The sequence below is a fragment of the Gadus chalcogrammus genome, chromosome 5, assembly GCF_026213295.1.
Source record: "Gadus chalcogrammus isolate NIFS_2021 chromosome 5, NIFS_Gcha_1.0, whole genome shotgun sequence".
Classification (NCBI taxonomy): Eukaryota; Metazoa; Chordata; class Actinopteri; order Gadiformes; family Gadidae; genus Gadus; species Gadus chalcogrammus.
The window spans coordinates 14,232,007-14,301,794 of NC_079416.1; the positions used below are offsets into that span (position 1 = coordinate 14,232,007).

Consider the following 69,788-nt stretch of genomic DNA (forward strand, 5'->3'; position numbering starts at 1 on the left):
TGGCAATGACGTGGGCACCGTAAGGGAAAAGAAGAAGAGGAAGACGTCACCTAAGACAACGTGGAGAAGGACTGTGGAGAAAGAGAGGAGAGATGGTGGCTGGGGCTCATGGGATGAGGGGCGAGTTTCAGCAGCGGACCGAGAGAAATTGAAAGGTTCTGTGAAGGCCCTATATGCCACAAGGCATTGGGCGGACAGATCGAAGAATATGTTTTCAACAAATAGAGTCAAGGCGTTACCATTGCTTTTTATAAGCTTTTCGTTGTTTTTAAATGTATGTATGTATGTCATATGTAAAATGTACTGCAGATATATTTAATATGTAAAATTGACTGCAGGGCGCAAACAGATCGGTATTTATCTGATGCTGTAAAGCTGAACCACATCAGGCTTAGTTAGAGGGCCAGCCAATCGGTAATGCAGGCATAGGCAGCATTTAATCATCAGATTTTATTTTAGGTCATAGTGCGTTCTACTGACGTTACCTAGAAGTTTGTTTATACCCAATGCACTGTAGGGAAGGGTCAGAAATAGACTTGTCTTCATACACACACCCGCATGGTAATGAGTGTGTGTCTGTCTGTGCCTTTAGTCGAAACTCAAACATAATAGAATTGCACAATCCATTACTGCACTACACGCACACAACCCAAAGAGCACGCAGCCACAAAACGCTGTTTGCAAATGCCCATCCATCATTCTTGTGTCCAAACCAATTACAAATAGATATATCAGCAGGGGCTGCTCCTGGATACACGAAGCCTTTTAGCCACTCAGAGGATAACTGGACTGAAGCATTAGATCAATAAGAAGTAAACACGCCAGACAACAGATGAACAAAGCAGATGTTTCCTCTGAGAATCTACAAGTCTGCAGTTGTGCACCGCATGTCACAGATCATAAAGATTTTTCTTTCCGTGCCTCTTTTGTGCGGCAGACGTCTCAAAACATCATTCTGCGCCGTTCGCCTTGTCCTTAAGACCCTCGCTCCTCAGAACTTTGATGAACAACGGAATCCAGTCCAACAAACCACTTCAATCCATCCCCTCGAATTGGACGTGACGCAGGCGTTGCAATTGATCGCTGGAGCGTAAACAATACTCAAATAATAATAAGAACGGCCGTTTAAGAAGTGAGCAAGACCCAGAGAACCCGAGTCTGCGGCCTGAGTTCTGAGATCGTACGTTGTGCTGCGCTACGAGGGAGGACCCGAGACGTCACGTCATCTCATACACAACATAGCTAGGCTTTGTGACTTCGCCAGAAAGATGTGTCGGCATCGATTAATTCTCTCTGGCCCTCTACCCGATAAGGGTAATGATGAGCGTTATAGTAGACTATTGTCTCTAAATCGCTGGCTGGCCCTATATAGCTCAGAGCAGGGCTTTGGTTTCATAGATAACTGGCCCTCCCTGTGGGGTCGCCCTGGTGTGCTCATGAGAGACGGCCTACACCCTACTGGGTTAGGTGCCTCAATTATGTCAAAAAACATAGATAGATGTCTTAGTCAGGCGTGACTCATCCACTCACAGCACGCTGGGCTGCAGGAGTTTAGTAAACCTGCTAGCAACATGATAGTCTACGTTGCAGAGTCTAGAACAGAGTCTAGAATAGCAGATGGGTTAGCTGAACCAGGATCTATTGCACCACGTTTCAGAGCTGAGTGTTAACCGGACTCCCTCTGTAACTAACGCTGTACCTATATGTACGGTGGGCCAAAACTGCATGTCAAACCGCATGTCAAATCGCATGTCAAATCGCATGGTAAATCGCATGACGCATGACGCATCGCATGAAATTAACGCTGTACCTATATGTACAGTCGTGCAAAATCGCATGTTAACTCGCATGACAGAGCTGAGTGTTAACCACACTCCCTCAGAAATTAACGATGTACCTAGTACAGGCGTGCAAAATCGCATGGCAAATCGCATGATAAACCGCATGTCAAATCAAATACTAACAACTAACCGGACTCCCCCTGAAATTAACACTGTACCTATATGTACGGTGGCGCGGCCCCGCTCTGTCTCGAGGTGTAAAACCCGCAGGCGAGCGCCGCGACCAGTATGTCCAACTCTGGCGATCCCACTGATCGCCTCAGAGCTGAGTGTTAACCAGACTCCCTCTGAAAATAACCCTGTACCTATATGTACGGTGGTGCGGCCTCGCGCTGTCTCGAGGTGTAAAACCCGCAGATGAGGGCCGCAACCAGTATGTCGAAACCGCGGTATCCCCTTGACCGCTTCAGAGCTGAGTGTTAACCAGACTCCCTCTGAAAATAATAAAAGGGAAGTACTCAGAATAGGGTTCATGAACATAAGGTCGCTTTCATCGAAGGCGCTCTTGGTCCATGATTTAATTATTGATAAAAAGATCGACATACTGGGGCTTTCTGAAACCTGGTTAAAACCAGATGAGTTTCTAGCCTTAAACGAAGCTACTCCACCCCATTACGTTAGCACCCAAGTATCTAGAGAAGTTAAGAAAGGTGGTGGAGTAGCCCTGATATCTAATTCTAAGCTTAATTTAAAGCCGAAGAATAGATATATTTTCAGATCCTTTGAGGTGCTAGCGCTCTGCACCTCAGCTCCTCGAGAAGCAAAACGAGTTCCAGACTCTTTTGTTTTAGCTGTAGTATACCGTCCTCCAGGACCGTATTCAGTTTTTATGGATGAGTTTTCTGACTTTGCAGCTGATTTGGCTACATATTCAGACAATATTTAGCTTATTGGGGATTTCAACATTCACGTGAATAACCCGTCTGATGCCCTCAGAAGGGCTTTTCTGTCCATTACAGATACGCTTGGCTTCAAACAGCTCATCCAGCAACCAACCCACATCGGTGGAAACACGTTGGATCTCGTTCTGACCCGCGGTGTTGACATTTCGCAGCTAGTGGTCTCTTCCTACACCTCAGCTTTATCAGACCACTTTTTGCTCACTTTCCAAGTGGTGGTATCCTGCCCCTGCGACGATCAGCAAGCTACTTTCAGCTGTCGCCGCATCACACCTGCAACCATTACAGCTATGGAAGATAAGTTATCTGGTTCACTTGCACCTCTCTGTAACTATAGTGGTTCTGTGGAGTGCCTTACTGATGACCTCAACATTGCCTTGTCTGTTGCCATTGATTCAGTTGCTCCGTACGTAACTAAAAAACGAACATTGAAAAAACCAGCTCCTTGGTTTAATGCAGAAACTCGCATTTTGAAGCGAAATTGCAGGATCCTTGAACGCAAATGGCGCTCGACTAAACTTGAGGTCTTTCATCTTGCATGGCATAATAGTCTGATCACCTATAAGGGTGCGCTGACTATCGCCAGGAACGCCTACTTTTCTAGTATCATTAATTTGAATAGAAATAATCCTAGATTTCTTTTTGACACGGTGAGGAGTCTCACTCAGAAACAGAATCAGACCGTAGGCTCCTCGATCTCGGCAGGTGAATTCATGGATTTCTTTGAGAATAAGATTCAATCAATTAGAGAGGAAATTGATGCTTACCGGGCGGCTAATCCTACACATCCTGTGGGGCAGGATGGGGTTCTGCCAAGTAGGATGGTGAACTCTGACGCAACTCTTTTGGAGTTTAAGGCGATTTCCTTGGTGGAACTTGAAAGGTGATAAAGGCCTCAAAGCCAACAACTTGTATGTTGGATCCGCTCCCTTCTAGGGTTCTTAAGGAACTTTTTCCAACGGTGGGGCCTGTTATCCTCTTGCTTATGAATCTTTCGTTTTCAACAGGAATTGTTCCTTCCAATTTCAAGGCTGCGGTGTTAAAACCGCTACTCAAAAAGCCTGGCCTAGATCCTGAATTAGTCAGGAACTATCGGCCTATATCGATCTGCCCTTCTTGTCTAAGGTACAGGAAAGGATTGTAGCAAAGCAAATTGTTGACTATTTGACGAGGAATAATCTCTTCGAACCTTTCCAGTCGGGGTTCAGGAATTTCCACTGCTATTACAAGAGTTGTAAATGACATCCTTCTTGCTTTGGATAAAAACACAAGCACAATGCTTGTGATGTTGGATCTGAGCGCTGCGTTTGATACGATTGACCATAGCACTCTTCTTCACCGTCTTGAACACTATGTTGGTTTCGGGGGTACGGCTCTTGGTTGGCTTGAATCGTACCTCACAGATAGAACCCAATTTGTGCTTCATGAGGGTGCAGAATCGAAGCATTGTAAATTGCGCTTTGGCGTACCACAAGGGTCGGTTCTTGGTCCATTGCTTTTTGCAATTTATATGCTTCCCCTCGGTGACGTTATCCGCGGCTTCGGAATTAGTTTCCATTGCTATGCGGATGACACCCAGCTCTACATTCCTGTAGATTCCGGGGATTCTGCCCAGATTCAAAAGGTTGAGTCCTGTTTGGCTGCTGTGAAGGGCTGGATGTCACAAAACTTCCTACAGCTTAATACTGGGAAGACAGAGCTGATGATTATCGGATCGAAACGGGACCGGGAAAAGTTTGAGGATGTCTCTCTGTGGTTGGATGGCTTCGCCATCCCACAGAGTGCATCCGTCAGAAATCTTGGTGTCTTGTTTGACCCTCAACTATGCTTTGATCAGCATATAAGAAGTATAACTAGAATTGCCTTTTTCCATTTGAGAAACATTGCAAGAGTCAGATCAATGTTATCTGTAGTGGATGCAGAGACACTGATTCATGCGTTTGTCTCGTCAAGACTGGACTATTGCAATGCACTGTTCTCGGGATTACCGAACTCTACTACAAAGAGTCTACAGCTGGTACACAATGCGGCAGCTAGATTGCTGACCAGAACGAGAAAGTTTGATCATATTACACCTATTCTCGCCTCTTTACATTGGCTACCAATAACTTTCAGATCAGACTTTAAGGTGCTATTGCTAGCTTTAAAGCCTTGCATGGACTATCTCCATTGTACCTGAAGGACCTGATTATTCCTTATAGTCCTTCTCGGTCTCTCCGGTCTTCGGGAGCCGGCCTTCTTTCATTGCCGAAGGTTAAAAAGAAATCGGCTGGACAGAGAGCATTTGCCTATCGAGCCCCCTTTTTATGGAATAGGCTGCCATCAGCGATCAGGGAAGCTGACTCTGTGGAGCTATTCAAAGGGAAGCTCAAAACGCACCTCTACAATCTTGCATTTGGAGTGTGAAAACAACAGATGCGTAGTGAAGACTACTCTGTTTGCTTGTGCTTTTCTTATTACATTATACATTCCCACTATGTACTTTTCCGTTCTAATTCACTATTCTGTCAGTTGTAGCGTGCTGCGGGTGCTGGACTGGATGCCTGGACTCTCCTCATGGATAACCGGCCAGAACCCCATCACCATTTTAATATGATGTACATGTATTTACCTGTATGCCATTTGTGGCACCCATTGCACTCCTGACCGTCCCTGGAAGAAGGGATCCCCTACACTGCGTTTCTTCTCAAGATTTCTTCCTTGCTGATTCAAGGGAGTTTTTTCTTGCCCGTGTGGGGGCATGGGTAAAGGGGGGTGTCACAAATATTTGGCCTGTCAAGCCCTTTGAGACTGTAATGGTGATTAAGGGCTATACAAATAAAATTGAATTGAATTGAATTGAATTGAATTGAATCTCACTACTGCCCGCTTCTTCGTCTGTGTTAAAGTCAACCGTACGCAAACTCAGTGCACACCAGTGAGCTCAGGGATCCAGAGCATCAATCGATTACTTAAGCCGAGTTGGGCCTAGTTAAAGCTAGTGAAGCCTAGTTAAAGCTAGTTAAGGTGGATGAAAAAGAGAGGTTGCTAACCTGCTACCAGGTTGCTTGATAACCACGGAGACATCAGGTGTGCTGGAGGTGGTGTGTTGGACCAGAAGGGTGAGGTTCCCCTCAACCGGCCCCGACTCAAACACCGCCAGCTGCAAACTGCACAGCTCACCACTGCCTGGCAGTTCCTGGCTGCTCAGGTGGTAAACACAGCTCCCAGAATCCTCAGCAGCGGAGGAGGAGGGGCTTAGAAGCAGGAAGTGACCTGGAACAAGAGAGGTTGGATTGGAAAATTGGATAGCAGTCTGAATAAACCAGTTGCTTCACAGGGTGAATCACATTCAATAAAAAAGGGGTTAAAATTCAGATTCTCAATAAATCACAAGGATTGGCTCCACAAGCCCGCTGGAAACCATCGAAAGGCCAGATCCCCCTTGAGCAGACATGCCTCGGCCATGATGCAAGACAACAGGAGCAAATCATCACATGGTTCTCTGTACAGTCTGCAGTCTCACCCTGAGAGCTCCCCAGTGAGTGGTCTGCGATTGGCCTCCTCGTGCCAGCGTGCGTGATGGTTATGGGCTGCTGTGGGGAGGAGGTCTGCCAGTCGTCTCTGCTGCTGTGGTTTGAAACCCTCCACTGGCAGAGTGATTCAAAATCACAGGAGGTGGCTGGCGTAGAACAACACAGGAAAGCCTGTTATGTCATTTCATTTTTCATTTGATTCGTGGTGGAATGCAAGGTGATCTGAATACAGGATGCCAATTATTAAGATTGAATTGAATGTTAAAGGAGCAGTTTGTTGGATTTAGTGGCATCTAGTGTTGAGGTTGTAGATTGCGACCAACTGAATATCTCCCCTCGTCTCTCCCTTTCCAACGACGCCGAAGAAGCTACAGCGAAATGCATGACCGAGAAAATCATTCAGCCGAGAGAAGAAAAAGTAGAAAAAGCTTTAATTTGACTGTTTTTGGATCTCTTTAAAGGTTTTGAAATGCTGTAAACTATAAGAATTTTATTTTCCTGGCACTGAGTATCCTTCTACAATAACTGTCTATCGTTCAGGCCCTCGTCTCACAAAAAAAATTCTGCTTTTACTCACGCACAATTATCGCAACACAACGATTCGAATGTTAAATCTCTTTCCATAGAAGACTCAAATCATGAATGATTTGAGGTCCCCCCCTGATTAAAACAGAACATTGAATATAACAGAACATTTCTGTCAACTCTATTCCACTAGATGCCACTAAGTTCTCAACAATTCACCTTTAAGATATTATTTTGAAGACATATTCAACTGTGTGGATACAACAGGACAACTAAATGAAAAGATTTCGTTAATGGAAGTGTACAGTCTTGTGAACTAAGTAATAAATAAAAATCTACAGCAGAGCTGATATCCATTCAGCAGAGCAAAGGAGACCGAGGAAGGGAGAGGGACAGAGAAAGAGAGAGAGGCCATAGAAAGAGCAGAAAAAGGAAGAGGGAAGGGAAAGAACTCGAAACACAAAAGGTTTGGTTGAAAAAATGCTTGTCAAAACATGAATTTAAAGAGGATGTCGGTGAGGGGAAAGACATGCATATGACCTGCAATTTATTGCATCTTTCCAACATGCATGATGCTTTATAAACTAACACCATGTGACTTTTAGGACTATTGTTACAGGATGATGCGTGATAACAGCTCCATGTTGTGAGAACAAAACACGGAGATCTTAGACTGCGTGTGACCACCTACTTGACTTAAGTTGGCTTTTGGCGGTCGATTCCAAATTACGAGAAAACACATAATCGGCCAAGTTCTCCTCAAGCACCGTGTTCAGAACAGCACGGTTGGTACCACACACTGAAAACCAGAGAGAGAGAGATAGAGAGAGAGAGAGAGAGAGAGAGAGAGAGAGAGAGAGAGAGAGAGAGAGAGAGAGAGAGAGAGAGAGAGAGAGAGAGAGAGAGAGAGAGTCAATTAAATCCTTTCAGCACTCATAATTTATTTTACAGCAGCAGATCATTATGTCAATTGGGTTACAGAAATATTTGAGAATACTCATCTTGGCATGTTATTAAAAACAAATATGCTTTCATTAACATATGAGCTTTGGGTTGTCTAATAGTTGTTGTAAGGGTCATCTCGCTGAAGGATACCAGTTTGTGCGACAGGTGAAGATATATCTAACCTGTAATGCCGCCATTCATTTCTCTCATTTCAAATTTGGTGAATTTCACCAAATTTAATTCCCATGCATGTTACAGCATGTGAATATATATTATGTATGTATGATATACAATGAGTGGTGACTATACTCAAAATAGAGAATGCAGGTGTGTCAACATGTCAAATGATCAACCCAATACAGAAAAACAAAAGTCACATGAGAGACCAACTACAAACTTGGTCACGCGTCTCAGGAATAATCTCATCTCAACAGAATTATTTTTGAAGAAGTTTTTGAAACGTCTGTTAAGACGTGAGCAGAACAAGGGACCTCCATCAGCGGCCCGCTGGGGGGGGGGTGCAACATGCATGTGACAGCGCAGGGAGCCCACTAAACAAAGAGTTCATACAATGATGTCACAGAGGGTCATCCACTCAACCCCCCGCTCCGCTCTGAGGGACAACCGACGTCTGTGACCCGACCGGGACGGGGGTCACGGTGGGGGTCACGGTGCCCGGGCGGGACGGATCACTTTATTCAAGAGGCGGAGGCTAAAAGGAGACAATGTTGATAAAGAAGCACGCTGACTTGGCTAAATGAACGCCTGTTTGGTTGTTAATTATAGAAGAAAAACGAGCCACAAATAGAGACGCACATGGACACTGGCATGGGATAATTGAACAGATTGAAACGATTGACCAAAAGGTTTGTCTATTATTAGTATAAGAAACTAAATAGTATCTTAACTCTCCCTCTATCCCTCTCTCTCTCTCTCTCTCTCTCTCTCTCTCTCTCTCTCTCTCTCTATATATATATATATCTCGCGCTCTCTCTCTTTCTATCTCCCTCTGCCTCCCTTCCTCCCATATTCTCTTGTTTCCCCCCTAAAGACAGCAGAAAATCCTTCAAAATCACACAATGTTCTCGGCTGGTGAGTAAAAACATGAGCAGGAACGCCCGGGTCAGGCCGGTTCCCCGCCAGCACATCCAATCCCGGGGCTGCAAACACAGACCTCCAGCTGTGTGTGTGGTGCCGCGCCCATCTCCATCGCACATGTTCCCTTCCTGTTTGTTCAAGACCCAGAGAACCAAGAAAGTGAATCCGGCAACTGCTTCTCAACACTGTGGCGGGGCTGTCAGGGTTCTGCTGGACGAGTCTGGAGAAGAATGGTGGCAAAAGGGAGTCTGCGGTGTCTGGCTTGTGTCAGAGTCACCGGAGTAGGGACGGCTCTAGGATGAGGCTGCTTGTGTTCCAGGCCGGCTCACGGTTGATGGAAGAGAGTCTGGAAGTTTGTAATCTTGAGCAGCTCTCAGGAAACAGCACATCTGACTTCAACTGGCAAGAAACCCAGGCTGATTTGCCTCCAGAGACCTGGCTTCAAACATCCTGTCTTTTCTCTCTCCCGCCCTCCCTCCCTCCCTCCCTCCCTCCCTCCCTCCCTCCCTCCCTCCGTCCCCGTCTCTTCTTTCCTTTCATGTTTTATTTTCCTTCCTTATTTCCCTAATGTGATCCCTCTAAATATGATGGACATATGAACCCTGTCATCTTCCTGTGTCCTCTTGGATCAGGAACTCTCTCCAAACCGCCACCTCGTCCCCCTCAGCCTCGCACTGCGTTCTCCTGTCCCTCTGTCAATAGTGATTAGGATTATCACTAGACCTCGATTCTCAGCAGATATTATTCTGAGCTTTCAACGTGATCCTTGTTAAAAAAATGCACTACTACATAGCTGTCCTGCAGTTATCAACAGAGTATTGTGCATGTTCCAAGTCATGAGTAGGCAGTTCATTCAACTTACAAGAAAGAGCATAAAATGCGCTTCCAGGCCTGCAAAATGACAGTTGACAGAAATATGGTTTATGCCAAAAAAAAAGAGGAAATATGTAAAGAAACACGGTAAAGACGAAGATGGCACAATTTCTAGCTCAACCAAATCCCTGAAGGCTGCAACGCTTAAATCACAGAACTCAAGTTCACCTCCCAACTGCTCAGAGTGGAGTGCTAATCCCCCCCACTCCTGATCCCCACCAAGCCCCAGCCCCCCTAGCCTTCAATGCAAGGTCCGGTCCGCAGCCAATAGCATAGGAGCGCTGGGATGTTAGTTATTGTGTAGTAGGATTGTGTTTTTGGTCAATGTTAAGTCATTTATCGTGGAATAGTTCGTCATGAATGGCCAGACATTGTTTCCCATGCAAAACGTTTTACTAGCCTTGGTTATGTTAAATTGAGTTAAGATTTAGAACTAACACAACTCCCGAGAGTCCTGAGTATCACCAACAAAAACTCCCACAATGCATTCTGACGGTCAAGTCTTACTCTGCTAAGGACCATGGATTTACAAGGATTTCAAAATGTTTAGGAAGGTCTTGGGACAAACTCAACCACTGCGAAACATCGAAATATATTTTTGATACAAAATGAATGAGTCCACAACATGGAATGTAAACATAAATAGTACAAAGTCGGATCACAGGGTTCCTAAGGCCTTGTATGGCCCTACGTGTGTTCACTCCTAATGCAGAACATACTCCCCTCCATTGTGCTCTATACCGCTGCTCGTCAATTGGACGAGGTGAAGGTCAAGAGATTGATTCAGTCGTAGGATTAGCGTGCTTGCTTTGAAGACGGCACACAATTCATTGTTTTCTCCACGATAGAAGAGAGGGTGGAAAAATAATCTGCCTGTTTTATAAGAATAATTGAATAAATGTTATAGATAGATTATAGATAATAATAATTGTATTACAATGGTCAGTGAATGGTCAGGAGTTTACTGTCTTTCATTCTGAATGTTGTTCTTTAATACTCACATTCACCATGTGAGTTACACAACAAACTGGGCTATATATACTGTCCCCCACTATAAATTAAATTTCCGCACAATAAGATAATTAAATCAAATGCAGTGCCACTATCTTCAATGCATAGTTTGGCCCTTTGTTACCAATAAGTGGATACCTCAAACTTCCCAACAGCAGATGGGCAAACACATCGGGAAACTCTGGAAAGAGTTCATAAATGGAGGGCTTTGTATGTTGTTTTGGTCATTTTGGATAAGCCTGAAAAGCTCTGGCATTTATTGGGGATTATGTTACTAAAAACTGCACTTGAACCACTTGTGTTTTCTTGAAAAGTATTTCACACCGCAGTTTGAGGTTATTATCAATATTCACAAGAAGAACTTGAATAACGAAACATACAAAATATACAATTATAACATCACAGTAAGATATAAAGAGAAGGGCCATACTAGCCCCCATTTCCATACAAGGGAAAATAAAACAGCAAATTCTTGCAGAACTTGTTTTTGTTAGGAGAAAATCTTAACTGCTGTCAGCCAAATTAAATATATTTTAAATTATATTTTGAAGATGAAAGACATTCCACTCAACTGATGCCAGTTATCTAAATCCTACCAATAAAACCACTATTTAGGAAGGAACACAACTATAACTATATGGAATTGCATCGGACCTATAAGTCAGAGTCATGCTGAAGTCTGTAAGGATCTGAGCAGAGGATGGGGTATTCTCCGCTCTTGATATAAAAGCATTTCACTTATTGCACTCTCACTCCGTTCCTGCCACGCGCGTCAGTTGTACACTACAAATAAATCATCCGTGAATTGTAAGGATCTCGAAGAAAGAACCGGAATCAAGGAGCCCAACAGTTAACAAGATCATTAAAATGGATTATATTTATATTAGGAACTCCTGTCCCCCTTCGGTTATTCAGGAAAACCCAACAGGTGTGCATGTTAATGAATTAATCAAATAAAACTAATAACTTCAAAGAGTTTGGCCTATCATATTCTAATACAGAACTGAATTAAGCTAGATCCCATTTCCATGCATCACTGATTAGCCCTCCCTAACGTTCTGCGCGCTGTTCTGTTTGATGTGAGGTTCTTTACAAGACAGAACCGGTCACGTCCAGATCCAATGCGTTTTGCATTGAGACCATACTAATGCTTTTCCCCATCTAGACCAACTTCTAAAGAGCTTTGTGCAGGGAAGACCCATAACTCAATTTAACGATCTTAATTGGTCGCAGCTTGGTTCAAATTTGAATGTTTACTATTTAGCATTCTCACAACCTGTCTTTATTCAGAGGGCCTCTAAGATGGCCTCCTTCTATCCCTCTCTCCTTATATTCAACGGCATCATAAGAACACTTCTTTCAAACATAAGACGAGGGGGTTGGAATAACCAAAACCTATATTTGAACCATGACTTTTGCAGTGGCTCTCTGAATATTTAAAAATAGAATGAAATAGTAAGTAAGTTAAAGTAAAATAACGCTTGTGTTTGAATCCCTCTTTCCCAAAAGCATTTTGTGCTCCATCTATCTAGAGCTGTTCTGAGACTAGTCTTTATCGGGCCAGTACTCAAGTCTCTATCTCGACTTCAATCCATGGAAGATTTACAAATGTTGGTGAAAGTCAAAGAAACATTGTAACCTTGGGATATCATAACACACACTTTATTTTATTTATGAACTGCTTTATTTTATTTTTCTGGTAGATTATAATTGATTGTGTGATTGCCTGGAGCTTTTCTTAAATATTTAAAAAAAATTATATTATCAAGAAATACCCTATGACCCATGCATTATTTTTATACCTTTTTAAAATTATAAGTCATATACCGCTGATTTATGCTCTGTGAATAGAGCACGGTGCGTTTGTGTGAGGGTGTGTGTGTGTGTGTGTGTGTCATCAGTCTGTGTGTGAGTGTGTTTTCTCGTAACTAACCCGTTATTTATTCTGTTTTTTCCACTGATATTTCGTTTTTGTAGAGTTCTGGTTCACGACTGATTGTTAACCTTTGTTCTTTGAGTATGTGATGATTAAATTAAGCCGATGTTATAAATGCATTTTATCTAATGTATGTCATGCCTTTCGGAAAAACACATGTACTCACAGATGCTTTGAGTAAAAGCCTCCACCAAATGGCCTCAATTATTTTAAAATGAAAATATTAGTCAGACAAATTTACAGAACATCATGCACCAATACTCAGACTGGACCGACCATCAGAGAGGATTGGGAAGTTAAAACTTAATTGGGAGCGGAGCGGTATGTATCGTCAACAGCTCTAGCACCAAATCTTTCTCCGGGACAACGAAAGCCAGGCCGAGGAAAAGGCCTTTGAGGTCCGTCTCTACTGCTCAGCGTTCTCCTGAACCACCAAAGGGCCCGGTCTGGAACTGTGGGGACACGGCAGACTGGAGGAATGTGCCCACGCTGCTCTCCTTCCACCCCCCCCCACGGTGGAGACCAGTAATGGGGGAGGAGGTGATGATCGGGATAAGGTTCAAAGGGCATCAGACTCATTGACCGAGCAGAAGGAAAGAAGTGCATCACGGAGAACTCAGAAGGGACTCCCCTCTACCGACTAAACTACTAAGAAACAGGACGGGACAGGACGGCAAATAAGAACATCCTCCAGGTTGCTGAGGAAGACCTAAGGGGTCAACACATCTCCCAGCTAACCACGTCCTCTGTCAGTATGAGTCAGGTTAGCCCAGGTAGACCTATGGGCCCTAGGGACATCCAGATAAACTAATTAAAGGTAGAATAAGTTATAGTTAGCGGATCAATTTCCATTTAGGGGTGTCTAACCCTGCTTTGGAACATACAATTCTGATGATTGATTCAAGACATTGCATTGGTTTCTTGAGTGTTCTTCCACACACAACCTTCAGATTTAACCTGTTCAGAATGTAAATGTGACCTTTGGTCCCCGCATCCCAATTTGACCTTCTTCCATACAAACTAAGTCAATCATCGAATTCTCCCAATTCTGCCCGTACAAATGTGTCTCGGTAATACGTTTTTCCCATGAAAACCATTAGGCAGGTCAGCACACAGAATGCAGCCTGTGATTGAACCTAGGTTGAGAGTGACTGTGTGTCTGATGGCGGCCGCGCTGACCGACCCAGTGCCTTAATGAAGAAGGGAGCGGCGCTCTTCTCTCCACATGAACCCCAGCCAGCGGTGGAGGAGTGATTACGTTCGGCTGTGGGCAGGGGCGAAGTAGCTACACTAAATATGACGGCTCTTTCATCTCCCTCTGTCTCCGGTCACAGTCGTAGTCGCTGCTCTGTGATGCACTCTGGGTATGAAGCCAGAGTCACACCACAGCAGCGCCCGTGATGCAAGGAAATCACAGGAACACGTCGTCTTCCTGTCTTCAGCAGAGTCAATGTAAATGTTGTAACAACGTAGAAAACAGCCTTTACAGCGGGACATCTGGGGAAACCAAGGGTGCTTTGTTGTGGTGGTTTACATCACGTCCCAATGCAATGGGTACGGTACCTAGCTACCAGTAAAGTGGGGCATACCGGCGTCAACACCAGAGCAATGCTTCAACAGGCTCTGTGGAGGGCTCTCAAGTCCCTCATCACCGTGCATGTGAATGCAAGGTCTCCGTTTCACATGGAGACAAGAAGGAGAGACTAGGGTGAGTGACACAGGCAGACAGCAATGAGGACATAGATTTAACCTTATACTACAACATACTACAGTGATGTTAATTACAAAGAAATGACAAACAGAAGAGATAAAGTGTGTTTGTTTCCCAGCTATAGAGGACGCAGACGCAGACATGGGCCCCGCAGATCTGCCCCATAAGTCCCCTCTCTGGTGAATATCGGTTGTGTGTGATTGCATTGGGACCCACAAGGGATGGATCAACAAGTCTCATAATAAACTGGTCTCATATAAATATTCCATCATGCAGTTAGGAGTGCATTAGCTGTTGTTCTTTGATGTCGTGGACATGTAAGGGCGAGCATGTGGCCTATTGAATCTAGAGAACTGCATGAGGTTCAATGTAAATTATTAAAGACAAATACGTGCACTAAACACTGAAAGGGGGGCCCTGTTTCTGATTTATTTATGTGAAATGCACGACTGAAATGTGAAAACTTCTATGTAAAACAAAGACATGAAGGAAACAGTGCAGGATATGAAAGAAGAGCAGCAAGGCAATCAGACTGAAAGGTAGACGACATACCAGAGTGATCCATCAGAACCCGTCTTTTACACGCTGTAAATTCAAAGATTTGTTTTGCTTGCATAACTGTAAGACTAGTTCATCTCAACAAGATGTGGCTGTTTCTTACAAACGGATTGTTTCCCCGACCACGAATTGTAATTACATTTTGAAATGGATACATTACATTGTTGATTGTTATCATTTTTAATTACCCCCCCTACATTTGTGATACACCTTCAAGCGTAGCAGTAATAAACTTTCCTGGGTATGGCTCATTATAAACCTTTAGTTATACATGTAGTGCTCGGCAGCCGCGGTGTAAATCAAAAGTCAGAAGTCAGGGAGCCTTGATTTGTAGCTTTTCTCAGCAGAACTGATATTTAAATGATTTAAAAGGCGTTTTTCAGTGAAATGTTTAAAATTAATCCAACGACGTAACATGATGCTAGCCTCCAGTATAGCGGCAATCATAACAATAGCTAACAATTAAATGAATTAGTCCCTCATTAATTTAAAAGGTATATCCAACCTTACATTATTTTAAAAGCATTTTGGGATAGATTAAATTGAAACAGGAACACAACCAATTCTTCTACTTACTCATCCAAATTACGATGGGGAAAAAAGTTGTGTGTCTTTGAAGGTAATCCATGGCTTCTTCTCTGGAGCGGCTCCTGGGGAAAAGGGGGTTCCCGTCTCGTCACCAACGAGTCTAATGAAAGGATTAACTTAACTACATCAAACAAGTCCGTTTAGATGCAAACAAATCGGCCATGGCACACGTTAACGGCAATTGCTCCCGCTGCGGACGTCAACGCACTGCGATGCATTCCGGTGATGCTGATGCTGCAGCAGTCGGGGCTAAAATGACGACAATTCTCTCCCTCTCTCTCTCTCTCTCTCTCTCTCCCTCTCTCTCTCCCTCTCTCTCTCCCTCTCTCTCTCCCTCTCTCTCTCCCTCTCTCTCTCTCTCTCTCTCTCTCTCTCTCTCTCTCTCTCTCTCTCTCTCTCTCTCTCTCTCTCTCTCTCTCTCTCTCTCTCTCTCCCTCTCTCTCTCTCTCTCGACCCTATTGTCCCATCATATGTAATTGCTAATTACAGTGAATTTCTGGTTTGTGTTTGTATATCTGATCTCACTTATTCTGCTTGTTAAAAATATAACAAAACGCCTCCCTTGGCTGATTGCTACTGAGGTGTCACAGAAGATCTAACAGCCCAGAGCACATGTGTGTTGTTTGTGTGGTGTTCGGATTTCTATATATATATTTTATGGGGCATCATGCTTTTCAGAAGTAGCCTACGGCGGTGAGTTTAGCCTTCATATCAATGGCTCCACTCCGAATGGCTGTGGTCAGTTGAGCTTGACCTCGTCATGATGTGTTAAAATCCACTAAAACTCTCCAGTACACTTCCCAAAATGTTGTTAAGATTGCCCTTTACCCCACACGCACGCACGCACGCACGCACGCACGCACGCACGCACGCACACACACACGCACGCACGCACGCACGCACGCACGCACGCACGCACGCACGCACGCACGCACGCACGCACGCACGCACGCACGCACGCACGCACGCACGCACGCACGCACGCACGCACGCACGCACGCACACACACACACACACACACACACACACACACACACACACACACACACACACACACACACACACACACACACACACACACACACACACACACAGCATATGGAGACAGTACAGCGCTGCTCTCATTAGCAGAGTGTTGCTGGTCACTGGTTCCCAGCAGCCGCAGCGGGTGGCTGTCAGGGGGGAGTTGAGAAAACATGGCGTCCTCTACCTAACAACCCAGCCCTAGCAAGGCCCTCTGCTATTATAATAACAACGGGAGGATCACGCCTGATTCAAACAATGAGCTTACCTTTAAGGTCTGATGAGGATGTGGCATTATGAGCACAATAGAACAATGTTCTCAGGAGCCTTCCTGTGGGAGTCTTCCATGACTGTGCTAATGAATGGAAGATGATTGCTTTGGTTGATTCCAGCCCTACTGCGTTGTTTTTCTTTTTACAGATGGCTTTTTTCAATTAGACGTCAGACACGTTCTGTTACCACAGGGATGCAGGCTTCTACAGTGTAGAGGTAAGGAAGGAAGGTAATAATATTATTGTGTTGCTATCCTTACTCAAATATGTCATTCATACATTGCTGGCTATGATTACGTTTAAAAGTTTTTTAGTTTTTATTTAATTATAATCTAGCAGTCACTCCTGCTCACATCGTCAGTGATCCATGTAAGAAGCACGTATAAATATCGGATAAAGTCAATATTCCTTCACATCAAGTTATAGCTTTCCGATACCAAGTACGTATATGCATCTGCAAATGTTGGTTTATAAATCTACTGGGTCCTGAAAGAGCCTCTGAGCACAGGGTCTGCTGGGTCTAATGGGCCTTCAGGATCTAGTGGTTCTACTGGGTCTGCTGGGTCTAATGGGCCTTCAGGGTCTAGCGGTTCTACTGGATCCGCTGGGTCTAATGGGCCTTCAGGGTCTGCTGGTTCTAATGGGCCTTCAGGGTCTAGCGGTTCTAGTGGGTCTTCTGGTTCTTCCTGTGTGTTTGTGTGTCAGCAGACAGGATGAGCAGTTCGCCACCAGGTGTTTAAGACATCAATCCATTGTGTTTCTCTGGGTTTTTCTTCGACGTGAATCCATTTCTGGGTCTTCATCCCGGAACATCAAGAACTTTTATTCATGTCTGATCTAACTTTCTGTATTTACATACCACACACTTTGGGCTGCCTGTATGAAATGTTCTGCATAAATAAAGTTGGACTTGAATTCACTGCGAACCTGGGGCCTTCGTACCAGTGAAGGATGTATGGGGGCCCTGCCCCCTCCCCACTTCGGTTTGACACACCGCCTCCCCCTGCCCTCCCCAACGCAGAATCTAATCACCTAATGGAATTATCTGAAGATCATTAGAACGATTCCAGCGTGGAAATTAATGTTTTGTCTCTGATCGGACTGGAGGACGTTCCTTATCAGCAGAAAAACTGATCAGAGAACTGAGCCGGGGGAGCGGAGAGACGATTAGTGGGCCGGCAGGGAGACAAGGAATCATGAATCAAACCCCAAACCCTCGGGTTCAGTGTCCTCTGGTTCCTGTGGGAAAGGTTGGACTGGAGAAGATCAGTGATAATTCAGTATACGTCCTTTAATGTAAGTGGCGTCATGTCTACACATCAGATAGATTCGTTATGACATCAGGCTTCAAATGAATAGAAGAGACTATCTAATATCTCCTCTCTCCTCTTTCTTATCTCCTCTCTCCTAGGAAAGAGTTCAGCCTATCTCCTATCGCCTCTCTCCTATCTCCTCTCCCCTCTCTCCCAGACAGCTTAGAATCGTTTTTTTCTTTATCTGTTTGATTTATCAAGGATGATAGATATAAAATGGAATACATTAAGTCATTCAGTATTTCCTACAGAACATGTTATTTGAATCCATAACACTGAAGCACGGGATCAGTTTGTGTTGAACATCAATCTAACCGCGAGTCTCATGGTAGGAAAGAGGTCAGTCCAAACCGTATGAAACAGGACTCCAGTGTTTGTATAGAAAACAAAAAGAAAGGATTGGAGGAGACGGCAGAGGATTACCTCGCAGTACCTTGAGCGTTTAGATGAGAACGGAGAGAGGAATTTGGAGAGGAAAGAGCAGCCTGAACTCAGTGACATTGTGTGTGACATGCTAGTGTAGCCAATGAGAGGGGAGCTCAGAGGATAAGAGCCACGACGGAAAGACATCTCAAAAAGTGGGAATGGAAAGACGCAAGTGTGTAAGCGTGTGAGTGTGAGTGTGAGTGTGAGTGTGAGTGTGTGTAAGCGTGTGAGTGTGAGTGTGGGTGTGAGTGTGTGTAAGCGTGTGAGTGTGAGTGTGGGTGTGTGTGTGTGTAAGCGTGTGAGTGTGAGTGTGGGTGTGAGTGTGTGTGTGTGTGTGTGTGTGATTGAGGGGGCCTTGGAGTGGAGTCTGAGAGGCTGGAGATGAAAAGAGGGGACAAGAGGGACGGCTGGAGGGACAGAGCAGAGCCAACTCCTTCAAGATAGTGGTGGTGGCATGTCTGTGTGTGCGTGTTAGTATGTGTGTTGGTGTATGTGTGTGTGTGTGCGTGTGTATACATTAAATCCATCTCAAACTGTCGGGGACACGAGCATGTGATGTGTAGGTTTCTTTTCTTCAGCCAAAACCTTCCTGAGCCATTGTTCAGCTTTGGACCAGAACTACAACATGTGCGAATGTTTGACTGCAGTACCATATTCACATATAACTCCTAACCATTTATCAGCACTACACCTAAAGATATCCATCGGTAATGTAGTCCCTGAAAATTAGTAACACATGGTCCACACATCGGAATACAGCCAGTAAAAATTATCATGCAATTATTATTTTCACAGATACGTCAGAAAAGAGAAATAATAACTGTAATCAATAACTGTAAATCATCGATCAAGTTTATTACCCAAAATGGTGATGGAAACGTGTTTATGTAATGCTGAGAATTGATTGAAGGAATCCATGAATGAATAACATGAACTTGATTCTATCCACAGCTCAGCTCTTGCGGAGCGATGAAAACATCTGTCTACATAATTATGTAAAACGCTGCCTTCAGTACGAGAGATCCAAAGCCATGGACCGTGGCTAACGCGAAGCCACTACAAAAACATGGCAGTCGTTATAAATACAGATCATCTACCGCCCATACAAAATATTGTTTTATCAGATCAGGCTGGAGTCCTCTGTATCGTACTTAATGCCTTTCTCACACAAGCCACTCGGAGAGCTTAGAGTTGGTTTTGCATTTGGTCTCCATCTTCGTCTCTCGTACGCTCATCAGCGCTGAGGTAAAGGGCACCTCGACCACCTTACTCTGTCGTCAGCGCTCATGTGCATCTTCGGTATGATGTGCAGGCCCCATTGATTTTTCACATCATTACAATTCTTAAGATAGATTTGAATAATTACAGTGAGTGGCCCATTCTGGGCCGACTGAACTCAAAGCCCACATAACAGGCCTCGACCTTATTACATTATGTGATGGACTAACCCAACGTTGTTGTTGCTAGTTTGCAATAACTTGGTCTCGCAGCCGACCGCATAATGCACTTTATCTATTCCCGAGGCAGATTCCAGGGAGATTACATTCTCAGGCAGGAACACAGCAGCCAATGGAATGATGATGACGGCGTTGGAGAAAGCGAGCTCGGGCTCGGACCATTCAACCTTTGACCTGTGCTTACGTCCTCACCTTCCTGCTCGTTGGATGGAGCAGCAGCAGCAGCATCCCACTTTAAAGTGATTTACGGCTGAAACCAGCAGTCATCACCTCACTCTATATTCATGTCTCCACACATATTTCATCTACATCTTTTGATTTGGCATGACAGGCAGATTGTTCATCAAAATAAATGGGTGAAACCCATTTGTTTGCAGCTACGATTCACCGTCCAGATGTGGAGTGACATACTGATTGACAGGGGTGAACCATTGTTTGTCATGGTAACACAGGTGTCATTATGGTCCAGATTATATTGTAAACACAGGTGTCATTATAGTCCGGAGTACATTACACACAGCAGCAGATGTTTCCAGGAAGGGAGATAGATAATATCCAACTTCAAATGTGGGATTTATAGCTGTGGAGCCATGTGTTGGACCATCTACTACACATAAATGATGGAAGATGTGGTGACGTTGACCCGAACAAACTGATTTATGACAACTTTGAATTACTATAAATTACTGGAATCATTGGCTTATTATGTACATCGGCAGTAATCGTTGACATTCGTGTTGACAAAGTCGACATTTGTCCCAGGACCCCACATGACGTTGATCTCAGGACCATATTGAGGTGGATCCCTGCAGGGGGGCTGCTCAGACTCTCACCAGGAACACATGGTGCACATCAATAACTCCGAGCTGAAAGTATGAACGCAAACATAGCATGGGATCTGCAGTCTGAGAGGGTGCACGCACTCGCATGTGAACCGCATATGTACATGCGCATAGTCAGACAACCACACACACGTGCAGAAACACACATCTTTGATCACACACACACACACACACACACACACACACACACACACACACACACACACACACACACACACACACACACACACACACACACACACACACACACACACACCCCCACCATCTCCTGGCCCCCTGGCGTCTGAATGCTGGTTAAACCCACAAAGCCTTAATATCTGCGGGCCCCCAGGGGCCCCCTGCTACTGACCCACTGGGAGAGCCCCCCCATCCCACCCCCCGGGTCTCGACTCCCCCCTGAACCTGGACTTGGTGGTCCCGTCCCCTCCCTCTGATCCTCCTCCTCTCCCTCTCCCCTCCTCTCCTCACCATCCCTCTACTGACTGGAGAAGGGAGGAGGAGTTCTGGAGTGTCTGGAGTGTTGCATTGATTATGTCTGGAGTGATGTATTGATCCGCCCCCCCACACACACCCCACCCAGAACGGGAGTGGACAAGTTGGGAGAGCGGAGGAGGAGGAGGATGAGAAGGAGTGGAGAAGAAGAACGAGAGGAAGGAGGCGGAGGAGGAAAAAAAGGAGGAGAGGGAGAGGAGTGGAGAAGGCTATAAGAGGAGGAAGAGGAGAAGGGAGAGGGAGATCAGAGGACAGCGGTGGAGGAGGAAGAAGGTGGGGCGCAGTAGGATGAAGGAGGAGGATAATGGGGAAGAGGACAAACGAGGAGGAGGACAAGTAGATGATGGTGAATGATGAACTCCATTATTCACTAAACAGAGCTAGCCTTGGTGTGGATTAATCTCTTCAAGGTTTCGAAGCTAAACCCCGAACACATCCCAGCAGTCCTTCTGTGGCTCCTGGCATTAAGAACAGGCAGAGAGGAGCGAGGGAGGATTCCCCCCCGTCCCCCCCCGTCCAGTACCATCACTCAGGACGGGGGGATTCAGGGGGCCAGATGTATGATAGAGATGTGTGTGTGCAGTTGAGAATAGCAAAAGGTAGTTCTCCTAAATAAATCACAAATTATCTCATCAGCTTCATCACTTCAATCCCCCCCCCCCCCCCCCCGCAAAAAAAAGAGCTGCACAAAAAGAGTAAACGTCCATTATGTGTGTGTGTGTGTGTGTGTGTGTGTGTGTGTGTGTGTGTGTGTGTGTGTGTGTGTCTGTGTGTGTGTGTGTGTGTGTGTGTGTTTTATTGATGTTTTTAATTGAAAAGGATTTTCCTGCTTGATCTAAGGGCTGCAATAAAGCTTGGCCTGTTTCCAAAAGTCTGCCTCAGTTACAGGGAGTCAGACACACACAAATGCACACGCACACGCACACACACACACAAACACACAAAAATAGGCATTAGCATAAAGCTTTTGCCCTTAATGAACACTGGATATCGACTCCCTTAATTGCAGAGAGAGAAAGAGACAGAGCGAATGAGATGCAAACTGAGGAAGAAAGAGATGCTCATGATTTCAATTAGTAATCGACTGCTTCTGTCTGACCTGTTGTCTGTAGACCTTCGCTGCCTTAATGGAAGCTTAATGGAGTGGCTATGGATCTATTAGAATGTTCTGTCGATTCATTAAGCTGTGTTTCACGTGTCAGTGAATACGGCATCAGTGATGTTGCTTCAATCTCATTCATGTTTTACCAAATCAGCATCATTTTCATTCTGTTCCATAAACTGCTCTATTCATTACAATGTCTTTTAATGTGTTAGCGTGACATATTTCTGTCAACTTAACTAGAGAGGGTCTCTATGCTAATGAATCAAACATTTGTATTTTTATTATTAATAACATTGAATCCCTTCATTTCTTTTAAGCACCAAATTGAACACAGGTCCTCTGTACACAAAAACATGTTTGACATTTGTGATAACATTAATTAACCAAGATCAACCACAACAACATCTCAAAGCAGACCTTTCCCTATAGTCCCTATAGTTACAACCGTTTATAGACCGGGTTCAGGGTTCATGGGTCAGGTCCACCATCTATGGGTGTCTGTTTGAGTCCAGGGAGACCACTGCTCAGCCCTAAGGGAAGGCAGGCTCCGCGACCTGGGAATATTCAATCAGACCCTAACCCTTAACCCTGACCCTAAACCTAACCCCGACCCTAACCCTCACCCCCACCCCCACCCTGACCCTAATGCTAACCTTGACACTAACCCTGACCTTAACCCTCACCCTCACCCTAACCCTTAACCCTGACCCTAAACCTAACCCCGACCCTAACCCTCACCCCCACCCTGACCCTAATGCTAACCTTGACACTAACCCTGACCTTAACCCTCACCCCTCACCCTCACCCTAACCCTTAACCCTGACCCTAAACCTAACCCCGACCCTAACCCTCACCCCCACCCCCACCCTGACCCTAACCTTCACCCTCACGCTAACCCTGACCATAACCCTCAACCCTCAAGCTAACCCTGACCCTCACCCTCAACCTCACCCTGGGAGGGTTAGGGTTCTGCAGAGGGCCAGTCAGAGTCAACCACACTTCTGCATAACGTTCCTTGCGAATAACACAAGGAATCCACAAGGAACGCAGGTGTGTTGAGGTTTGCTGTGACTTCATTGTGTGACTGTGTCCTCGTTGGGTCATTTGGGTTTGATGTCAGAGAATGACCCGATTCACACTGAACACTGAATCATGATCAGCAGGGTAAATCTGTCTGGGTAATCATGCACATATAAGCAGGCACAGCACCATAAAGTAGCAGAAATATATAACGATCTGAAAATAATGATCGCCCCTCCAGCCTTAATATAGGTCTGTTCTGATCATCACACGCATGCCAATCTCAGCCTCGCTACAAATGATTTTGCCTTTAGCATGCCTTTCATGTTTCAGATACACACACACACCCACACACACAGACACACACCCACACACTCCGATCGGCAGGCTGACGACAGACGCAAACCCTCTGTTCCACGCACACTCGGGCGGACACACACACACACACACACACACACACACACACACACACACACACACACACACACACACACACACACACACACACACACACACACACACACACACACACACACACACACACACACACACACCAGTCCATCACGCACAGTGCGGCGGACAGGCCCCCCCCCCCAGCGCGTTGCTAGCGGTCTTAGATCAGCGGGGGCTCGCTGGTGTTTGAAATCGTAATCTGATGAGCTCACACTCCTCCTGCTGAGCCGAGCCCCTCGCTCTGGATCTCTCCCTTGTGGCCCGAGCGCTCAATTATTAACCTCCCTCCAGCTCCGGAGAACAAGGAGCAGGGAATGGAGCCTCAGAGCGGAGGGGGGGGGGAGGAGCTCGGAGAAGGTTCAACAGCAGGTACGCTCACCTGCCTCAGAGCGGGGGGGGGGGGGGAGCACGCCAGATGAAGCGTCTGCAAGCCACGGGGAGATGCTGATGTAAGTGAGTGACGTAGTTGAGTGACGTAGTTTACTGTGCATCGTCTCACTTCAACTTTATGGGAAGGGGAATGTCTATAATAATTGAAACAGATGGTCAACACAACCGAATGTATCCAGAAACACACAACGCTGGAAGAGCTCACACACACACACACACACACACACACACACCACTTGGAGTTCACACACACATACACACACCACTGGAAGATCACACACACACACAAACACACCACTGGAAGATCACACACACACCACTGGAAGATCTCTTACATACACACCACTGGGGATCACTCACACACACACATATACACAAACACACTCAAACACACTCTTGCAAGATCACACACACACACACACACACACACACACACACACACACACACACACACACACACACACACACACACACACACACACACACACACACACACACACACACACACACACACACCTGCAACATCACTTATACAGACATACAGCCCTGCAAGATCACTTTCACAGACACATACGACACTGTAACTTCATTCTCAAACACACACACCAACACAGAGAAACACAGAAACGGACCACAAACAGAATCCCACACACACCTCTGCAAAATCCCTCTCCCACACACACCCACACCCACACCCACACACACACACACACACACGCTCCTGCACGATCAATCCCACACCACACACAATAAAGTTTGAGAAAAAGCTATATTCAATGTTTTGTTCCATTACTTTTTTAAACATACACTTCATGTTTACTTAGTTAGCTGTAACTTTTCCTTGCGATAAAGCTATTTGAACAGTAATTACTTAATGATTCAGTGTGTCGTATTGAGTGTCGTATAGGTTCCCCAGGTCGCTGTAGGTAGGCAGGTAAATGTAGGCCATGTTTGCGTTTCCCAGCCGGTTCGACGCTTGTTGTGCAGTCTGCTGACTAGAGGTTCTCAGCCTGAATGCAAGCTTTGTCAGAGCGATCTGCGGCAGAACATCATATCCGCCATCTAATGGAATCACATTCACCAAATTATAACAAGGGCTAATGTCATTAGGACCTGGTGACAGTCGTTAGGGCCCCTGAGACACGCACGTCTTCACGGGCCTCTGGGAGGGGAGAAGGGTGGGGGGGGGGGGGGGGGGGGGTGAAAGGGGTATGGCGTCTCATCTGGCCTTTTATTTTTCAAATATGGGAAACGGTGCATTGGCAAGGGATGAAACGTATTTGTTCGGCATTTTTATGATCATTCTTGTTTTTGATTGATATGTTTTGCATATGAAATTCGATTTGGTTTTGTTGTATTTTGATTGCAGTGTTTCAAATGGCTTGAAACACAACGCTCCACCGCACGCACACAGAAGAGACCTGACCTCATCAGTTACTTGTTAAAAGAGCACTACACCGAGTGCAACATGTGATTAACATTGCGGCCTCATATCTAATGTAGATTCCTTTCTATGGATATGAATAAACCATATCCATAACTCCATGTTCCTCCTCAAGGTTAATCGAGTCCAGTTTTCATTTTTTCTGTGATGTTACAGAAACATAGAAGGTATAGAGATGGAGGATTAGAAAAGCTCAAGTTAATCCTTGACATTTTTTAAATGACATTGAAAGTGTCAAAGAATATCATGACAGCCTTAAGGTACAGATCTGTGTGTGTGTGTGTGTGTGTGTGTGTGTGTGTGTGTGTGTGATGCACAGAGACTCGCCCAATACAATTGCATGTGTTTATTTTCTATCTCTCTCTCGATTTGTACAATTAATTATTTTGGGCGGTTTTGGACCCAAACACATAGAAGTCTATTCTGTGACCTCATCAATATTATTATCCTCTTTTGTGACGTTCAGAGATTGATTTATCGTCAGACAGGAGCCAGAGAGGCGACTGAATAATAGAAACCAGAAGTAATGAATGGCATAAAGACATGAGAAATTATTCTTCAGTTTGACTTGTTCTTCCTTTCAGATTTAAGTGGTTTTCAATCAGTGACCTTCATGGTTGAAATAGACATTATTAGTAATACAGTACCATATATGAGTAGTATACTTTATATATTTTACTACTTATATATTATAAGTAGTAAAATGAAAATAGTTGTCCAGAGGCACCTAAACACAACCCTTTTAACCTTTCAGTATCATTTTATCAATCCATTTTATAAACTTAAATCTAAAGTGTAGTGGCCGAGTCCAAACTAAACGGGGAAAAGAATGATTCAGATCCTATGAAACACAAAGCTGGAATAGAGTTCCTGCAGCCCTCAGACCCGCCTCCAACCAGGACTACCTTTAAATCACGGTTCAAAACGTTTCTGTTCACCTTCGCCTTCGGCTCAACTATCAAAGCACTTTTACCATATTATTATAATCTAATGTCTTTCTTGCATTCTTTTGAGTCCTGCTTCATGTGTCTTTTATGGATTCTAATAAACCGAGTTATTAAATGTATTTTATGCGCTGTTTGATACCCGGTTTTATCTCATCGTATGATGACCTGTTTTTATGTGAGGCACATTGCGCCTGCTTTGTGTATGAAATGGGCTGCATAAATAAAGATGACACATATATATATATATATATATATATAAATAAATAAATAAACATATGTACTTTTTATGTATGAGGTCGGCAGAACAAAAGACAGAATGGGTAAGATGTTTTGTAACAGTTGGATGCTGGAATGCGCTGGTGGTTCCCGCTGTGATGTGGGTCCAGCAGGCCCCAGGCCCCGGGGCCCTGTTCTGGGCCTCAGCTTGAGACTGGCTGGCTGTAGCATTAGCATTAGCCGCTACCAGGGTGGTTGCTGCTGCTGGGACAGATGTGAGGACTAACCCTCCCGTTACGGGGGTGAGGGAGCCGGGAGGCCGGGGAGGGGGGGAGGGGGGAGGGGACATGGAGCGGCCAAGCATGTGGGAAAGTGAGTGAGTGATTGTTAGAGTGAGTGAGTGAGTGCTAAGAGTAAATGAGTGTTAGTGAGTGAGTGAGGAAAGGTTGAAACATTTTTTGTAGTTCTATTTTAGTTGGGCTTCAGTGAGTTCTTAAAAGGGACAGTACGGGTCTGGGGGTACCAACAGATGTTTGAGTAAAGCCTTGAGTGGCGCTTGCGATGGTTTGATCACCAGTACCTTGACCTTTAAGCTCACATAATTTTACACCACTATAATTCAATATAAATATGTATTCATGTTCTTTACAACATTAGTCGAATACCTGCATGGACTGTTACTAAAAAGTGCTTTCCATGTCGATGAAATGCTTCTACTATTGATACTGAAGTACATTTATCATCACCTTTATCGACGTTTACTAACGTCAAATGTTTAATTGAGGACAAACGAGTCAGACGCGATTAGAGCTTTAACCTTTTGAAAGAAAACCCACGATGATTTTTCCATCATTAGAAGTTACAGCATATGCTGTGGCTTTCTGCTTTGATACCTCATTTAGCTTGCATAAGGGCATCTGGTCCTCAAAACTAAAATGTCACGAAGGACGTAGTTACGCACTCATTAGAGGCCATTATTCCATGTTAGTAACCCATAAAACCCACACACCGTTTTATTGCTTTGTAAGCCACTCAGGTGTATGGGCCTGAATCACTGAGCGGCCATCTTTGTTCTGGGGGCGGGAACGGCAGTTCTTCCTTCAGTTCCCTCCCGCAGCGAGTGCTCAGAACCAGAAGGGCTGCTGGGGGAGTGGCTAGCTGTCAGCCAGTGTAAACAATCCCGCTGCATCATCAGATGTCCTGGATCTCATCCTTAACAAGCAAGTCTTTTGTCCTTTGCTCACTTAATTAGTAATAATTAAATGCGCAGTATTAATAATTAATTAGTAATTAATTTGACTGCTTGGGTCTCGACCAAAGAACCAAGCAGCCGGCGAGGCTGGAGCCCACGAGGACGCCATGCTGGAGCGATGAGCGGCGGGGCTGTGAGGACACGGGGCCGCGGGCCCCATGTGGTGAGGGCCACTTATCACACACCATAAAGCACAACAGGAATGCGTTGGTTGTGAAAGCTGCTCACAACAGGGGGTCCGCGTTGAAAACGTTCCCAGTGTTGGGAGCAATCGGGCAACCTGTGTTTCACATTTAGCCCCGTCCTCCTCCGTCTGCTTCCTCCAGCGGGCGGAGACCGTCTTGCCGTCGGTCCCGATGGCAAGACGAGCGCAGGACACAGGCAGGCCTTTGTCGTCGCCTCGCCCCCCGCGGGCGTCTTCTAAATCTGATCTCAGACGAGCAACAGTGGAGCCAGCTTCAATGGGAAAGTAATGTGACCCATGTCGCAGCGGATTAGCGGGATTCGAGGGCGAGTGGTATTGATTGTTACAACGCCGGGGAACAATGCCCGCTGATTATCTGGGAACTTGGACATTTTAGTGGCCGTGGAGCCAGGCTTAATGCCCTGACAGCGATGGGGTAATTTGTGACCATTGCAGCTCATAATAAACCACATGAAACACGTCTCGCCGCCTGTGTACTGACTATTTCCCATGAAACACTGCTTTGCCTTACAGCCTGCTTACTGTCTGTTTCCCATGAAAAACGTCTTACCACCTCAATATTTTATTTCCTATAAAACATTTAAAGTGCATAAGTAAAAAGCTCTTGAAACGTTTTATAGGAAATCAAATATGGAAAAACATTTAAAGAGCAAATAAGAAGCCCCAAAAATAATCTGGTCCATGTATTTTTTAAAGTGTGTTTATTAAAAATGATATTTACTAGGCTCACATATAAAATGTGTGGCTTTCTTCAAGCCCCTGATGTCAATAGTTAATGTTTAACAAAATAAGAAAAACATTTAAACATAAATGCAGTCATTCACAAACGGAGAACAGCTGTTTTTGGGCCATTTGCACCATAGAAAACTGTCAACATTCGGGCCAATTCATGGATTTGTATTATCCAACTCGTCCCTAGACAAAGTATCAAGTGATCACTTTCAACCCAAACTCTCCTTATGCTCTCTCCCCACGGCCTCATGTCAAAGCATGAGGAGAGGAGCATCCCCCTGTAAGAGCTGGCAGGCTGTAAATTAAAAAGAGCTGATGGGACAGCTTGGAGCTTAGCGTCACAGTATACTACCTCGTTTTCCACACGTTTGCTCTAAACTCTCCATCCTCCTCCTGTCATCCCCCCTCTCACTCCCCTTCTCCCCCCCCCACACACTTCTCTCTCCTCGTCCCCCCCTCTCGCTCTTCTCGTCCCCCTCTCCTTCATCCCCCCCCTCTCCCCTCCCTCTCTCTCTACTCGTTCCCGCCCTCCCTCTTCCCCTCTGCTCTGGTCCCACCTCTCTGAACGTCTCCTCCTTGCGGTCTCTCTCCCCCGGTCAGTGTGTCCCTCCGTGGCTGCCGTCCGGCGTGCCCAGGGCCCGCTCCAGCCACTGGGCCCGATCAGGAGGCAGCTGCTGGTACGTGTGGAAGCCCAGAGCAGAGTCCTGCTGGGGCCCGCGGAACAGCAGCAGGTGGTCCTTCAGCACCTAGACCCCCCCCCAAGACCAGATACAGCGTCACACGCATGGGGAGGAGAGGAGGAGGAGGAGAGGAGCCTCGTGAGGAAGGAGAGGAGGAGGAGCCCTTAAGGGAGTTGTCAGCGAATGGTGTTACTAAAGGCCTTAATGAGGTTTATTTTAGACCAGACCAGATCTTTCTCTTCGTCCCCCCCCTAGAGTTTAAAGTGATTTATGTTGGTGGTCTGGAGGCAGAAGGTAGAGACGGGAGAAACTAGGGGCCGAGGGGACTTGGAGGTTTGGAGACAGACGGAAGGTATTGTGGGAGGGCTCGTTGTGAGGAGGGGGCAGTGGCCGTACCTGGTCGGTCAGGTGGTAGACCTTCCTCAGCATGCTGCGTTGGACTGCTTCCACCGCCTGAGGCAGGGAAATCAGAAATACTCAGAGAATAAGTGGCAGCATAAATCACAATAATAAAATAAAATAAGTTACAATAAGAGTAACAAAAGTGGTAATAAGTAATAGTAAGTAATGAGGTGTAGTAAAGTGTAAAGTGTAAGTGTAAAATCACACAATCACACACAATACACAACCACACAGAGACACACACACACACTACACAACCACACACAATGCACAACACTTCCCGAGAGAATCATCACAGAACACAACCTACTAAAAGAACAACTCAAACCACTGATAAAACTCTTCATCTCAGCGTTACTCAGTCATAACAATAAGACCCCTTAACCCTAACCCTCTGGGCTACAGGGCTCACCTGCTGGGCGGGGTCCTCGGAGAAGAGGAAGGCGTTGAGGTGAGCGAGGGCCACGGTGTACAGCAGGGGGCAGCGGGCCTGCAGCAGGCCCCCCGTCACCAGGGAGCGGAAGTAGAGCTGCAGCAGGGGGAGGGAGGCCTCGGGCGGGGAGGTGTAGCGCTCCAGGGGCAGGCTCAGCTGGGGAGGGACCAGAGGGAGACCAGAACACGCTCGTCACAGCTCTCAGCTGGGGAGGGACCCGAATACGCTCGTCACAACGCGGCCTCCAGTCGCCATTGGTGATGTGGTCAGGTGAGCTGGCGCTCTCACAGTTTATAACCCCTCACATCATCCATCGCTGTCACCTCACACCCTCCATCCCCCGTCACCTATTATCACCTATCATCTATCCCCCAATACCCATCATCATCTATCCCCCTTTACCCATCATCATCTATCCCCCAATACCCATCATCATCTATCCCCTTTACCCATCATCATCTATCCCCTTTACCCATCATCATCTATCCCCCTATACCCATCATCATCTATCCCCCTTTACCCATCATCTATCCCCTATACCCATCATCATCTATCCCCCTTTACCCATCATCATCTATCCCCTATACCCATCATCATCTATCCCCCTATACCCATCATCATCTATCCCCTATACCCATCATCATCTATCCCCCTTTACCCATCATCATCTATCCCCCTTTACCCATCATCATCTATCCCCCTTTACCCATCATCATCTATCCCCCTTTACCCATCATCATCTATCCCCCTTTACCCATCATCATCTATCCCCCTTTACCCATCATCATCTATCCCCTATACCCATCATCATCTATCCCCCTTTACCCATCATCTATCCCCCTATACCTATCATCATGCATCCCCCATGACATTATCCCCCCCCCCCCCCCGTCACCTCACCCCATTCCCCCCGGCCGTCACACACCATCGCCTCCCCTCCCCCGTCCCCGTCCCTTACCTGCTCCAGCGTGACGCCCAGGGAGCGCAGCGCCCCCACGTGCTCCCCGAACACGGCCAGCTTCATGGCCGCGCTGTAGCGCCGCTGCAGGGGCAGCAGCAGCCAGCAGCCGAACAGGGGGTCCCCGAACGACACCGCCTCGTACTGCACCAGCAGCGCCGAGAACAGGTCCTGGAAGGAGGCCAGGCCCGGCGGCGCCACGTCCAGGTCCAGGGAGTCCAGGCGGTCCGGCCTGGGGGGGGGGGGAGGGGGGGCTGCAGGTTAGACTAGAGGTGGGACAGAGTATTGTTACAGCGATAAATCGTCGCCCTTCTTCATGCTACACGAGAATCGATACACTGTAGCCAGATATCAATATAATTATAATTATTCTTTTTTTAATTTATAAAAAAAGAAATGTATGCTTTATTCATAAAGAGTTAGACAGGAAATATCGCCCCAAATGTCGATATTTTAATGAATAAAATAGGCGCTCTAAACTGATTTCCCTGCTTCTCGAGGTGGTGCTCAACACACGAAAGAGGGATACTTGGCTAAAAATATATTGATTAACACAGAATCGCAATATTATCAGCATCATGGACCATGTTTCGGACATCACATCGTATCATGAGGTACCCTGTGACTCCCACCCCTAGTTTAGAGCGTTTGAATGTTCAGTTCTGAGCTCCGGACGGAGCGACCGGACATTAACCCCGTTAAAGCCGTCCCCCTCAGGGGGGAGGGTCTGACCTGGTGAGCAGCCGGAGCAGGGCCCAGAGCAGCCGCTGGACGGGCCTCTCCAGGAACAGGTCGCTGGCGCTCAGGAACACGCAGGACAGGCGCGCCAGCTTGGCCACGGGGGGGACCGCCTGGGAACCAAAAAACAATCAATCATTTAATTCCAAAGAGAACAGCGTGGGTTATTTTGGTAACAGAAAATAAGTCTTTTTTAGCAAAAACAAAAGGCTAAACAATTTTCGAGTGCGAAGCCAAATCTGAATGCCATGCAAAGCCAGAGCAGATCTCAGATCTCTGCAGATGCACTCCGCTACAAAATCACCCCAAAAACAATCAAATGTTTAAAATGATGCAATTTTTTGGGTCATATCGCAACACGAACCTCAAAAAAGACAAAAACATTGCAATACGATTTTTTCCCGAGTATAAGGGCGTGATGAGTCCCCCCGGGGGGGCTGCCTACCTTCAGCGCCCCCTCCCTCCACACCTCCAGCAGCAGCAGCCACTGGAGGCAGTGGGTGACGGCCTGCAGGGCGCCACGGGGCAGCTCCTCCACCTGCAGCTCGCCCCCGCCCGTCCGCTCGTACAGGGTGACCAGCGGCAGGTAGGGCCAGTCGGCGGGCAGCGCCGGCCCCGGCCCCAGCTCCGGGAGCAGCCGGGAGCGGACCCAGGGGGTGCGGCCCAGGTAGGCGTCCTTGGAGCCCAGGACGGAGGGCTCCAGGTGGGCCAGGTGGCCCAGGTAGCAGCCCCGGAGGGACGGCAGCTGGACGCAGGCCTCGCGGAGGAGGGGCCCCACCGCCTGCAGGTGGGGGGCCCCCGCGTGCAGCTTCAGCTCCGCCAGCTCCAGGGCCTCCGGTCCCCCGCTGTGGCTCTCCCTGGGGGGGGGGCAGAGACGTCAGGGCTATCCACGGGTTGCTCTCGCTCGGTGCTTTCAATGTGAAGTGCAGAGTAAATGAAGGGGAATGCGTGACGAGCGGCACACTGCAGCCCCCATGCAGGGCGTCTGATGCAGCTAATCAAAGAGAGCTCGGACTTTCATACATTATTCATTAGGTCCTAGCTTTATGTTCAGCCACACATGCTCAGAAGAACAGGGAAAATGTGCTAAAATCCAATCACACTGTGAAGAATTGTAGGACAATTTTAAAAGCACTTGATTACCGGTTTCACCAAGTCATCTTGTTGATAATTAAGCCTGTTTGCTGTTCACTAAGCCCACTTGTTGTTCACTAAGCCCATTTGTTGTTCACTTAGCCCCCTTGTTGTTCACTAAGCCCACTTGTTGTTCACTACCTCTGAAGCCATGTGAAGAAATTGCAACCTGATTTCAAAGGCTTTGCTCATTTCCTGAAACCTGTTTTCAATTGCTAAACACAACAAGGCCCAGACAGGCGATGAACCCGGCTCACGCAGAACAACCGGCCTCACTCAGATGAACCCGGCTCACGCAGAACAACCGGCCTCACTCAGATGAACACGGCTCACTCAAAAAAACACAGGCTCACTGAGATAAACACAGGCTCACTGAGATAAACACAGGCTCACTGAGATAAACACAGGCTCACTCAAAAGAACACGGTTCACTCAAAAGAACGTGGCTCACACAAAAGAACATGAACCGGGGTGATTCAGATGACCGCGGTTCCCTCAGAAGAACACGGCTCACGCAGAAGAACAAGGTTCACCTAGAAGAACACGGATCCCCTGCAAGAACATGGTTCACTCAGAAGAACACGGCTCACGTAGAAGAACCGGGCTTGATTAGATGAACACGGCTCACTCAGAAGAACACAGGCTCACTCAGATGAACACGGTTCACTCAGAAGAACACCGTTCACTTAAAAGAACATGGCTCACCTAGATGAACAGGGCTCGCTCAGATGAACACAGGCTGACACAGTAAAACACGGCTCACTCAGATAAACAGAGGCCCACAGAGCACTCTGCCCTGTAAACACACACACACACACACACACACACACACACACACACACACACACACACACACACACACACACACACACACACACACACACACACACACACACACACACACACACACACACACACACACACACACACACACTCAGTTACGCCCCAAAAAAAACAACACCGACGTAGTTACAGTTTCCCAGGGCGACCACTCTCCTGGCTCCCTGGTGGAGGCGTCATGGTCGTGAACTCATAATAAAGAACATGGATTCCCCTGGCAAGGATGTTAATCCAATCCATAATAAAAAAATAAAAAAATAATCTTTTTATTGCCCTGCAGGTTGCAAAATAGCCCTCTTAATTGGACTCCCAACAGATACACGCAATTACCGCAGCAATAACGAAGCACGAAGACAGTGACGCTGCGAGAGCCCATTAAAAACTTTAGGAATAGCTTTGATCACCTGTGTGGACCGACATCATGAATGAACACACGGTGAAGGACTACGTGGATGTTGTCACCGTCATCGTCCCCGCGCAGGGGACCGAACCACCTACCAAGTGGGCCCTTGATTTCCCCCCGCTTTGCTGTCTAATCACTTCCAAATGGGAGAAATGCTTGCCAAAAATGTCCAATTAGTCAGCGGAATTCACTAATGTTCTCGCAGTTGCTTCCCTTTCATCAAGGATTAGCAATTTTCAGCAAAAGGTAATGAAGCATATTGGAAACCCAGCCTTTATTACAGGAAACGACACCCATTTTCTTCCTACAGTGTGCTTTCTTTGGTCCTGATTGCTTTTCTCATCATTTCTCGACAGCAGCAGGCGTGACGCCCATCACGAAGAACACTGGAAGAGGACCTCCCCAGCGACATCTCCAGCCCTGGGACGTACCATTCCCACAGCTGACCATCGCTGTGCAGGTCCACTCCCCACACACCATCAGAGAGACACCACAACGGGGCTCCACCTCCACAGGAGTCAGAGCCTCCACCTCTCTGACCAGCTAGAAGAGCCACACCACGGTGGAACTCCACCTCCACAGGAATCAACGAGCCTCCCCCTCACTGACCAGCTGACCTCATGCTTAAGGTCAGCAGGAGGTGAGGAGGTCGGCTAATCATCTTGGGCGACGGTCTTCTAGTTGATAGATTATGTTTTGATTTCAGGATGGATTTGAATCGTCATTAAAATACGATACAAAAGAATGACACTATGCTACCTTTTAAATGTTGCTGCTTTCCATCACATTGTTCTGTGGTTGTATCTGATGATATTATTGCATCCCTCCCCACAGACCACAGAGAACGATCAATCGACTCCACTAAACACTCGGTTTTCCCTGACCAGTCCAATCTGACATTGTGAGAACGTTAGAGTGCGGTCCAGATGTTTTTTTTACGCAGAACCGTCTGGGAATACGCCCTTGAATAATAATAGTCTGGATAGGGGCATGCACTTAAAACACCTGGACGGTGATTGGACGAACCGTCGGCCCATCACAGTCTATGGCGTATCTCGTAGGACACGTGGTTCCTCGGGGGACGCTGATTGGTCTGAACCATCTGCGGTTCAGCGTTAAGCTGCCTCTGAGGAGTGGAAGATCTACTGGCCAAGCTTTTGATTTAACAATGGACTCAAGACTCTCCAGGGTTCACCTAGAGTCCTAGACTTTACACTCCCCCCTTACCCCCCACCCCTCTTACGCACTTATGTCGTACATCCTGGCACTTAACAATAGTACCATGTAGCATCTTATCCTAGCTATCTTTGTTGCATACAGGGAATGGGTTAACCTATTGTTAGTGCTTGGCACTTCTTTCTAGGAACATCCTTTCTGTACCGACAGCGTTATATTGTTGTTTCTCTTTTTTATGACAAATGTACTAATTTTAAATCGCTTTGGGTAAAAGCGTCTGCTAAATGCCCTAAATGAAATGTAACATAAATGTAAAACAGACCCTGCATGCGTTTCATCTGCCGGTCCGGCCTCTGTTGGTGAGAGGTGATTATTGTGGAGCAGGGGTTGGGGAGTCGACTCACGGGAGGAAGTCCTTGCTGAAGACGACGGAGCACAGCAGGTCGTGAGCCAGGTGCTCACTGCCCGGCAGCAGCCAGGGGAGCAGCGCCATCGCCACCTGGTGGTACAGAGAGGCATGCCGCGCCACGGCCGGATCCTTAGGAGCCTGGAGAGAGAGGGAGAGAGACAGAGAGACCGAGAGACAGAGAGGGAGACAAAGGCAAAGACAAAGCGGGAGATGGACAGAGAGAGAATTACACAATAGAAAGCAAGAGACTATGAATCGATCCAGATATTGTAGACCGGCCTAAGTTTTCAATAACATAAGTGAAGAAAACAGTCTGATTATTTACATTTTCTAAATCTAGTCATAGGATTATCTCACAGGACCAGAACCAAACCCCTAGTGTTGGAGTGTCTGTCAAGGAATTATGATGAGGTCAGAAGAAGGGAATAAGACCTCGATTATGAGGTTTATTCACTCAGAGAGAGAAGTACATTCACCACTAGTAGAAGTAGTCGTAGCAGTAGTAGTTGTATTGATAGTAGTAGTAGTTGTAGTAATAGTAGTAGTATGGTAGTAGTAGTATAGTAATAGTAAAGTAGTAGTAGTAATATAGTAGTAGAAGTGATAATAAGAGTATAGCAGTAGTAGTAGTTATAATAATAGTATAGTAGTAGTAGTAGTAGTTAGTAGTAGTATGGTAGTAGTGATAGTAGTAGTAGTAGTAGTATGGTGACGTAGTGTGGGTGGTGCTCACCACTCGGTGGGCCAGCCGGACCAGCAGGTAGAGCAGGTGGTGTTCGTGACGTAGGACCCAGGCGCTGGCGTTTGACAGATTGGGCGTGGCCCGACAGCAGCTACCAAGGTAGCCAATCACAGGCTCCGATACGAGGAGACCGCTGAACTGATAGGGTGAGAGGGATGACAACACAAGGTGAGGAACTAGGAACCACTTTGAGCAGTTCTTGTCATCTTCACATGGTAGCGTTGTTAGGGCATTGTTTACAGTGTGGTCGTCCTGGCACTTAATGTAGGCACTTATTGTGAGTATGTACATCCTGGCAATTAAAATTGTACTTAGCATGTGTAGCGTTTTATCCTTGCTATCTTTTTTGTACACGGGAATGGGTTAACTTAGCAATTGTTAGTGTTTGGCATTTCATCCCTACGGCAACATTACAGTGTGATGGAGGTTAGGTCTTGGTACCATCATTTACAGTGTGATGGAGGCTAGGTCTTGGTACCATCGTTTACAGTGTCATGAAGGTTAGGTCTTGGTACCATTGTTAATTGTGTGATGAGGGTGTTGGTACCTTGCTGCTGAGGCCTTTATGGATGCCGGTGATGGAGTCCAGCAGGACGCAAAGCGCTGTTAGAAGAGGGAAGGGAGACGAGGGAACAGCCAATCCCGGGCCGTCCTTCCATCCCGCGCTGGCCAATCCAGGCAGACTTGGAACGGCCTCCGCACCGGGACCATGACCCTGGAGGTCACACACGGCGGAGCATGACCTGGGGAAGGGCAGAAGGGAGCTAGAGTCATGTAGCAGCGGCCTCACTGGGCAGTGAGGGGGAGGCTGCTCGTCAGACTGCATTAATTAAGGATGCCAGAGGTGTCTGGCTGGGAACTGAATGAGCTAGCCTGTACACTGGGCTGCTGCTGGCCGGCCACCAAACCTAACAACCACTGCAAGATGTGTCAAGAATGTGCAAATGAGACTGACTGGAGGTTTGTAACGACGTGTTGAACGGCACTGTGCGACATCAGTGGCTGCAGAACCTCTGATGTGAGCCGTTCCAGCTCTTGGAGTGTGTCCACTGGCTTGAAACAGTTCTGGGGTGGGGGGGGGGGGGGGGGGGGTGGGGAGAGAGAGAAAAAGAGAGAAAGAGAGAAAGAGGGAGGACAGGATGTGATGCAGGACTAATCATATGCCACCAAGGTGTTGCGTCACTTGATCATGTCTTCATGAACACCATGAAGGAGTGTTTTGGAATGTGACTTTATCATCTCCCTGTTTACGTGTGCATAGCCAAGACGATTCATAGTGAACATTGTGAAGACGCTAAGTTCAGTTATAGTTGCTTGTATGTTTATTTTTTTTTGCGATTGCTAACAAGCTGGTGGTGGACGTCATTCCCTGCTATCTTCGTACGGCAACGAGAACACGCAAGCCGGCTAGCATCGGACATCCAAGGCTAAGCTAGGCAAAAATAGTGTGTTTATTAATTTTCTTTCGTATTCAAACCAAGTATTATAAAAAGGAAACACTCAGTTTCGCATTTCTGGCTTTAGCAGAAGTGTAAGGCAGTAGTTTTATACTTCTGTGGAGTTCTTAATAGTCGGAGGCAAGACCTTATATGGGCAGACAAATAACTTTGGACTGGAGAGGTCTTAGGGAGGCGGGGCTAAAGCTCCACTATGATGGACCAGCATAAGGCCGGAGAGAGGGTACCTGCTTGGGGAGCTGCTGGTAGTGCGCCCCCAGGCAGTGCAGGTACCCAGGGATGAGAGCCAGGCTGCTCTCCCTCCTCCCCGCCGGCCCGTCCAGGCCTGCCACCAGCCCCTTCAGCTGCCCCACCAGGGGGGCCTGCAGCCCGGCCACGTGGCCCCAGGACACCGGGGGGGGAGGGGGGGGCGCGGGGTCCTCGGGGCCCGGGCTCCTGGAGGGAGGAAGAGTCACACGTGTTTAATGATGGAATTATCATTTCGATTACAGTGTATACTTCTCAAATGAACAGGAGAAATGTATATTTGTTGACATATGTCTCTCGGTTAGTGGTCATTTAAATGCTTTTGCTGCTGCTGAGGTGGGAATAATAAATAAAACGTTGCAGTCAAACGTTTGCCTGATGAAGGGCTATCCCTGATAGATCTATGATTGCAAGTTAAACGGGCTGCTTGTTTGTCGGCAACATTCAATGTCCTCTTCCCTCTCCTACGCTGCGGCCTCATGAAACAGATGTGCAAAGTGTTCTGTTCTGAATAATATATAAAGTATCAAACTGCATCCCTGGGCCTACAGCTGTCCCCAGCCCTAGTGAGACATGTTGGAGATGCTTGAACTACATTCACACACTTTAATATACTGAAGTACTGGCACTGGGCCACTCTATAATTGATACTGTTTGTTCTGTCTGTTCCGTTTGTCCTTACTTTTGCATCTCTTTTTGTTTTCCTGAGCACTACTTTTTGTTTTTATTGTATTGCATTATATCCTTCTGTGTCTTCCACTGCTGCTGTGCTCTAACAAGATAACGTCCCCTCCAGGGGATTAATAAAGTTTTATGCATCTATCTATATATCAGTATCTATCTATCTATATCGGTATCCATCTATCTATATCTGTATCCATCTATCTATATATCAGTATCTATATCAGTATCTATCTATCTATCTATCTATCTATATCTGTATCTATATTCATATCTATATCAGTATCTATCTATCTAAATCAGTATCTATATCAGTACCTATATCTGTATCGATCTATCTATATCCTTACCTGTATCTGTTCCTATATCAGTATCTTTATCTGTATCTATCTATATTTGTTTCTATATCAGTATCTATCTATCTATATCAGTATCTATATCTGTATCTAACTATATCTGTTTCTATATCAGTATCTATCTATCTATATCAGTATCTATATCTGTATCTAACTATATGTTTCTATATCTGTTTCTATATCAGTATCTATCTATCTATCTATATATCAGTATCTATATCAGTATCTATCTATCTATCTATCTATCTATCTATCTATCTATCTATCTATCTATCTATCTATCTATCTATCTATCTATCTATCTATCTATCTATCAATCTATCAATCTGTTTCTATATCAGTATCTATCCATCTATATCAGTATCTATCCATCTATATCAGTATCTATCCATCTGTTCACCTCACTCTGAGCCCCTGAGGATCAGGTAGGGAGGAGGCCTCCTGCTACAGCCTTACAACACAAACACCAACCCCTCCCCTCCGCTCCGCCGCGTCCCCCCGGCCCGCTGACCTGAGCATGGCGGCGTGCAGCTCCTGGTGGCACCCTGCGCTGTGGGTGACCTGGGTGAGCAGGGCGAGCAGGGCCTGCACCCTCTGCCGCTGGGGGGCCAGCAGGGGCCCCGAGGAGTCCAGGTCCCGGGTCACAGCCTGCAGCGCCCGCAGCAGGACCGAGTACAGCTCTCTGGGGACGGAGCAGCGCGTCAGGGGGGCGGTGGAGGAGCAGGGGTCACACTGAGGAAGACTTTCACAGATCTGACGTCGTTTTAAAACGTGATGGAAAGGGTGTTGAAGATGTTAGCTGATACTGGAACTTGTAATGGTTTTGAAACGTCTCTCCCTCCGGAATACTCTGAGAGATATAACCCGATATAGGCCACAATAGATCACCTAATGCGTAGCTTTAGGGCTGTTGGATGTTGAGGCAAAGAACCACAACCCCGAAGAAACGCAGAACCAGAGCAACCCAAGGAGCACGTGAACCTCAGAGACTTCTGAATCATCCTTTATCGTCATGAGGCGGAGATATTAATCAACCCAGTGTTATTGTCTGAACTAATTAGGATGAGAAGACTAGCATCACCGAAACAAGGGCATAGCAAAAACGAGTACACATGTTCTCGTTGGGACTTAGGCGTGCATTGATTCATTTTTTGGGGTATTTACGTCACCCATGTTACTGATGAATTTCGGCCACTTGTCCTAACAGCACATAGTCTGATAATTTATCAGATCATTAATTAGGTCTCTCCGGGATTAGGGTTTCCTGTCTATCCCTGGACGGGACGTTAGGGTTAATCAGAGGGGGTGACGCCATGGACATGCAACCAAATGTAGCGCAGCATCAAAGGAAAACTACAGACTTCTCTGGGGTTGAAAATAGTTGGAAACAATTGGGATAATGTGAGAACACAACTGAACAAAGAATAGATAGAAGTGTGAGATTTGAAAGATCTGTGAGTAAGGTACACTATACTTTCTGTATACTTGCACTATACTGACATTTATTCTTCAATAAAATGACCATCCGATATTTAGCAATATTATAGAAAATGTCCCACAATTATTATTCCATATCGTGCCCTAAAGTTCGCATGAACTTAGGGGCCCAACTCTTTACATTATTCAACAAAAAATAACAATTTCCCTGCGCTTTTATTTTGTATTTTCCCATGTTGTGATATTTACATGTAGGTGTCGCAGGCCTGCCCGTAGCTGGCTGCCATGGCCCAGAGCCTGAAGGCCTCAGCGGAGACCCGCAGCGCCTGGCCACTCTCCAGCAGCAGCTCCCCGGGCTCGGGGCTCAGCAGGCGGGAGAGACGCTCCCTCACGCCCAGAGAGCTCAGCTGGGGGTGAGGGGCAGAAACACAACAGAGTGAGAAGGCATTTTGCCACGCCGGTACGGTTGCGGCTTGGCGGAGGTTACAATTACACTGTTTTGCCTGTGTAAAGCCAAGGGGATACATTCCCCCTGAGTCAAGGAACCGGCTTTCTTAGTTCATTGGAGTAGGTAGGGCTACGCACGTAGAGTAGACCTTTTTTAGAATATTTTGCATTATATGCATGCAAAGGGACGTTTTTTATTTTTTATTATTCAAGCCACTCGCATGCAAGAATGAGGAGACTACATCTGAGGGTAGGCTACAAACACGGTTAACTACTTACGAAGTGCAAAAACGCCAAAATATTCTATATTTGGCTGACCATTAATTTTTTATCCAGATGAAAGCCTCTTAAGGAAAGTTCCTCTTCTACGTTCTCGTAGATTGCACCATCTTTCACCGTCTTTGTTAAATCCATCACCTTCGGCCCCATGATGGTCAGAAACTCGCAGATTATTTTACGTCATCAATGCCTCTACCCAAGTCCTCAAGTTACCTCGGTCAGTCTAAACGCACGAACCATTCCGGGTAAAAGGCAGGTATAAGATCGTCATATCTGGTAGCGTAAAAACAAAGAGAGAAGCTCACGGGCGCCGAGAGAGGCAAGTGTGCGTGCGCGTGTGTGTGGAGGACCTAACAGAGAGACGATGAGTGTCTCTCAGGCCGTCACCATTCACAGTCCCTCAGCCAGGTGCAATCTACCGCCCCTTTTTAACCCTTTCTAATCATAGCCCTGGATGTCCTTTAATATGCAAAAAATCAGACACAAATACGATGTAAAAAAACGTTGTAAAATAACATAAACAATATTATTGTAAACACCAGCCTTTTCAGCCATAAACAGTTCACACATAACTCGACATAATAATTGTCAAATATTACTCCATCAAGATTGACTCCATGATACCCTAGAGTCAACCACAGTGGAAGGTATAAAAGCATTAGATAGCATCACATGACTAGTGTCCACCAAATATACAAAAAACTAAATATGAGCACAGGGAAATACTTTTTTTAACAGCGTTACTTACCAGCCGGGCGCAGGCGTGCCTCCCCGAGGTAGCCAATACCCTGAGGAGCTTCAGGGCCCCAGCCAATGGGAGGCCGTACACAGACGGGGGCGGGTGCAGAGACGGAGCACTCCAGGAAGTAGGCAGGAACTCGGACATCACCACATCCATGAGGCGAGGGCAGTCCAGCACCTGAAGAGACGGACCAAAGGTCAGAAACAGCGTCTGGAGGAAACCCACACTGTTCACAGACCACCTGGAGTCCCCACCACTACCTGATATCAATGGAAATGTAATAAATATGTAAATGCATCCAATGCAGTTTGCTTTGGATAAGGGATAAAAGTGATAAAGTGATGAATTAATGACACTATTATCCAAAGCAACTGACAATAAATTAATTTGTCAGAAGAAAGAGAACCAACAATATATTGGTGTCGTTTCAGTAAGGATGTTCATAGAAACGAGTGCCAAGCACTAACAAACACTAGGTTAACCCATTCCCTGCTACAACAAAGACTCTACACAATGACAAGTACTTCTTAAAAAACAAACTACCTTTTCCTCTAAACAAACCCTGGCCTGTGTAAAAGGGGATCCATTGAGGATACGTGGAGGAAGAACACAGAGCCTAGAACCTGAAGAACCGCTCTGGGTCGGGGTCACACCTGCGTGGCCGCGTGGGAGGAGTGTCTGCTGATCCGGGTCAGCACCGCCAGGAGGTCCTGGACTACCCGCGGAGAGGGGCGGACCACCTCCAGGATGTAGCGTAGCCGGGACAGCAGCCCCGTCCTCAGCAGGCCCTGAAACCACCGGGACAGAGAGGGCACGGAGAGGAGCGATGAGCTGGTTCACTGAGACAAGCACCGCTCTGCTCTTCATCACCAGGGACACTGAACCCTTCTGCGTGGTGAGGGCTTTACATTTAGGGCGTTTAGTGGACGCCTTTAACGCAAGCGACTTACAACGGTTCAAACACACGTTCACACAACGACAGCCAGCTCGTCGGGAGCAGTCAGGGTGAGGGGTGTTGCTCAGGGACACCTCGACGCTCAGCTAGGAGGAGCCGGGGATCGAACCAGCAACCTTCCTGTTACAAGCCGAGCCGCTCTACCTCCTGAGCTAGACCGAGCTTCATAAACCCACAGCTGTTTAAATCTGTACAAATTGTGCCGCTACATTGTGAGGCTAAAGGAGTTGGAGTGTGATGAACTACCAGCGGGCGCGTGGCTACATGCTCCCGTCCACCTCGCCCGTTACCTTGACGACGTCATGCCGGGCGACATCGTGGTCGTTCCTCCGCTCCTCCTTCTCCTTGGCGCTCAGCCTCATGTTCTCCGGCAGGCCCTGCTCCTCCTCCTCCTCCTCCTCCTGCTCCTCCGTGGAGCAGGGCAGCAGGGGGAAGGAGGCCAGGCCGCCCGGCCAGGAGAAGCTGTGGTCCAGGAAGGCCTGGTGGGGGGGGGGGGGAGACAGGGCATAGGTCAGTCCCATGACAGTCACATGACAGTCACACGGATTACAGCCCACAAGAGATGGCCGATGAATCACTACGTAGCTTGACATGAAGGACGTACTACTAGTATTACCCAAGGCCTCCATGATGAACCCATCGTCATGTAACAGCCCATTAAAGGCTTTTAATGCAAATCCACTTAAGAGCCAGGATACTTACTTACTTAAGAGGCAATCATTTCTTTCTCTCCTTTTTCTTCAAGATTGTTTAGTTGATGATGGATAATTGAGTCTCCACCATAATGTAATGCAATCTGTTATATATGTCCTGCAATATGTAATAATAATGAACATTTGACCAAATATCCTTAGTAATGAAGTCATTTCACCCATTAAGAGCTTAATAAAAATGTCAGAAGACATGTCCCTTCCTACCCCAGGGGGCAGCAGCTCGCCCTCAGGATTCATGACGACAGCACATCAACATCACAGTCATGACCTGGATAAACACGACTGAGAGCCGAGGGGGGAGAAGAAGACGCTACGCAATCTCTGCTGTACCTCGTCCTGGTCTGACACCAGCAGGGCTCTGAGCGCGTGTGCCGCCGCCGCCATCACCCCCTCCACGTTGTCGTCCAACGCGAAGCGCAGCAGGAAGAGGAGGCCGGCGTCCAGCAGCGTGGTCATCACGCTCCCGCTCAGCGCCGACGCAAACTGCCCGGCGCGCGCCTGGGCGGAGGAGGAGTTTTTGGGCTCAAAACAAAGAAGCAGTAGCCTGACTGCTATGTTCAAGGCATATCTTTGTATGTTCATCGTTTAATTGCATTATAGGCTTTTTTTTTGTACCGTCCTGTTTTGATCAGTATATGCCAATGTTGTTATCAATAAAAAAACATTTGCACAAGGCAAGCCGATGCACTTCTCCATGTTGAAAAGAGCATTAAAATGAGAACAATTAATGGGACAAAGAATTCAAGGGATATTTAGCATAGAAAAAAAAAATACGATTAATCGTGAGTTAACTATGGCATTAATGCGATTAATCATGATTAAATATTTTAATCGCTTGACAGCCCTAGATTAGACGCTACACAATGCTTGGTCCTATTTTTAAGACAACATACAATAAGTGTGCTCATTAAGTGCCTGGACTTAGACTTTTACTTTATTTAATTTATTGTTGTTAAATAATTTTTCACTCCATAGTACATTTGCCTTGACTTACAACGTACAATAAGTGTGCACATTAAGTGCCTGGACATACAAAATACAATAAGTGTGTAAGAGGGGTGTGGGGGGGTAAGGGGGAGGCTATGCGGAGCCCGGGTGAAGGCCTGAACCTTGGTGAGGATGCTGGCCAGGGTGTTGAGGGACAGACTCCTCTGCTGGATGACCTGGCTCCGGGACAGGAGGAAGAGCTCCTGGAGAGAGTAACCCGCCAGCTGCAGAGAGAGGGAGAGCACATCGCCTCAGTCAGCACAGAGTGTGGGGGGGGGGGGGGGGGGGGCTCTCTAGTCCAGCCGCGGGCCAAGTGAGAACCAAGGGAGGGAGCCTTTTTTTACTAGAGATGTTCCGATACCATTTTGTCCTTCCCGATAACGATTCCAATTCCTGACCTTTTCGATATATAAAACGATACAGCGTCCAGCATCGTAACTGCCCGGATGCTTGGATAATCCTGCCGGTGTCTCCCCATGATCATGCTCCATTTAACAAATACTTTTCTTTGCAGTTATTTGTCATGATAAGCCAGGAAGGGGGCCCCCCCCCCCAGACACTAACCTCGGGCTCCTCTCCGTGGTGGTGCAGACCCAGGTGGGTGGGCAGGTCTTCGTGGGGGGAGATCAGGGAGCCGGCGAAGTCAAAGCGAGCCTGCATGGCCTGTCAGAATACAGGAGAGCCAGGAGGGGTTAGAAGATGGAGCATGCATCCCATTAGGTGGTCAGTTACGTAAATATGATCTTAAAACAGTGGGACAGACCACTCTGACCCCCCCAGACCCACCTTCTGGGTCCCCTTCCTCCTGGGACCTGGCAGGTCTCGGGTCCACTCCAGCTTGTCCGGCTCCAGCTTGCCCATGTGGACCCACTGCTTCTCGGGCTTCAGCGGGAGATCCTCCTCTGAGGAAGGAGGAAGGGCCTCTGGAGTCAAAATGGATGCTCTCAACATGGCACCCAGAGACACCATAAGAGGGCCCAGGACTCAATGGCCTTCATGGTCATCTAGTAGTTCACATGAAAGAGGGGCTTTCACGCAGGACATGTTTTTCACTTCATGTTCTTATCCTAGCTATCTTTGTTGTATACGGGCAATGGGTTAACCTAGCCTTTCTTAGTGCTTGCCACTTTTTTCTTGAACATCCTTTCTGTACCGACAGCGATTTACTGTTGTTTTTCTTTCTTCTGACAAATGTACTTATTGTAAGTTGCTATGGATAAAAGCGTCTGCCAAATGTCCTAAATGTAAATGTAAATGAGAAATATATATTGATACAAGCCCTCACCAATCTTCCTCGAGCTACTGTAACTATGTCTATCTGATCGCTCAGACGTAGAAATCAGAAAAAAACTATTCCACCACGCTAATGTTCGTTTCACAACCCTAAAAGTTGGATTCACTGCGCTTTTGAGAACAGTTTGTGTAATCCATTAGGGATGTTCTCAATAGGCTGCGTTTTCTTTGCAGGGTTGGCAGTAAACCCATTAGCCAGAGTGGCTACGACTCGCTTTGGATGGCCTCTCCGTTAATCAGACAGAGTGAAATCAATGCTCAGTTACAGGAGCTCTGAACATACAGCCTGCGATTCTGCAGAAGGCCTGATGAGGGGAAGGGAGGAAGCAGCAGGAGGAAAAAAGGAATTAAAAAGAGCTAACCAGAGGAAGAAAGGTGAAGAGTAAGGAGCAGGAGGTGGCTGACTTTTACACCAATTACCAACAACCGCACTAAGCTTTAGAATCCCTGACAATTGGTGGATTCTTTGCAGCTCTGACTGCAACTCAATGAAACGGATTCACTCACATATAAGGGAGAGCCACAGCTCACCGATAACTGACAGACATGGAAGACTCGTTATCGAATGAACCACACCTGTGATGGGAGGCAGCGGTGATGGCTCTTCGTCTTCCTGATCTAGCTCCTCCTCTTCCTCTCTCTCCATCTCCACCTCCTGCTGTGATTCTGACGGGGAGGGAACACTTTTCGCTGTGCTGTCCCTAGCGACTCCTCCACGCTGGTGGTCTTCAACGGAGCCTGGGGGAGCGGGGTCCTGGTGGGCTCGGCCAGCCTTGATGAAGTCCACCAGCCTGGGGTCTGAGAGGGGGGGGGTAGTGTTACTGTCTGGTAGCAGACCCAGAGACACAGAGACACACAGAATGTCTTTCTAGGACCGGGTCTTTGGAAATAATGATGAATGGGATTGACCAGAGCAGTGTCTGGAAATCATGAGCCACATAACATAACAGACTGAATGAATTAATTATTATTTTTCCTGTCTTGAGGCACTATTGGACAATTATATATATATATATTACACTAACACATATATAACACTAACACAACACAAACACTTGTAAAACCGAGAAGAACATTTCACAATAAATGATCACAGATTGACCCTTACCTTAACCAAAGTAACATACAATATGCACAACACCTCTATACAGAATGGTGGAGGGCCCCACCCCCCTAATGCTCCACCAGCAGTGTAGCAGGTCTCCACTCACCCAGCTGGGCCAGCAGCTTCCGCTGCTCCTCCAGTATCTCTCCCCGGGACATGGTCTGCAGCATGGCCTGGTTCTCCTGATGGATCCTCAGGGTCTCCGCCGAGCGGTCTGGACCCCCCAGGCCCTCGCCCGACAGCAGCCTGGGGCCCGAATCTTCCCTCAGCGCTGGGGGGGGGGGGGAGAACGAGACATAAAGAGAGCGAGAGAAATAGAGGGGGATAGGAAGGAATAGGAATAGGAATATAAGTGAAAGTGTCTAAAACATAAACATAACCTGTTCGGTTCTCAGCTGATATAGAGGCTATTAGTTATGGAGAATTACTCCCAACTGAACCGTATGGGACTGAACTCCAATGTCTGAGTTAACCTGGAGCATCCATGAGCAAGAGGCCTCCTGCTCACATGACGTCTGAAATTCACTGCAAGATACTTTGGATGAAAGCTTCTGCTGAATGGTCACATAAAATTGACCACCAAATTGTTTCGATGTCAACTTCGAGACTGCCATTCTACCAGAGGAAACGTTGGAGTACAGCAGACACACCGGTAGAGGCCAAACATCCAGTGTACGTACGGCCGCGTGCTGCAGGAGAAAGGTGTGTGTCCATGCTGGTCTCCACGGGGGGGCTGGGCCCTCTGGCTGCACGGCCCGATGGACCACTGGCCTCCTTGAGCTTCTCAGCGGCTATCTGACGGGCAAATATACTCCTCCTCCCGCCTGCTGCGGCCGCTGGGACCTGAGCACAGATCCAGGGTTAGAAACAGGCAGCAGTTTAAATATCAATGATACAGTCCATTAACAATTATTACAATTCCATTAAATGTTATGAATTGATTGGTTGTACATGGCCTAATATTAGCTGCCACCTTTGGTGTATAAAGTACTCAAAAGCCATACTTAAGTAAAAGTACAGATACCTTACTGGAAAATTACTTAAGTAAAAGTAAAAGTCACCTTTTAGAATAGTACTTAAGTAAAAGTATTAAAGTATCTGATCTTTACTGTACTTAAGTATCAAAAGTACTTTTCTGATATTAAATGTACTTAAGTACTGAAAGTAAAAGTACAAGTAACTGCTGTTAATAAAAAAGCAAAGGGTCAGAATTTTGAGAATAATGGAGTTTATTTCAACTAACACAAACACAATAGGCAAAGCTTCCACTGCATATTGCAGTCCATTTTGCCATGATCTGGATGCTGTCGCGGAGTTACTCCAAAAAAAAATCACTGACACTGACAGATATCGTAGCCCGACCTATTATCCCGCAAGCGCTGGTACACGTTACTTAATATTGATTTTGGTGTCATCCAGGATCGCGGATTTCGGAAAAACTTAAGTCCCTGCCCAAAAAGGGTATTTAAATTAGCTTTGTAGCAAAAATGGCACATATACAGCGTATTGAAATGTATAAGATAGTGTTGTAATACTGCGTGTACAAACCAGCCTGATACAAATAGTAGAATTTTGATAGCCCTTGCCCTCATCCTTGCCATGCATTTGTGTGTTGACAGTCGTAGGAGTTTTGACGTTATTCTCATATCTCTCATGATTAATTTTTTTTTTTTCTAAAGATGAGTTGATTTTGTAACGAGTAACGAAGGTTTCAAGGGAAATGTAGCGGAGTAAAAGTATCAGTTTTCTTCGCAAAATGTAGCGAAGTAAAAGTACAGAGAAATATAAGTAGTAAAGTAAAGTACAAATGTCCAAAAAAACTACTTAAGTACAGTAACGAAGTATTTCTACTTCGCTACTATACAACACTGCACCTTTCTCTTATGGCAGAATTGTCTGCTATCCATTTTATCGAACACATTGTTTTTATATTGTTTAGTAACAAACAATATGTCCATTAACACTATTCTTAGCATCCCTGGCAGGTGAGATCCCCATTCTGTGTTCCTTCTCAAGGTGTGAAGACGTAAAGCTCTTTCGAGAATTTAGCTGTAATGTAACGATTAAGAACTATACAATTAAATGTGGGTTAGTTGACTTCCTGTCCGGGCCTGTTGACTTCCAGTCTGGGCCCGTTTACTTCCTGTCTGGGCCTGTCGGTAACCTGCTGCTTCTACCTGTTAACAGGTCTCACCTTGCTATCTGGTTCTGTGCGGTGAAGGACTCTGGGAAATGCAGTTCCAGAGAATGTTGGCAGAGAGACCAGGCTTGAGCTGGTGTCTCGCTCCTATCAAGAGAAATGAAAAAGGATAAAAAAAACACAGTGAAACGACTGATCAGGGGGCAGCGTGTGGCACAGGAGGTAGAGAGGGTTGGCTGGTAGCCGGATGGTTGCTAGCTTGATTCCAGGAGCAAGGCACCGCACCCTAACTGCTTCTGATGAGCTGGCTGTCGCCTTGCGTGGCTGACACTGCCGTCTGTGTTTCAAAGCGCTTTGGGTGGCCAGCGCTTGTGTTAGAAACGTGCATTCCATTTACCATTTAAAAACAAATAATGATAATAGACAGACCTGATATAGTTGTTTGGGTCCTAAATGACAACGCTATTTGTGGCATGATAAGATAGATGAGATAACCAATGAGTTTAATTTGTGAATCTTTTTAACTCTTGCATGCACAACGAGTGAGGCAGTACAGTAAATACTCACAACAATCCTAGAAAGCACAGCGCTGATGTGAGTGTCATGCTTGTCTAGAACCTCCTCCGTATCCTGGTCTTCAAAGCGAACGCGGTTTTCTTTAGAACAAGACTTTTTTGATGGTGCCGGTGTTAGAGACGGCATGTCATCAGGGAGATCTTCAGAAAACAAACGCATGCATTCATACCTTAGTTTAATTGTGTTTTTGTTGTAAACGTAACCATACTAAAACAAACTAATGCTACACCTATGCACTAACATACTTAAAGTGCGTAATGTCTCTAGATGCACTCATTTCTAGAAGATGCCATTAAGATGTCATTAACCTTCTATGGTGACAATGTCTCTCTGGCATTCTCCTCCTCCTCCTCCTCCATCTCCATCTCCTCCTCCTCTCCTCTTGTCTGGCCTTCGGATCACTTTAGCCGCAAGAGGAGCACCAGAGACCAGGAACCGCTCCTGCTCTTTGAGGAGGTCTGCCTCAGAGTCGCTGGGTTTTGGACGCTGCAGCATGCCTTTAGTGGATAACATTAAAATATCAATCACATCAATAACCACAAAACGTATTCGGCTATGCTCCACCGTCATGGGAGCAGCGATAGTTCATGAATCAACAAATACATTTGGAAGATAAGAAGTACCATCATAAATCCTATCTAAATCTAATTGTTAAAACGTAGACAGGTTAACTTGACTTCTATGCACTGTAACGTTTAGCACATTAATCAACGTTACAGCTAGCAAACAGTTAACACTTGTTTACGCTTGAACAACGACCCTATTTTACGCATTATGAGACATTCACCAAGGTTTATGACATATAAATTGTTTAGAAATGTACAAAAACGGAGGCTGACCTATAGAAATGCTGGTTTTCTTGCTCCGCAATAAGCATACAAGTGCAAGTTTTACACGGAGTGTTTTGCTGTGACACACGAATCCGCCTTCAAAATAAAAGCTCCACGGGTGCGTGAAATTTTACTTTTCAATATTTGTGCCTGCCTGAGAAATAATCTTAATGTAATTGTACGGTTCTATATTATATTATATGTTGTTGTACATTTTTTTACAATATCTTTGATATAATAAAAAGATCAACATTCAACTCACAAATTCTGTCTCATGTTCTACGCACACGCACACACACAGACACACACACACACACACACACACACACACACACACACACACACACACACACACACACACACACACACACACACACACACACACACACACACACACACACACACACACACACACACACTCAGACACTCACTCACACAGATGCGCGCGCGTACATCCATGACACACACAGGCACGCGCTTTCACTGTGGGACTTTCTCGCGTTACCTTCGCTACGAGCCTTCAGGACATTGGACAGCTCTGTGATCATGCATCTACAGATTGATCTAAATTCAATATGCATCGTATTTTAATATCGATCGAACATCTACATCTGAAGGAGGCTGCGTAGCGTGGGCGTCTATACATCCGAACGGATTCGTTATCTAGCAGCCTGCTTCTCTATTCCTCTATCCTCGCTTCCTTGTCATACTGTCATGGTCAATTTGCTTTGCCTCTGCTGCGGCGAAATCCCACAACCCCGCCCCCCCCAGTCCTCCCAGTCGGGAGCACCGCGGGATCCCCGGTTCCCGATTATGCAGCAGCTTGGCTCGGGCCCAGCGGCTCTGGGGCGGAGAAGGGAGCAAGAGGAAGCAAAGAAGGAGAGGCTCATCCCAAAGCAGGCTAATAAACGCGAGTGATAGGGGCTCGGCGATGAGTGAAGTGCAGCATGTTTTCCCCCGATGCAGACAGTGAGACCACTGCGGAAGGAACAGCGGCCAGTAGACCGAACGATGAGGAGGATGAGGGGGAAGAGGAGGAATCACCGGTTAACATTGAAGTCCCAGAGGAGGTAAGTATTAAACAATACGTTCTCAAATCAATACTATTGTTATTGTTTCATTGGTTTCGGGAGGTGCAACTGTAGACTCAATTATCATCATTCGGTGATTCCAACTGAAGTAGGCGAGAGTGTAACTGTGAGCCAGAGGTGAATGTGAATTATGATTTTATCTTCTTATGTTTGAAAATAGCATACCCTGCACACAAGCCAAATGATGCATGATGCAAAATAAGTGAAGTTATCGACGTGTTTTTGAAATGTGAAATTGACCATAACTTTGTCCGCCTAATAAACTCCATACCATCATCCCATCTCCCTTACATATACTTGTTTTAATGTCCTCAAATGTCCCAGCTTACCACTTCATCTGATGAAACAACGTGAAAAGCGTTTGCGCTTGCTGGAACTGTAAAATATATTGTGGATTGTGTACGAATTAGTGAAAGCTCTGCCATTTTTCTTGTTCACGGATAAGTGTGATTTACTGTTGTGTGTGTGTGTGTGTGTGTGTGTGTGTGTGTGTGTGTGTGTGTGTGTGTGTGTGTGTGTGTGTGTGTGTGTGTGTGTGTGTGTGTGTGTGTGTGTGTGTGTGTGTGTGTGTGTGTGTGGGTGCGTGTCTTGGTGTGCGTGTGTCTGTGTGAGGGTGTGCACATGCGCGTGTGTGTTTATCCATGGCCCATAAACCTACACTGCTGTCAAGGAGTAATTACTAGGGTTCCATCTGCAGAGACGTCTGCAGCCAACCGTAGAAATACAGCAGCCAGCATTTGACTCTGAATTGTCTTCCTGTGTAAGACAGTAAAGATGTATAGCTTTACAGTTTTTTTTTTCTTTATGGAACACTGATATCCTCTCCGATAGGCAGTTCTCAGAACACAACCTAATATAGACTATCGTTATCTGAGAAGGACATTCAAAGTCACATGTATTTTTACCAGTGAATTGACATGATGTGAACCACTGGGTTAGCCCTCTCATACACCCGGTCAGTGGGAACCTTCAGGGGCAGAGAGAAAATAAAAATACAGTCGAAGAGAAAGCTCCAGGGGTTGTTTCTCTCTTTAGAAATACATCAACGCAGTTAAAAAATAGAGAAGAAAAAAAAGAGATACCTTTCCATGTCTGTTAGCCTCTATCTCTCTCTGGGGCCCACTGCAAATAAGAGAAGAGCAGAGACACCTGCTGAAGAAACCCATTGTGTGTCAGTGCAGGACAGTAAAGCAGGGCTGGGTGTCCCCATAAATCCTTGGCTGAAACACCCGAGGTAGCCTGAACCAGCCTCTCCGCTATCACTGCGTAAGGCTTGCCTGCCCCTGGCCGCAGCCTGATTGGCCCCCCATTGATGAGGTTCTGCTGACATGTTGACAGTACAATGGGTAGTGCCATGTCACTCTTAACAGCAACTACCAAGGCCATATCCTTATTAAATGTAAACAATAAATCCCAGAGATTTATCTAGCTGTAGTTTTTATATCAGAATCAAATTCAGAAAGCTATATTGCCAATATTACAAGACAGATTTAAGTCGTTTTTTCTTTGGTGCATTCATAAAACAAGACAGGCAGCAACAACAATATCCATCCATCTTATATAAGTGAATTATCATTAGCAAGCGACTGGGTTTTACAGGAGCACAAACCATAGCTTTGGGGTATTCGCCTCTGCTAAATGAAAGATATTTGATGTTGCTGCTCGTCAGCTTGTAGGACGTTAACCACATCATTCTCTGCACGTGGGTCTTTATTGATGCCCGGGCCTGGAGGCTGTTGGTCCATTGAAATCTGTGTCCATGTGCATCATGTTTTCATTTGTTGTCAATGTTATGCGCGAGTGGCATTTCAGAAACATTGTTTGTGAAATGATTTGCAGATTTTGTATTCTGTATGCTAGAAACATCGTCTAGATTTGGTCTGAAAGTATTATAGGTTTGAACAATTTAAATTCCATAATTTGTTTAAATATTTCTCCAAAAACACTTTGTGCAAAGTGCTAAATATTTCCTTATTTCAAAATCTGCTAAATTAGCACAATCCAATTTTTTAAGATGGCCAATTAGCTATTAGTCCCTGGTTACGTTGTATTTGACAACCAGTTGATTGGGAGCCCAGGGAGCAGCATGGGGATGATGAACAACACTACTGTAGCACAGCTGGGTTTCATTACCTTCAAGTGGACTCTGTGAACTCTCCTCATCCTAATTTACTGTCTGATTACACTTTTAAAAGCTCAGCAATTTACAGTGCAGCCATATAATTGGCATAGCTGCAAAGTTATCGCTGCCATCTTTTTCAGAAGTGCCCATTCCTCATGGCTGCTTCGCTTTCTCTCCCTCTCCATACCCCCCACCTGGCCGGACTCATTGCTTCAACTGTCTCTGTCTTTCACCCTTGCCCCCTTCTCCTCTATGTCCCTCTCCCCCTCTCTCTATGCCTCCCTCTCTCCCTGTCTCCATCTCTGCCTGTTTCCCGGTCTCCCTGTCTCCCTGTCTCTCTCGCACCTTCTCTCTCTGTCTCCCTATCTCTCTCTCACCTTCTCCCTCTGTCTCCCTGTCTCCCACTCACCTTCTCTCTGTCTCCCTCCCTCCACGTCTCCATGTCTCTCTGTCTCCATGTCTCCCTGTCTCCATGTCTCCCTGTCTCCCTGTCTCCCTCTCACCTTCTCTCCATTTCTTCCTGTCTCCATGTTTCCCTGTCTCCCTGTCTCCCTGTCTCCCTGTCTCCCTGTCTCCATGTCTTCCTGTCTCCATGTCTTCCTCTCTCCCTGTCTCCCTGTCTCCCTGTCTCCATGTCTTCCTCTCTCCCTCTTTCCCTGTCTCCCTGTCTCCATGTCTCCCTGTCTCCCTGTCTCCCTGTCTCCCTGTCTCCCTGTCTCCCTGTCTCCACATTTCCCTGTCTCCATGTCTCCCTGTAGCAACACCCCGTCAAGCAGTCCCTGGGCGCGTGCGTGTGCCGGGAGTCCCACTGGCGCTGCCTGCTGCTCTCCCTGCTCATGTACGGCTGCCTGGGCGCTGTGGCCTGGTGCCAGCTGGCCCGCATCACCAAGATCAGCTTCAACTCGGCGCTCACCTCCTCCTTCGCCTCCCCCATCACCTCCTCTCTGCGGGGCGGAGCCTCCGGCGTGGGCATAGGGGGAGGAGGAGGAGGAGGAGGAGGAGGGGGGCACTCCATGATCTACCACGACAGCCCCTGCGCTGACGGCTACCTCTACATCCCCCTGGCCTTCCTCGGCATGCTGTACGTGGTGTACCTGCTGGAGTGCTGGCACTGCCGCGCCCGCAGCGACCTGCAGTCGCGGGCCGACGTGGACGGCGTGTACGAGCGCGTGCTGCGGATGCGGGCGGCGCGGCCCTGCGTCTGGTGGAAGGCCATCAGCTACCACTTTGTGCGGCGCACGCGGCAGGTGACGCGCTACCGCAACGGCGACGCCTACACCACCACGCAGGTGTACCACGAGCGTGTCAACACGCACGTGGCCGAGGGCGAGTTCGACTACGGCCGCTGCGGCATGCGGGACGTGTCGTGCGACCTGCGCGGCCTGGAGCGCCACCCCGCCACCCGCCTGCGCTTCACCAAGTGCTTCAGCTTCGCCGGCGCCGGGCCCGAGAACTCCTACCTCAACCAGCGCTCCCGCTTCTTCTCGGAGATCGAGGGCATGGACGACTACATGGAGGCCCGCGAGGGCATGCAGCTGAAGAACGTGGACTTTAAGGAGCACCTGATCGCCTACCTGGACCCCGAGCGCCCGCCCTGGTACACCTCCCAGCTGGCCTTCTGGCTCGCCGCCCTGCTGATGCTGTCCTGGCCGCTGAGGGTGCTGATGGAGTACCGGACCACCTACGTCCACTACCGCATCGAGAAGCTGTTCGGCCTGGAGTACAGCTACAGCAGCCCCTCCCCCGACGACGAGGACGTCCCGGCCCGGCCCGGGGGCGCCGGCTGCGGCATCCCCCGCGTGGACACCTGCGACAGCACGGAGCTGGAGTGGCACATCCGCTCCAACCACCAGATCATCCCCAGCTACTCCGAGGCCGTGCTGTTCGACCCCGAGGCCGCTGACCCCGGGGCGCCGTGCGGGGCAGGCGACACCCCCGTCGGGGACCCCGACGACGACACGCCCTCCGCCAACCGCCACCTGCTGGACGGCGCGGGCCGGCAGCGCGCCGCCGCCGCCGCCCCGGGGGGCTACGGCGCCCTGCTGAGCGCGGAGGACTGGGAGCGCTGCTCCCAGCGGCAGAGCCGGCACGGGGGGGCGGGCGAGGCGGGGGGGCGGCGGCGGACCCTCACCAGCTCCAGCTGCTCCTCCCTCTTCTCGTGCCGCGGGGGCCTGCTGCACTCGCGCCTCTCGCTGGACACGTCGCGCTTCTCGCTGTGCCGCATGTACGGCTCGCGCCGCACGGTGGGGCTGTGGCGGAGCCGCAGCAGCACGCTGACCGACCGCTGCTGCGCCGACCGCCGCTGCTGCCGCTCTGACTCCAGCCGGCTGGCGCTCAACGAGAGCCCGCCCACGTACCGGGACGCACGCTTCTTCCCCGTGCTCATCGTGCACCGGCAGGAGGGCCGCGGCGGCGAGGAAGACCGCGACGTGCGGCGCTACTTTGTGCGGCGCGGCTCCTGCTGCGTGGAGACCTCGCTGTGAGGGTCCCGCTGCGTTGAGACCTCGCTGTGAGGGTCCCGCTGCGTTGAGACCTCGCTGTGGGGGTCCCGCAGGCCAACCTGGGGAATGCTTAGGGACCGTGGCTATTTGTTACACGCACGGAATTACATGGGAAAATATTTTTTAAGTAGGGTTGGAGTTTGAAATTCTGATGTGTTTCTATTGTAATATATACAGTAATCAATATTCTGTTTCCTTCATGTGGATTCCTCCAGGTTGGGGTTAGTATGGTATCTATGTATGGTGTAAAGTGCATTGTAACATCCTATCATGTAACAAAGTCATATTCACCCTCTGACAGCATTTTCAGGAAGCAAGCATTCAGGAAGGTTCTCTGATTTCACGGCCCATGAAATGAGAGCAATGCTGAGCTCATAGCTGCTTTCACGGCTCATAAACATGGTGGTGGAGATAACGACAGAACGTGTTATTCTGATGTTCTACATGTGTGTTTGTGTGGAGGAACTTGTCGAGGGTAGAAGGGGGGCATGTTGAGGGCCCTGCAGGAGGAACTGGGTGTGCATGCTGTTGTTACCAAAGATCCTGTCTGTCAGTCAAGCGGAGGACGATAGATTGAGACCAAAGGCCTTCAGGTTGATGTAAGTTTACTGTCTTCCCTCCCCCCCATGCATTTGTTTGGGTAATATATATGTAATAAAGACGAACATGTCTTGCCAGAATGAATGCTATTCAAAAGATGGCTCATGAATAAGGACTTTACATACAATATTTATTTAATTTCATTGCAGTATTTTTTGCATTTCCAGAAATGTGCTGAGTGGGAAGGAGGAAAACGAGGTGAATCCCACGTGCATCCATTCATTTAGCTTAATGCTCTTTGTAGTGCGCTCAATGTGGTTCACATTCTTCCACAACCACACACACACATAAAGCCTATTCAGAATCACGATGGGAGGCTGGTGCATGATAAAGGAAACATAAAGGCTTAATATTCAGCCAATTCAGCTGTAAAATGACAAACGACTTGATAGCAATGCTCACAATTTGTATGGACACTTAAACTGTTGCTGAAGTAATAATAAAAACAAAATGAAAACAATGTACAAAATAATCACAATAATTGATTGTGTGTGTGTGTGTGTGTGTGTGTGTGTGTGTGTGTGTGTGTGTGTGTGTGTGTGTGTGTGTGTGTGTGTGTGTGTGTGTGTGTGTGTGTGTGTGTGTGTGTGTGTGTGTGCGCGCGCGCGCGCGCGCGCGCGTCTGTCCAATAGCAATTGAATGCTATATTTCCTCAGATTATCTACAGTCATAAAGTCTCATTTTCAACAACTATACATATGTCAGCCGCTAGATGACGCTATAGGTATTCAGAAAATGGAATTTCAGTACCGTGTCTCAACGCTAAAATGCAATAATGTAAAATATCTCTTAATCTCCCATTATATCGCGTATTATAATCGTATATGTATGCCATGCATTAATTTCGTCATAATTAGCATACATGTTTTGGAAATAGTTGTACATGAAAAAGAACAATCTCAGTTGTTTGGCTCGAATAAGAGAGCGTTCGATTAGAGACTCCGGGTCAGAATAGGAGGGCGGGCGGTAGAAGTCCTCCTGTGTTCGCGCGCCACCTTTTGTAACATAGCAACAAGCGCTCCTCTAACGTCACTTCCCTAGCGCGGGATGGTATCCTATGCAGCTGTCCGGTAGAAGTAAACAGCACTGTTTTGGTTTAGTTTAATTCAATTAATCGATCAATTCAACGCGTTACATCTTAAAACGTGGGGTTAGTTCTCAACGACCTTCTGACGGGTGATCTGCTGAGAGGGACTGGGTTGTTTTGTTCCGCGGTGGAACCGCGAGGCGTTGCTGTTCACCCCATGAACGCGTTCTGCTGGAGCTTCTGATGTATTAAAACTTTAAATCCATCTCTTCATCGGTGTCCCACCGGCCTCTCATACTCGTTCTGACTGGTGCCATGAAGCTACAGTGTGATGTCGAGGTCGTCAACCGCATGCTCCCCTCGTTCGGTATGAAGAACCGAGGGAAGGGCGCCCGAGCGGTGCTCTCAATCGGGAAGCACCTGGACAAAACCACCCAGAGGACCAGCGTCTACATGATCATCTGCACGGCCAAGGACAGGACAGGCTCCAAGTACAAGGTCGAACATCCCTGCCCATTTGCAGCACCTATGTGATCCATCTCTAGTGTTATGTCGCCTCAGGAGGAAGAGCGGGTTGGCTGGTAACTGGAAGGTTCCTGGTTCAATCCCCGGCTCCTCCTGGCTGAGTGTCGAAGTGTCCCTGAGCAAGGCACCTAACCCTTAATGCTCCCGACGAGCTGGCTGTCGCCTTGCATGGCTGACACCGCTGTCGTCGATATGTGAATATGTGCATGAACAGGCGCTTTGAGTGGCCACTTGGTTACAAAATTGCTATATAAATGCAGTCCATTTACCATCTGCCATTGACCATGAATAATTATAACTATCTTGTTCTAGTGTTGTGGAAGTTATCCAGATGATGTTGTGTAAGGGGGGTCATCCTTCCTAGGAAATAGATTGTGTGTTCTCGCACAACTGTGTGTGTTCTCACGATCAGCCCCATTCTCACACTGTTCTTCTTACACTCTGCAGCTGAAGGACAACATTGAGAAGTTCTTCACGTGGTTCGTCGAGGAGGGCAAAGCCACCGTCCGGATCAAAGAACCAGCTATTGACATATGTTTGAGCAAGGTACGAGCAGTGGTGCAATGTAGAGATTCAATCTCTGCCCTATGCTCCTATGCAAATACAAGGCCTCTTCAGGTGGCAAACACAACTACTCTGTCAAAGAAAATAGCACCTTATATAAGTTAGTAACGGAGAGAGTGACATTTTTCAAAGACAAAGGGGTACACAGCACATGTGCTGATTCTGTTGGTTTTTGTAAGTAACAAAACTAAAGTCTGGACACTTATTGAAGGAGAAACAAATGTCCTTGCGACAATGCTCCATACATGAATACTGTATGCTGTGTCAGTCACATTGTCTAATTCTGATGGACCTTTGCTGACTGAGTGGTACTTTCTTGCTCCACTGTGATGGACAGCTCGTTATCGACTACCTTTTGTCACGCGTCGATGCAGTGCCATTGTGACCTTTCACCTGTATCTACACACAGTTCCCTGCTACTGGCGACCTGTTACCCAGATACACAGTTCAATGCCGTATCTGAGCTCTGCTGAATACAAACACGGATGGTCGTTGCCATCGGTCTCACCCAGATATGTACACAGTTCAGGACCTTTGGTGAACTCTACGCCAGACATAACACACCAAACATAGGACGCATCACCTCATCAGTGCACCCACTAACACACTTTGAATACAAAAATGAGTTGCATTCCTCTGGGCATTGGAAAGGCAAAAAACACTCTAAAAACCTACATGCTTTGCAAGGCCAATTATATGTTCATAAATAGGACACAGAATGTGTGTCAAGATATTTTCTCTTACTAAATGTAGGTTGGTTTGTCATGCCAGCGTTGCCCTTCACCGGCACCATGGAAACGTAGCAGCGGTGCAGGCATGTACACGTACTGCTGTGTGAGCAGCTCAAAGCGGTGAAGGATAATGGTAAATGGGCTGCATTTATACAGTGCTTTTCTACACTGGCCACCCACAGTGCTTTACAATATTGCCTAACATTCAGCCGTTCATGCACTCATTCACACACCAACGGCGGCGTCAGACAGCCATGCAAGGCGACTGCCAGCTTGTCGGGAGCAGTTAGGGTGAGGTGTCTTGTGCTAGTTCGAGCCGGGATCGAAATAGCAACCTTTAGGTTACCAGCAAACCTGCTCTACCTCCTGAGCTACATGCCGGGTAACACCTGGTTCATGTAATGTTTCGCAGGCCGACGCCAACAGCCTGAAGAGCTTCCTCTCCGCGGCGCGGCTGGCCGACCGCGGCAGCGACACCAGCAGCCTCCCGCTGGCCACCCTGACCCCGGTCCGCGCCCGCGACGTGGAGAAGCCCAAGAAGAAGCTCACCATCGTCTCCAAGAAGGACTACCCGCTCGCCTCCAGCTTCCCCTACTCTCTGGAGCAGCTGCAGGTGTCCTACTGCAAGCTCTCGCGCGTGGACATGAGGATGCTGTCCCTCAAAGGTACGAACCTGGGAACTATGGGGGGGGGGGGGGGGGGGGGTCCTAAAGGAGCTGATATGGGCTAGAAAGCTTCCTTAAGGAGGCCTACAGGTAGGCTGCAGACCTTATGAGCTCAATCCCCAAACTTTTAGCTCTGACTTGAAACCCCCTAACCACCGCATTATCATTCCCACTCTTTACAATTGAACTATAACCTCTGCATTCTGATAAAAAGGGCCTCCCCAAAAGCCTCTGGAATACAAATGTGTTCCTAGGATTGAAGTTGACTCTTTCATTACTTTTGTCCAGCTCTTCGTAAGCTGGACCTCAGCAACAACCACATCAAGAAGCTCCCGGCCACCATCGGGGACCTGGGCTGCCTCGCCGAGCTCATCCTGCACAACAACCAGCTAGAGAGCTTCAGCGAGGCCCTGTGCCTGTCCACCCTGCAGCGCACCCTCCAGCACCTGGACCTCAGTCAGAACCGCCTGAAGGGCCTGCCCTCCCAGTTCTCCCAGCTCCGGGAGCTGGTCAACCTCAAGCTGGACGACAACAAGCTCCAGTGGCTGCCCTTCCGCGTGGGCCGGCTCTCCAAGCTGAGGTTCCTGTCGGCCGCGCACAACCAGCTGGCCCTGCTGCCCGGCGACTTCCGCAGGCTGAGCCTGGAGAACCTGGACCTGTTCGGGAACCCCTTCACCCCGCCCAACCCCCTGGACCACAGCATCCACCTCACCTTCCCGCTGTCGCTCCAGGAGCTGGCCAGCAGGGCGGTGGTCAACCTCAGGTGAGCAGCAGCTGGCCAGCATCTCGTCACCCGTATCCTGAGTCCCTCTGCAGTAAGCCGGTGAAGTAACCCTCCTCCCTCTCTGACGGTTCTAGGCCCGTGCCGACCTAGTGATACCACTGGGAAAAACACAGCTGCTCATTATTGATTACGTGCAGACCCTTCTGCTAAGGTTGTGCAATGCCATTGGTGACCCTTCACCTGGATTTAAACACATTGCAATGTGTCATCGGGTCCTCCACATTGCTGAAGGACACGTGACCCACTTTCCATGCAGTTAATGGCTAAAGTGATAAACTCAATGTATGTCCAAAGTGTCGTCAATGTTATTTTGTCAACCCGTTTTCCCTGAATACTAAACCCCTCGATCTCCTGCTCCCCCCCCCCGCCCCAGGGTGCCGTACGGACCGCAGCACCTCCCCGCCCACCTCTGCCGGGACCTGGAGGTCTCCAAAGCCTGCGACTGCGGCGGCGCCTGCGTCAGCTTCTTCATCCAGACGGCGGTTAGCATGAACCTGCACCAGGTGTCTCACACGGTGGTGCTGGTGGACGACATGGGCGGCACCGAGGCCCCGGTGCAGCAGCACTTCTGCTCGCTATCCTGCTACTCCCAGTTCCTCGACAACTCCCTCCAGAGGGGCGGGCGGTAGGGTGCCGGTAGAGCCCCATGAGGGTGGGATGTGACGGACAACATGCCCCAGACCAAAGCCTTATTTCCAGGCTTTTGTTTCTTGAAAATTTTACTTTTGGGACGTTGATGTTGTCGGCCACATGACATCGTTTTTCCAGATGCGATGGACGAGGGGGATTTTTACAATGCTGCATAATTCAGAGGGATCCTGGCTGCTCTCTTCCTAGCGGTGATGTGATGCAAAGGACAGACTCTGTTATCGAAAGCACTCCGCACCGCCTGCATCCTCATTCCACCTCCTCCGACCAAACACGTCTTGCTTGCACTTTGATGGTTGGAACACACACACACACACACACACACACACACACACACACACACACACACACACACACACACACACACACACACACACACACACACACACACACACACACACACACAGTTCTATTATCTTCTTGATACTAAAAGTCATGGTTTCTTTCCTCATTCAATTGCGAAATGCAGATCATCATTCTGCCTCGCCCTACTTCTGTGAAGTATGAAATCAGAGATATTCATCTTGCTTTCCTCAACCGGATATGTATTTTTGTCAAACAGTGTTTGTTTTTACTGAGCAATTATTTTAAATATATGAAAAATAAATACATAAAACGGGTGATTCAAGATATTTATTCATTCGTTCTAAACAAAAATCAATCAATCAAGCAATTACTTTTTTTGTCACTACAGGATGTGAGACATTAAATATCACATACAAGATATGGAATATTCTTCCATCATGGGATTCATCCCTTGTCATTACCAAGGACAGCTATGTGCTTTAATGGCATTTCTGCTAATTAGATCACCTCAAAGCTCGTCATTTAGTCCAGTTCATACAGAAGGGAGTTGTGGAAGCTTAGGCCAGCGGACGTGGCGTGATCACTGATGATGGTCTCCTGTCCGCTCTCATCCATTTCCCTCAACAAAGGCTGTGGAGGCTTTCTAGAGAATACAGGCTCTGACCCGTTCTGCCCTGGTGGGGAATCCTCCGGATGCTCCTCTTCCTCTGTGGCGCTCGCCGGACCGACCGGGACAGCGTCCGCTGAGTCCTCCTGATGCTCCTCTTCCTCTGTGGCGCTCACCGGACCGACCGGGACAGCGTCCGCTGAGTCCTCCTGATGCTCCTCTTCCTCTGTGGCGCTCACCAGACCGACCGGGACAGCGTCCGCTGAATCCTCCTGATGCTCCTCTTCCTCTGTGGTGCTCACCGGACCGACCGGGACAGTGTCCGCTGAATCGTCCTTCTTTAACTGATCCTCTGCGCTCGCTGTAGGAACATTGGGGCTCATCTGGTGGTTCCTGTCTTCAGAGTTCAGTAACTCGGACGATCCTGTGGCTTCACTGCTGGTGGACTTGCCATCGGATACAAGCTGAGGCGCTGTGTACTAGGACAAGGACAAGAGAAACATTAATACAGGGGGAAAAAATATACATTTTATATTGTAAAAAATAATGACTTTTATAATAAATCCTTTAATAAACTTGCATTGTGCTACCTTGTTCTGAACCAATGGCTACATTGTTGATAATTTCTCACCCCAGTACTTGAAGTGCCTTGCAGATGTTCCTTCTCTGCACAGGTCCCTGTGTCTCCCTTGGTCCCTGTGTCTCTCTCTATCCCAGTGTCTCCCTCTGTCCCAGTGTCTCCCTGCGTCACCATTTCTCTCTGTGTTCCTGTGAGTGTCCCCGTCTGTATCCTCATGTCTTCCGGTGTCCCTGTCTCTTCGTCCGTTTCGGTTCTTTTGCTGTTCCTTGAGTGGAAGCTGCTTTCTGAGGTTCCGCTGTTTTCGCCTGTGTTGTCTTCTAGGACTTTGAAGCTCTTTTGGGTATGAGGTGGAACCCCGTTCCTGTTATCAGCAGTCTCACTGGGGTCGTCTTCAGTGTAGGAGGCAACATGCGTGGTAGGAACGTCCTTTCTGCGTGGGCTTCCTGCCTGCTCTTCAGCATCACAGCCCCCAACCTCTCTGGCGTCAGCGCTCTCCCGCTCAGGTCCAACCCCCCTCTCCCGTTGGCCCTCTGAACCCTCACTCTTCTGCTCCGTTTCTTCCTTTTCCAGTTCCTCCTGTTCATCCATCTCACTCGTTCTGTTCTGAATTTCCCCATTTTGTGTCGCTTCCGTCATGCGGGGCCCAAAGCTGAGGTCAACCGTCTGGACCAGAGGAGAAACAGGCAGGGTGATGGTGAGCTGCCCGTTCTGTGTGTTGAACTTGGCCCCTCCCCTGTCCTCGTCCACGGGGTACGCTAGGGGGAGCTCAAGCCTGTAGGCCGGCCTCTTGCACTCCACCCTGAGGGTCTTCCCCAGGACCTCCAGGCTTGTGTCTTTGGCCGACTTTAGAAGGGGCATGTCCACAGTGACCACGATCTCTCCAGGCCTGGGGCTCTGGGCGGAGTCCCGGGAACATCTGAAGTCCTGCAGGTCGATGAAGGATCTGTACTTCAGCTTGTAGTGGGGTGTGGTCGGAGCGCCAGGCTTTGGGGATTCGGTGACGAAGCTTCTTGGTGTGGACTCCTCTCTGGTTTTTGCACCGGCTGCAGGCTGGTTTGCGGCTCCGCTGGGAGGGTCTTTATAGGGGAAGGGGAAGGCCAGAGGGTCTGGACTCGCCGGGGGGTCTTCAGTCTGGTAGCCGGGGATGGGCTTCCGGATCACGGAGGGCTGGGGGGTCCCCTTATACTTGGTGGCCAGCACTTTTACGTTGTTCTGATCCAGTCGTACTTTAAACCCGTCTTGGATTCCCTGAATGGCGGTGCTGTCCACCATGTCCATAAATTCTCTGTTCTTGCTCGCCATGTGAATAGTGTCCGGGTGGAAGATCACATCATAGATCATGAACTTGTTTCCTTTGGGGTCTCTCTCTGGTCTCCCAGGGTGCAGACTGTGGGGCAGAGACCAATGCTGTCCTCTTTTGCCATCATCTGATACCCCCCATTTAAACTCACACTTACCGACCTTTTCATTGGCGCAAATGTTGACGAAGCATTTCTGTTTCCCGTTGACGCTCGTTTTGAGCGCTCTGAAAGGCTGTGGATGGATAAACTCGATGGCGTTTCCCCTTTCCTCCTCCAGCAGTTTGATCTCCTCCTCGTACTTCTTCTTACATTCGGGGTCGGATAATTCCTTGGCGTAATCGAGCAGCAAACCTCTGAACTTTTCGTCTTTAAAGGCCGCTGAGAACCTGTCGACTTCGTCCTTCGTCATGTTTAACTCTTTTATCTTGTCTCCGATCTCCATGTTGTTCACCTTATCAAACTCGTATTCTCTAAAAAGCAAAGTTATATCAATCCCCCACCAGCCCTTCACGAGGAAGTGTAGGGCCACAAAACACGCTACAGGTCAAGCCACTCCGTTTGTTGACGTAGCTATGGCAACACGCGGGCCAATCAGCTCTCAGTACAACAGAACAACCAGAAATACAGTGATGCATCTTGTATTATTTATACGTATAAATTATATATTGTGATATATGAATAAATAAATTCAAATTCAAATTATATTAATGCATAAATATAACTAACGACTAAGTAGCTCTATTCTTCTTTTAAGTTATTCTAATTCATACAAATATTTACGCTTGACTGGGTCTACCCAGAGCCATTTAGAGATAATTTCTCTATATGAGTCTGTGTCTAGCTATTTAGTTGATAAGTGTTGTTTAATTCTTGGTAAAGATGAATCATTGCCTCTAGATGTCACTGTTCTCCGGGCAGCGGCCCGACGGGGCGTGTGTTCCCGGAGAGAGCTGATTGGTCGCACCCCCAGACTGTGTCATTACTCGGAATTCAGTGATCGCCGTTTTTGTTTCTTTTGCGGTGCTTGTTCACCAAGGGACACGGGCTATGCCTGTGGAAGACTTGATGCGTTCTAACCACCTAACAATTTCATCTTGAGTATTAAGTTCATAATGTCCTTTAGGTTCGTGGGGAAACATTGAGTCTTTACTTTTTGTCCTGATTCCCATTTATTATTATTTTATAGTTATAAAATCATAAAATGGAACTTATTTCATGACTTGAGATATAAATGCGAGTGAAGTCTACTGAGTAGGCCTATGTCAACTGAACTCTCAAATGAAACAATACAACTCAGTACGACAGGTACTCCTGATTTATCCCTCTTAATGATCCCCATATGGAGAAGTCAGACTATAATAGCGACCCCTACATGTACAACCGCTGCTGACTGGCTGATGATGAACGTGAGAAGGTTCGAGTGGTCAACCCTACGCACGATGCAGGAAGCCGTGCACGTCAGCACATTTCCTGGTACGAGCGTTTGGTTGACCATAAGAGGGAAGGAGGGGGAGATTTAGAGAACGTGACACACACGCACGCAGGATGTTGTGGGATGAGCGACTCTTTCTCTGTTGAGTTATAGCAGAAGAACCGGGATGACTAAACCAGATTTGGTGTAAAAATGTGTTGTTCGGTGGAATCTTGAATTCAAAAGTCACGAGTCACCTTGGCTTGTGATAAACAGGATTCTCATTTTCCTCTTTTTATTACAAATACGTATTAAATAATATGAAAAGTTGTATAATCATTGTACTGGTAATCCCACTTGTACATTGTTTTGTGTGTTACACACATTACTTAAGATTGGGCAAGTAAAAGCATTTGAAAGCATAAAACAGAAAAACACTTAGACTTAAACAATTAAAAGAGGACCCGGGGGCGGTGAGTTTGACATTAAGCAGGCAAACTTCATTCAAAGGCTTTGGCAAAAACAAACGGCTACGTACATGTCATCTTATACATGAAAGTAAACAAAGGAATCCATTAGAGCGAGATATAAGACATTAATGAGCGGATAAGAGGAGTCCAGTGCATGGTGCTTCGAGTTCTTTTCTTCTTCCCATGAGTAAAGAGCAGGCTTGTGCCTGTGTGGCTGCTCCCTGTGTGTCCTTGAGAGAGCTCGATGGGCGGCGATAGGCCCGACGGCTCACCGCCTACCGCGACACAGCCGGCACGAGCATGCTCAGTGTGGGCAGGCTGGGCTTCAGGGAGGGTGCTTTGCCGGCTTGCATTTTGTTTAGGTTCCGCAGCTCCGCCTGCCAGGAAGGGATCTTCTTGCTGGTCATGTGACGGCGGGCGTGTTTGGTCAGGTGGTCACTGCGCATGAAGCGCCGGTCGCAGACGGGACACACAAACTTCTTCTCGCCGGTGTGCGTGCGCCGGTGCCGCGACAGCTCGTCCGAGCGGGCGAACTGCTTGTCGCAGCTCTCCCAGCTGCAGCTGAAGGGCTTCTCTCCTGAGGGGGGCAACAGGGGGAGAGAGAGGGAGGGTTAGAGAAGAATCATCATTAGATATAAGCGTCTGGTTTAGCCACACTAGGCCAGAGAGTAGTTTATTCCTTCTGGTTTCGTCTTCGAAGCATACGACTGTGGATCCTCACCTGTGTGCGTCCGGAGGTGCGCCTTCAGGTGGGAGCTCTTGAAGTAGGTCTTCCTGCATCCCGGAAAGTTGCACACATAGTTCCTCCTGCGCAAGCAGTCTATCTTGACGCCCGGGGTGGCGGCCCCGCAGGGGCCCGCCGGCATGTAGACGGGGGCCGGGGCCAGGGGGAGCAGCTTGGTGTGGCCGAGGGTCATGACGCTCGGCGTGCAGTGCTGAGCCTGGGGGAAGGACGACTGCGGAGGGAGCACCAGCATCACCGTGCCCTGCTGCACCCCCGGGCCCACCAGGAGGGGGTGCTGGACGGGCGTGGCGTGGAGCGGACCCTGGGGGAGGAGGGAGGTGGGGCTGGTCCTCAACCCGGGGCTGGCGGTCTGCAACGTGCTGGGGATGAAGGCCGAGATGATCCCCGACTGGCTGCTCACGGGGATCATCTGGCAGAAGATCTGGGGAGCGGAACAGAGGGTGGTGGTGGTGGGGGCCGGAGGGGCCAGCTGGGTGATAAGGCTCCTGGGGGCTGTGCTGTCCGTACTGGGCTTTGAGTAAATGGCCGGCTGCCAGGCCTGCGGGGTGGCTGTGCAAGAGGAGGGCGGAGGGGGAGGGGGGCTTGGCCGCCCAGTCTGTCTTGTGCAATGCTGCTGCCGCAGCTTCTGTTGTTGTGGGTGTTGCTGATGATGAAGTTGTTGTTGCTGCTGTTGTTGTTGTTGTTGTTGTTGAAGTTGCTGCTGCGGGCAAACTGTGGCCGCGATGGCGCTGCTACAGCTCCTGGGGGCCCCTGGAATGTGCTGCCGGCAGGGGGTGCTGTCTGCGGTGTGGCGGATGACACTGGTCTCCATGGCCCTGCAGGCCTGGGGCGGTGAGGGCAGAGCGCTGGGCCTCTCGGGAGCAGAGGTCAGGGCAGGGAGCCCGGTGCCGCACCGCTGTGTGGAGCTCTCTGTGAAGCTGGGGCTGTGGGGGGGCGTCATACTCTGCAGAGACAAGGGGGGGAAGGCAGGCATGAGACGAGGAGCCATAGTCCGCTGGAGGTCTAGATATGGTTGTGCGCTTTACAACGCGGTAATATGACGCTTGGCTAGGGATGCGTCAGTGGTTTTAAGGATAACGTTTACAGAGGTAATAGTCCCTATAGGTCGAGCAGATATACATACAAGGTGATGGGCACTCTGAGCCTTAATGGCCCGTTTTTATGGCCCGTTTATTGACATAGCTGCAGAGCGGAGGAGCTCTGGGTTCAAACCCCCTTACTGCAGCCAGGCGTATCTAGTCCTAGCAACTTGACCCGATACTCTCAACCACTGACCCAGCCCCTCTCCGTTCTCTGCCCAGAGCAGCAGCAGGTCGGGAGATTTGTTGGAACTCTGCGCTGAGTTTGTGGATGGGGAGCTTGTAAAATGGCTATTTTGGGGTTCTACTCTGTTCTAATATTCTAACACTGCTGCTTGATCTGGGTGCCCCTGACCATCCATTGCAAGCACTGTCTTTGGCGGTTGGCTATGGTATGACATCAGAGTGTAATTTCAAAGGCTATGTTGTTATTGTTTTTTTAAGTCATGACTTACAAGTGAGGAGAGGGAAACAAAGTCCTTGAGGGTCTCTGGTAGTTCAGGGGAGAGTACCAGGTCGCAGCAGTCCGAAGCAGGCGTCAATGGCCGTGGCTTGCAGGGGCTCTGTGCAGGCTTGCGGGGGAAGGACCCATGGCCCAGGGAGGAACTCATGCACATCAGGGCCTCTGCCGCCTCAAGGTCTGTGTACTCTAGGCTCGGGGAGCCTCTGCTGGTTCCACTGGAGATGAACTGCTCACCACCATGCCTCCTTCTCTTACACTGGTCCACATACTGGGCCTGTTGAGAGTCAGAAGCACAACGATCAGGCTAAACTATATACGTA

The 69,788-nt window shown here is 47.7% G+C and overlaps 6 protein-coding genes across 8 annotated transcripts in view; 2 read left to right on the forward strand and 4 right to left on the reverse strand.

Annotated features, from left to right (window-relative positions):
* The window catches only part of ltk (leukocyte receptor tyrosine kinase), a 44,507-nt gene extending 28,778 nt beyond the window's left edge, over nt 1-15,729 (reverse strand). The window contains exons 1-4 of the mRNA XM_056590495.1: nt 15,489-15,729; nt 7,472-7,579; nt 6,246-6,401; nt 5,773-5,995 (exon numbers count right to left, since the gene is read on the reverse strand). Of these exons, the coding sequence (XP_056446470.1) occupies nt 5,773-5,995; nt 6,246-6,401; nt 7,472-7,579; nt 15,489-15,540 (539 nt within the window). The 5' untranslated portion in view covers nt 15,541-15,729. The remainder of the gene's footprint in view (nt 1-5,772; nt 5,996-6,245; nt 6,402-7,471; nt 7,580-15,488) is intronic.
* Nucleotides 15,730-29,046: 13,317 nt separating this feature from the next.
* rpap1 (RNA polymerase II associated protein 1) lies at nt 29,047-51,331 on the reverse strand. 2 transcript variants are annotated; one of them, XM_056590954.1, is made up of 27 exons: nt 51,258-51,331; nt 50,727-50,915; nt 50,410-50,558; nt 49,897-49,989; nt 48,383-48,545; nt 47,809-47,973; nt 47,174-47,395; nt 46,091-46,206; nt 45,869-45,967; nt 45,427-45,528; nt 44,648-44,815; nt 43,895-44,083; nt 43,303-43,437; nt 42,656-42,826; nt 41,431-41,588; nt 40,256-40,426; nt 38,689-38,896; nt 37,960-38,069; nt 37,552-37,747; nt 36,996-37,142; nt 36,258-36,400; nt 32,746-33,157; nt 32,295-32,413; nt 31,563-31,794; nt 30,584-30,760; nt 30,166-30,222; nt 29,047-29,835 (listed from the first exon to the last, which is right to left on the reverse strand). In XM_056590954.1, the coding sequence occupies exons 2-27, from the start codon at nt 50,911-50,913 to the stop codon at nt 29,686-29,688; spliced, it is 4,239 nt and encodes a 1,412-aa protein (XP_056446929.1). In that variant the 5' UTR covers nt 50,914-50,915; nt 51,258-51,331; the 3' UTR covers nt 29,047-29,685. The 2 variants fall into 2 exon arrangements, with proteins under 2 accessions (XP_056446929.1, XP_056446930.1); XM_056590955.1 differs by having other exon boundaries at nt 29,649-29,835; nt 30,584-30,809.
* Nucleotides 51,332-52,195: 864 nt separating this feature from the next.
* si:dkey-13p1.4 (transmembrane protein 151B) lies at nt 52,196-56,944 on the forward strand. The gene is made up of 3 exons (XM_056591205.1): nt 52,196-52,318; nt 55,220-55,412; nt 55,452-56,944. The coding sequence occupies exons 1-3, from the start codon at nt 52,196-52,198 to the stop codon at nt 56,942-56,944; spliced, it is 1,809 nt and encodes a 602-aa protein (XP_056447180.1).
* Nucleotides 56,945-58,470: 1,526 nt separating this feature from the next.
* lrr1 (leucine rich repeat protein 1) lies at nt 58,471-64,063 on the forward strand. Of its 2 annotated transcripts, XR_008895704.1 has the most exons (6): nt 58,471-59,087; nt 59,562-59,660; nt 60,822-61,074; nt 61,363-61,837; nt 62,232-62,801; nt 63,442-64,060. XR_008895704.1 is itself a non-coding variant. In XM_056591210.1 (5 exons), exons 1-5 carry the CDS (start codon nt 58,905-58,907, stop codon nt 62,485-62,487), a joined length of 1,266 nt encoding a protein of 421 aa, XP_056447185.1. In that variant the 5' UTR covers nt 58,471-58,904; the 3' UTR covers nt 62,488-64,063. The 2 variants fall into 2 exon arrangements, 1 of the variants encoding a protein (XP_056447185.1); XM_056591210.1 differs by having other exon boundaries at nt 62,232-64,063.
* LOC130383151 (protein kintoun-like) lies at nt 63,131-65,828 on the reverse strand. Its single transcript, XM_056591209.1, has 2 exons — nt 64,051-65,828; nt 63,131-63,898 (listed from the first exon to the last, which is right to left on the reverse strand). The coding sequence occupies exons 1-2, from the start codon at nt 65,740-65,742 to the stop codon at nt 63,335-63,337; spliced, it is 2,256 nt and encodes a 751-aa protein (XP_056447184.1). The 5' UTR covers nt 65,743-65,828; the 3' UTR covers nt 63,131-63,334.
* Nucleotides 65,829-66,309: 481 nt separating this feature from the next.
* The window catches only part of LOC130382499 (Krueppel-like factor 11), a 4,625-nt gene continuing 1,146 nt past the window's right edge, over nt 66,310-69,788 (reverse strand). The window contains exons 2-4 of the mRNA XM_056590294.1: nt 69,461-69,742; nt 67,903-68,869; nt 66,310-67,758 (exon numbers count right to left, since the gene is read on the reverse strand). Of these exons, the coding sequence (XP_056446269.1) occupies nt 67,457-67,758; nt 67,903-68,869; nt 69,461-69,742 (1,551 nt within the window). The 3' untranslated portion in view covers nt 66,310-67,456. The remainder of the gene's footprint in view (nt 67,759-67,902; nt 68,870-69,460; nt 69,743-69,788) is intronic.

What these genes read in the sequence shown, in the direction of transcription:
- rpap1 (XM_056590954.1), bottom strand. Translation starts at nt 50,913, where the DNA reads ATGCTGCAGCGTCCAAAACCCAGCGACTCTGAGGCAGACCTCCTCAAA. An exon ending in TCCGGCTGGCCCACCGAGTG is followed by an intron (nt 36,401 to 36,995) that starts GTGAGCACCACC and finishes CTCTCTCTCCAG; the next exon opens with GCTCCTAAGGATCCGGCCGT. An exon ending in TGGGCGTCACGCTGGAGCAG is followed by an intron (nt 30,761 to 31,562) that starts GTAAGGGACGGG and finishes GTCCCTCCCCAG; the next exon opens with CTGAGCCTGCCCCTGGAGCG.
- si:dkey-13p1.4 (XM_056591205.1), top strand. Translation starts at nt 52,196, where the DNA reads ATGTTTTCCCCCGATGCAGACAGTGAGACCACTGCGGAAGGAACAGCG. An exon ending in ACATTGAAGTCCCAGAGGAG is followed by an intron (nt 52,319 to 55,219) that starts GTAAGTATTAAA and finishes GTCTCCCTGTAG; the next exon opens with CAACACCCCGTCAAGCAGTC. An exon ending in CATCACCTCCTCTCTGCGGG is followed by an intron (nt 55,413 to 55,451) that starts GCGGAGCCTCCG and finishes GAGGAGGAGGAG; the next exon opens with GAGGAGGAGGAGGGGGGCAC.
- lrr1 (XM_056591210.1), top strand. Translation starts at nt 58,905, where the DNA reads ATGAAGCTACAGTGTGATGTCGAGGTCGTCAACCGCATGCTCCCCTCG. An exon ending in GAGGATGCTGTCCCTCAAAG is followed by an intron (nt 61,075 to 61,362) that starts GTACGAACCTGG and finishes ACTTTTGTCCAG; the next exon opens with CTCTTCGTAAGCTGGACCTC. An exon ending in AGGGCGGTGGTCAACCTCAG is followed by an intron (nt 61,838 to 62,231) that starts GTGAGCAGCAGC and finishes CCCCCGCCCCAG; the next exon opens with GGTGCCGTACGGACCGCAGC.
- LOC130383151 (XM_056591209.1), bottom strand. Translation starts at nt 65,742, where the DNA reads ATGGAGATCGGAGACAAGATAAAAGAGTTAAACATGACGAAGGACGAA. An exon ending in AAGGCACTTCAAGTACTGGG is followed by an intron (nt 63,899 to 64,050) that starts GTGAGAAATTAT and finishes TCCTTGTCCTAG; the next exon opens with TACACAGCGCCTCAGCTTGT.